At 41.4% G+C, this 70,381-nt stretch overlaps 5 protein-coding genes across 5 annotated transcripts in view; 1 reads left to right on the top strand and 4 right to left on the bottom strand.

The window, feature by feature from the left end:
- Nucleotides 1–171, bottom strand: part of LOC121344061 (arylacetamide deacetylase-like 4) — a 4,331-nt gene extending 4,160 nt beyond the window's left edge. The window contains exon 1 of the mRNA XM_041419739.1: nucleotides 1–171. This exon is cut by the window's left edge and continues 6 nt beyond it. Coding sequence (XP_041275673.1) covers nucleotides 1–171 — 171 coding nt within the window.
- Nucleotides 172–2,391: 2,220 nt separating this feature from the next.
- Nucleotides 2,392–6,981, bottom strand: LOC121344124 (arylacetamide deacetylase-like 4). Its single transcript, XM_041419835.1, has 4 exons — nucleotides 6,973–6,981; nucleotides 6,377–6,593; nucleotides 3,498–3,561; nucleotides 2,392–3,166 (listed from the first exon to the last, which is right to left on the bottom strand). Exons 1-4 carry the CDS (start codon nucleotides 6,979–6,981, stop codon nucleotides 2,392–2,394), a joined length of 1,065 nt encoding a protein of 354 aa, XP_041275769.1.
- Nucleotides 6,982–14,846: 7,865 nt separating this feature from the next.
- On the bottom strand, nucleotides 14,847–20,754 carry LOC121344078 (arylacetamide deacetylase-like 4). The gene is made up of 4 exons (XM_041419757.1): nucleotides 20,599–20,754; nucleotides 17,971–18,187; nucleotides 16,814–16,877; nucleotides 14,847–15,624 (listed from the first exon to the last, which is right to left on the bottom strand). The coding sequence occupies exons 1-4, from the start codon at nucleotides 20,752–20,754 to the stop codon at nucleotides 14,847–14,849; spliced, it is 1,215 nt and encodes a 404-aa protein (XP_041275691.1).
- Nucleotides 20,755–25,480: 4,726 nt separating this feature from the next.
- LOC121344123 (arylacetamide deacetylase-like 4) lies at nucleotides 25,481–39,014 on the bottom strand. Its single transcript, XM_041419834.1, has 4 exons — nucleotides 38,904–39,014; nucleotides 27,753–27,969; nucleotides 26,974–27,037; nucleotides 25,481–26,252 (listed from the first exon to the last, which is right to left on the bottom strand). The coding sequence occupies exons 1-4, from the start codon at nucleotides 39,012–39,014 to the stop codon at nucleotides 25,481–25,483; spliced, it is 1,164 nt and encodes a 387-aa protein (XP_041275768.1).
- Nucleotides 39,015–40,588: 1,574 nt separating this feature from the next.
- On the top strand, nucleotides 40,589–68,885 carry DHRS3 (dehydrogenase/reductase 3). Its single transcript, XM_041419546.1, has 6 exons — nucleotides 40,589–41,570; nucleotides 63,305–63,448; nucleotides 64,631–64,750; nucleotides 65,534–65,772; nucleotides 66,769–66,894; nucleotides 68,063–68,885. The coding sequence occupies exons 1-6, from the start codon at nucleotides 41,298–41,300 to the stop codon at nucleotides 68,145–68,147; spliced, it is 987 nt and encodes a 328-aa protein (XP_041275480.1). The 5' UTR covers nucleotides 40,589–41,297; the 3' UTR covers nucleotides 68,148–68,885.
- Nucleotides 68,886–70,381: the final 1,496 nt, after the last annotated feature.

Genomic DNA, 70,381 nt, shown 5'->3' with positions numbered 1-70,381 from the left:
AGCTGTGCATATTAAAATTATATGAATGATTCGGAGCTTTGCAGGCTGATTCACTCCAGGAGGAATTTCTGAGTTGGAAATATCAAAATTAATTGCTCCTATGACCAACAATATAAATGAAGCAAGAAAACCAGCTAAGAATAACACCAGCACTGTGAGTACAACTGCCATTTTACTGAACTGCAGTGATCTGACATGTCTTTGATTTGACTTTCCAATATATATTTGTCTCGTTACTTCCTGATTCTTTGTTAATCTTCCTGTTCTTTGTTTGCTCCAGTAAAAACCTTTCTTCTCCCTTTCACAAATACATTAGCAGGTATCTTTCCCTCTCCCACTTTCTTTCCCCCCCATTCCTGTTATCTCACAAAAGATAAGCTGGTCAAAGTCCTTGATTTGTTAGTAGATCTATGCCAGCAGCATTTTGGAATTTTTGTAAGAAACCAGTGCTTAGCTGGGAGAAGAGTGTTATGAATGAACAGCATTAGTATTAAATTAGTTGGAGGTGGAAAATGGACAGAGGGCATTTGTGTGCTGAGTTTGTGACACTATGAAACACCCATCTGAAGAGTTTCCTCGGGAGTGGGAACCTGCAGGTGATGATTGTCACTCAGAAGGGCCAAAGGGATTGTCACCAGTGCTCGTTGGAAAGATGCACTTAGAAAATTCTGTCATTACCCAAATCTCAGTTCTTTTTAGTATTTGTGCTCTCTTCTAACAGAAGAATATGCTTTTAAAAAGCCACAGGAGGTTGACTGTAGATTCATGGCTAGGTGACCCCTGTTGCAGGTAACTTTCAGTAGCTCTATGTGCAACAAATACAGCTTAGAATAACTTAAGATAACCAGTGATTAAAGAGTTCTGAACCAAACTGCTTTATCTTGTTCTTGCTGAGGAGCAGGATTGTGCTAATGTAGAGAAGGTGTACTTTAAATGATGCAAATGAATTAATTGTGAATCTAAGTCTGCAGCTAGGATGTCAGAACATATAAATTGCAAGTTCACGGGGAAAGAAAAGGGGTTAAAAAACTTTATTAGGTAGCATTGGGAGGGGGGGTTTGGGGTTTTTTTTGTTTGGTGTTTGATGTTGTTGTTGTAAAGTCAAGTTATAAGTGATGGGGGAAAGTACTGTGTCATTTTAGTTACAAAATTTCTCTAGTGGGAAGTTGAGTGTTTTTAATAGGGCACATGGTCATCATAAAATATTCTGAAGTAGAAGGAAATATTGTTTCAAAAATCAGCAAAAGCCCAGATTTGAAAAACAATAGTCCATCCAGTGGTGTTTGTGGACTTTCAGTTTGTATTGTGTTTTCACAGTTATAGCACAGTGTGGTTATATCCAGTTGTTTGGTAGGTTAATTACTGACCACAGCACAGATGTGGCCAGATAAAAGCAGCAGGACTGTGGCCTCTGCCTGCCTGTGTGGTGTTGTTCCTTTCACCACAGGAGGGGGGTTTCTGTTGGGTTCATCAGTCAGTGTGTGTTTAGCAAATGTAACTCTCACTCTTATAACAGAAATATTTGCAGTGCTAGTTTTTTATTTTGTTGTTGATGAAAGCATCACAGAATCACCATAGCATTACAGTGATAATATGTATAAAAACTGTGCTTCTCTGCCTTCTTCACATGATTTTCAGAATTTTTTCAATACAGCAGAACAGGTAGCCTTGAACATAAGATAATCTTGAAAGAAAAAAAGGGTTATGGAAAAGTCTCACCTCTGCACTTCTCTGACAACCACACACTCATTGAAGTTCAGGGATTCCAGTTTGAGAATGAAGTTCCAAAATGAAACATCATTTCTCCGATCACAAGCAAAATCAAATTCATGCTAGTGCCAGTTTAGGATTTCTGCTACAGACAGGAGCCTTCCTTTTGACTTCCCTATTTCTGGAGCAGTGTAGTTTTTGTAGAGACTAAACCTGGAAATTAAATTAATGGCTGCAATTTCAGTGTCTGCTGTAAGACTTCATAGTTGCTGAGTTCTCCATCTGATACCATCAGCACCTCCTGTCTGTCACAAGGGCCAAAGCAGACCTCAGTTGTTGTCTTCAGCATTTCTGGGCTGTTGAAAAATCTTCATGGAGATTCTTGTCTCTTGCCTTCAATGTGTGCCAGCCATGCAAAGATACTGGAATTGCTATAGTTTTAGTGAAACAGGATGTGCTAGGTGCCTTGCCTTTTTCATGTCGGTCTTACTGGTGTGTTTTTACAAGAATACTTTCTAGAATGGTGGCAGTTCAAATAGTCTTAATATTTGTTTGAGAGTGCCTACAGAAGCAGAAATCAAAAACTACAAAATGCAGTCCAAATCCAAACCATAAATCAAGGTGTTTATATTCCTTGCCAAAGATACTGCATGACTTGCATCTTTCTTCTGAAAAATACTTCTATAAACTGTTTATATAATTCACAATACTGTCCATTATCTTATTTCCAGATAAAAAGGAAAAAATCCCATAGCCAAAAAAGGCTAAAATTCCATGGAAGCCATTCTCACAATGATACCAAGTCACTCGAACACCATTTTCCTCTAGTCTCTTCTTGTATAACAGACCATCATCCCTCAACACATCAAATTCACAGGTGGCAATGTAGGACTCAGGGAGCTGGCAAATAATGGAATCTTCAGCTAAAAGTGGGGAAAATGTTATTGCTAAAATTTCTTTGACAGCTTCATGGACTTCAGGTTTATATGATGCAGGTTTTGGTGGTACGTAGCCTCTAACCTTAAATTCTTCAGGAATAAGGTCAGCACTTACCCATTTTTTATACTGGTGTCTCATACTATCAGGAACGTGGCAGTTTTGTAGAACATCTTTCCAAAATGTGGGTTTTCTGTTAAGGTAACGAAAACAGAAGTAGACGATCATCTTCCGGGACAACATGGGGACGAAAGCGTTCTGCTGGTAGGAGGGCAAGTGGAAATCCAGCCCCTGGAGTCCTGGGTAAAGTAGGACCTGAGCACGTACTTTTGGCAGATCTCTGTAATTTAGCAGTATTTGGCAAATAACAGTAGCAAAATTAGCTCCACAGCTGTCACCACTAATGATGACGCGACCAGGATCCACGTGATATTCTTCTAAATTCCTCATGAAGTATAAGGTGGCACTGAGACAGTCAAAATATTGCCCTGGGTAGGGATGTTCAGGAGCCAGACGGTACCTGAAATGTCAAAGACTGTGGTTATTGTTAGTGGAGTCATAAACATTCAATTTGTGTTGCTTGCAGTTGCTGTGGTAGCTATGCAGACTTTTTTTCCTAATTTTAAAGATTATATTTGGGTTTAACTAATGTAGATTGGAAGGCCAAACTAATGATGCTACAGCTATTTTAGAATATGTTGTCTATAAGCATATTTCTATAGTAAATGAAAGGTTTAAGAGAAAAATAGGGATGTAATCTAAAAGAGTAGATATTTTCAGCATATTTTTCAGAAGAGTTTCAACTGAGAGCTGTATTCCCATAAATACTTCTGTGGCAAAATAGCACTTACCCAACAGACACAACCACTGAGTTGCATTTTTTGGCCATATAGCGGCATACTCTTTCAAAGGCTCCTAGAGAAAAAGTTTAGCAAAAATGATGATTTAAAAATCAAATGTCCTTTTGAAATGAAAATACAGATTCCTGAACATGTGCTATGTGGAAGGAACTGCAAAACGAGACTGATAAGGAATTTGTGCTATGGAATGTGGTCTTTACACATTTAATACATTTCCTGTTGGCCAGTGGCTCTCAGGGCATTACACAAGCATGTAAGGATGGTGATACTGGGGAAACCCAGAAATCTGTCTGGGTGGTCTCATATCTCACCTGGTGGTCAACAAAAGGTGTCTGAGGAGAATGTAAGCTGAGGACAAACAGGAATAAGGAGCATACAGGAATTTGAGGCTCAGAGCACTCCTGAGGGAGAAGCTGTCTTTATACCTAGGGCCCTTGATTAGCATTTCTTGTGTGAATTACCCAAACCACTTGTTTTTAACCTTAATCATAACAGCTTTGTGCAAAGAGGAGTTCTCTCACTTGCTTACAAAGGTGTGAAGAGCCATTTCTAGTTGCTCCTTTCATACTTGCTTCCACATGGTGGAATTCTTGTACTGTAAGAAATGGTGGATAAATCCTTCCCTGTTTAACTTCTCTTGCTTCTCATGATTTTGTACTCAGTGTATCTGTCTTTATGCACCTTTTGCAGCCTGAAGAGTCATAGTTCATTCACATATTCTCTGCACAGAAGTACTTTTCTCACCTAGGCAGCCTCTCCAAGTCTTTCCAGTACTGCTTTATCATTTTTGAGGAGTGGGAAACAGAACTATAAGCACTATACTGTATTCAGATACACCATGGATTTATTACAGTGACATTAAAAAGTTTCCTCTTTTGTCTTTCCTTTCCTGCTAATAATTGCTAGCGTTTTGTTTGCTTTTTGACTGCTACTGTGCAGTGTATCAACAATTTCAGGTAACTTCCTACCATAGTCCCAAGACCTCCTTCCTGCTCCTGCTAGGAGTCCATTGCTTCATTTATAAGGTCAGAATGCTCTGTTCATCAGTTTGACTTCTCTACATGCCATTTCTCCTGTCATTTTATTGTCTGATCCTCTGCTGTCATAAAGACATTCTGCAGTTTTTCAGCCGTCCATTTATGACCCTCAGAGGATTTAATACCACATCACCTTGCACCATCTTTTCTGTTTGAATAAATTGATAGAATGAATTGATTAACACTGATCCCAGTACAGATCTCCTTAGAGGAATCTCACAGGAACTTCCCATAACCCATCTTTTTTCTGTTGTTCAGTCAGCTGTAATCCAAATGAAAGACCTTCCCTCTTGTGTCATGGGTGTGTAGCCTTCTTTAGGAGACTCTTCTGGAAATTAAAGTCGGTTTTAGCAACTCAGTCTCCTTTATTCATGTATTTGCTGACTTAAAAAAAATTAAATTGATGAAACTGATAAAGAATGGGTTGAGATTAGATATTAGGAAGAAATTCTTCCCTGTGAGGATTGTGAGGCCCTGGCACGGGATGCCCAGAGCCGCTGTTGCTTCTCCATTCCTGGAAATATTCAAGGCCAAGTAGGACAGGGCTTGGAGCAGCCTGGAATAGCAGCAGGTGTCCCTGCCCATGGTGAGGACTTGGAATGAGAATGAGACTTAAGGTTCCTTCCACTCAAACTGTTCAACAATTCTAGGATTTGAAAAGTATTACATCCATTTGAGGAATAATTCATAGTTTTCTGTCCACTGATTGTTTTCAGTGTAGCATCTGCTAATTTGGTTGCAGATTTCAGGCTTCCTAGGCTGGGGATTCCCAAAGGCCTTCTGAAAGCTTGTCATCATGTTGTTTTCCTGTTATCAAACACCAAAAGGAATTGAAGCCAAAGGTCAGGTCCCACTCTCTGTGTACAGGGATGGCTGTTACATCAAGCCATGCCACGTGAACAGGGACTCACTGTGCAATTTGTGGTGTGACTTTTTCTTCCAGTGAGAGGAATTCATCTGTCACTTAGATCATGGAGTGCCTGCCATCCCTGGAGTCCTCACTGCCACCCAGACTGGCTCTAGACATGAGCCTGGCACTGCCCCCAGACTCCTGTGCTCTGAGTACAGCAGGGTGGGTTATCTGTGCCCCAGTGTAGAGGGGAACCCATGGCACAGGAGTTACGTTGTGATTCCTGCACAGGGCTGAAGGATGCCAGGAAATTCAAGTCTGCCCAGTATAGTGCAGACCAACCCTTTGAAACAGTAAAGGATTCAAACCCCTCAAATTGCACTGCCTGGCCCCTGGAACGAAGTTCAGATTTCCATGTTAGGGGCCTTGGCTTGCAGAGAAGGCACTCAGAGCCTTAGCTGCTCAGAAGGAGATCTGGAGCACTCAGGGAGCTGAACTCCCAGCTGCTGAGACAAGGATTATCTCCCTTTCTGGAAAAGAAATCAAGTATCCTGTGCCATGTCACCACAAGAATCCAACTTCCCCAAATTGCTCCTTCATTATTTATATTTTCCTTCATTTGGATTCCTTTTTTGCATGAGTGGGAATTTATTTACAGATTTTTTTAAAATGTATTTAAATCCTTCCTTGGACCATATTATATCTTTTATGTAAGATAGGGTAGTCTTAGTAGAGCAGGACCCCTCACTGAGAGCTGAGAGAAGGTGAAGGATTTCTGGATCACAGGTCTCTTGCCCAAAGGAAGCAGAGATGGGACTCTCTTTAACATGAGACTATTCATTCCACAAATACTTTCCAGTTTGCACTGAGCAAAGACTGGTGACACTGGGAAGGACGGGGCAGGCACTGACTGACACATGCCTGAAGGCAAAAATGTAAAGGTTTGGATTTGACTTGAAAAATAAAACTTGCCCATTTCTTACTAATGCTCCCAAATGTGCCAGCGCCTCCATGAAAATACAGAATTCCTCTTCTTTTGCCAGTGGGTGGGCTTTTGGGCTGATAAATCCTCAAGGGTACCCCATCTACTGTGAGATCTTTGATAAGCAGTTTGGAATCTCTCCATGGAGGTATTCCATCGAGCACTACTCGCAGTATGGTTAAATCATTGCAGATCCTCAGCTTCTCCAAAATCTTTCCCTGTTGAAAAGAAAGAATTTGGAAGAAGAGGAGTCATGTTGGCTTGTTTCTGAACAGAGAGCATTATTCTATGTACATGCAGTTCAATAGGTACAGGATACATCTAGGTATTTGTTTTAAATTTTCATATTAAACAGTTTCCCAGCATGAAGTGGCTACAGTTTGACTGAAAAATCTAAAGAAGCTTTTAAGATTAATCGCATTAATTTTATGAGTTAATTTACCATGTTTTGGATTCATATATCAATGCTTACAGGCTTCAGGAGCATTAATTACTTTCTTCTTTTTTTTTTCCCCCTTAAGTAAGCCATTTTCCTCCTGCTGCCAAATATCCTACCTAAGCAAAAGTGAAATCCCCAGGTTAAGAAATTTAACTTACCGCAACCATGGTTGTGATCAGCAAGGAGTGGAAAAAACGAAGCTTTAGCGGTTGCTCAATTCCAGGTGGAACTTCTGAGTTGAAAAAATCATATAATACAACCCCCAAAAAGAGTGCTGGTATTAAAAGAGGAGAAATAAAAAATATTCCTAGAATTGCTAAAATTGTATAAACACATGCCATTTCACTTCAAAACAGGAGTGAACGCTATAAAATTGGGTTAAGCCCTGTTTTCAAGTGCATCTAAGGTGTCTTCACAGGAGACTGAGTGCTCAGTTCATATGCAGAAATTAAATGTTTATTAATGTTGCAATGCAATGTAATGCAATTTTCTCCACCCTTCTTTTGCTAATGATATTATTCACAACACTTGTATGCTTTCTTTGTACCCTTTACAAAAGGTGGGATTCAAACTGTATGGAAGTGATCAATACTATGAGCTTTTCACTAATTTCACTAATGTTATTCAGAGGGGCCTCGATTTGAAGATGGCCTTTTTGGTTTATAATGGATTCATTTTGGATGGACATTCCTGTTGCAGTGTTACATTTTAGTGATGTGGGGCTACTTGCATTTGTCATCAAAGCATATATACACTTCTCTGAGAGGAAAAATACTCAGATCCACATTTTTTATAAACTCTGTTTCATAGAGGAATGCACTGACACATTCATGCTTTAATTTTTGTTTAAATAAGAGTACATTTGCTCTGTGTTTAAAATCAGTGCAAGCCTGAATGTACATGAAGGTCTCTCCAGACACTTGGGGGTATGTTTGTAGATTGAAGCCACTGTTGCTGCTGGTAAAAGCTTTTTAGCACTTAACCCTCAGTGTTTCATTCTTGTTGTAGTTCAGTGTAGAGTCATTATATGTATGAATACATATGTATTGGTGAGGGATTGGTAACAGTTGGTGGCAGTTGTTTGGTGAAGTAATTTTTCTGGTTTGTGTTCTTACTAGAATTATGTTTTCCACATAATTTAAAATTTACAGCTCCCAAACATTTTGTGCCTTGGCTTTTAAAGTGGAATTCCAGTCTGAGAACTGAATTAGTTTTTAGTTTCATTAGCACAGTATTTAAATCAAGCAACACTGGCAGCTGATTTGCACAACATTGGCTTGTGGAGGTCAGGATGTGTGGGATGAAGCAACATCATAAATTTGTGCCAAGGTTTGTGAAATAGGGAGATCATTAGAGCCTTTTCTGTGCTGAGATTGGCTGATTGGGAGCCTTTCCCTTCCACAGAGCACAAATTTAGGATGTAAGTAGTTAAAATGTTAGACTGTAGAGTACTGAAGCCAAACCCAGATGCTCATGGCCAGTGCTCAGCTTGTCCTAAGCTCATCTGATGTTCTCTACAGGGCTCTGCAGCACAGCTGGGGCAGCCCAGTGGTGTTTGTGGTTATTAGTTCTAGAAATGTTTCCCTGTAGTGTGATATAGCACAGCCTGTGGGGATTTGGCTTTGTTTTGCCATATATTCCTGTAAGAACAGCACAGTTTAACTAAGTGCTTATTTCTGATGTCTGTGCCATCAGTCAAAATATCCTGAAATAAATTCCCACATAGATATCAGCTCTGAATCTTGTATTTCAGCATTCTTGATGATATCTTCTATTTGAATCCTCAGAGGAGGCAATTTCTATGCTTTCTAAAGAACCTTTAACCAAGAAAAAAAGGTTCTTGAAGGTATTTAGTACTTCAGTGGCAGTAAATGAAACTTCTAAAGGTGACCAATTAAACACCTGCTATTTGTATGATCAGATTATGAAAGCCTTATACCAAAGAGCACGTCTGTCTGCTGTTACCTCTATGAGCTCTTGCTGACACTGTTTTGACACAAGATTTCTTCTCCTATTCAGTGAGTCAGTAATTAATCAGCTTTAATCAAAACCAAAACACCTGACACATGCTACCTCTGTTTTGAAAGCTTGATGGACCTGATAGAGTAGGAGGAAAATTGCTTTATTGTCTTTTTATTTAAAAATAAATTTACAAAGGGACAGTTTGGAGTTTTTTGTTTGTTTGCTTTTTGTTGTTAAGTCCTGGCAATTCTGCAAAATCTATTGTACTCATGACAATCTGAATAAAAATCTTTCAGTTCTGCATTACAGCCTTTCTGTTGTTAAAGAAATGTTAGTGGATCAATGTTTTAAAATAATATCCTAATGCTTTAATCTCTTAATATGTTATACTGTTAGAGTATACTCAGCATGTGAACTTAGAGCATGTTATAGCTCTGTGCTGTTTGCACCTCCAGTCCTCCTTTTCCTGTTAACACAATGCCCATGTTTTTCCCCTGGTCTGGCTTCCCCTGAATCAAGCAAATCCCCTGGTCTGAGAGCTGCTTGCTCCTTCTGGGGATGTTTATATTGACAATTTTATGATGATGCTTGGTGCCTTATATTCCATATATTTCAGCTATTTCCAGTCTGGCCAGCCATTCCTGTACCCACAGGATAGGTAGGAATATCTATGGTCAGTGTCAGATTCTCAAGTTGTTCCAAAACAGTCAGTGAGTTTTCAGTGGGTTATTTTCCCGAGTTGTTTTTGAGGTGGTAAATGTCAAAATAATGTTTTTATTTCATTTGAATCCACTGCATGAAATGAGTACCTTGTATCTTTGCAAACAAAAAGGCTTCTTCTCTATCTGGCAGTGGAGATGGAGTTCTTTAAATGGTGGGTATTTAGTGTGTTTTGCTACAGCCATATTTTTGTTTTTCAGCAAACTCATCCCCAAACCTCAACTTCCACAAAGCCTTTACCTATTGATGAGAACAGCCTTGCACTAACTAAAGGTTGATGAGATTCCACTAAATCAGAGAAAATGAACACAGTGTAGAGTTAGTTGTTCCAAAACAGTCAGTGAGTTTTCAGTGGGTTATTTTCCCGAGTTGTTTTTGAGGTGGTAAATGTCAAAATAATGTTTTTATTTCATTTGAATCCACTGCATGAAATGAGTACCTTGTATCTTTGCAAACAAAAAGGCTTCTTCTCTATCTGGCAGTGGAGATGGAGTTCTTTAAATGGTGGGTATTTAGTGTGTTTTGCTACAGCCATATTTTTGTTTTTCAGCAAACTCATCCCCAAACCCTAACTTCCACAAAGCCTTTACCTATTGATGAGAACAGCCTTGCACTAACTAAAGGTTGATGAGATTCCACTAAATCAGAGAAAATGAACACAGGAGTCTGACATTGTAATGAGAATTATGGGCCTCAAGTGGTTCTTTATTGTTATAAAACAGCTACTCAGAGCTCACAAATTGATTCTTTGTTCATTGAACTTGTTGCTGGAGTTTAATTGGTTAATGTAGCACTTGATGAGTACAGAATTGACAATAGTTGCGTAAATTCTTCCCATTTTCTCCTCAACAAGCCTCCATTTGTACATTCTAAAATTAATTATCTTCTTGATTTTTCAGCATATTTCTAATCGTTATAGTAACGATGGGAAGGGTCAGTATAATAATGACACCTATCCAAAGGAATGTCTTTGCAGGTTTTCCCAAGACTCAGCTTGGTGGATTTTCTAAATCTTCTGTAGCTGTGGTATCACACATAGCTTTGTAGGCTGAGAATGTATAAAACTCATCAACTCCCCCTTAATTATTAGTGGAAGAGGCAGGAGCTGACCAACCCAACACTATGCAAGGCAGGAGCACTCAGGGCAGTTGGTGCCAATGAATTCTGTGACTGTCATGAGTTACTGGTTTTCTTGTGAAGTCTTTCTCTAAAACATTACAATACATTTCACTTGTGATTGCAGGCTCTTTCCACCACTGTTAACCTGGACTCAGTTGACTCTTGCAGAGTTTCTCTGTGTAACACAGGAAATCCTATGATGAGTAACTAAAGCATTGTAAAGTAGTCAGCTCTGATGACTGAAGTATCAATTACAGCAGGTACAGCCAGGAAGCAGAAAACAAGAAAAAATAACATATTACAAAGAAAGTTTAAACCCAGAAATAATAACTTCTGATAGAGTTCTTTATTTTTTTTAATGTTCATTTCAAAGTGAAACACTCTGGTAAATATAATATGCCTTGCTTTTTAAAATTATTCTTATTTTCTCTAGATAATTTAGCAGAAAAACTAGAATCTGTACAGTACTTTAACTGACTTTGATTTTACCACTTAGAGCATGGGAGGAACTTGCCGTACTTCAGTTCACATTTCTTCATTTCACATTATGTGAACAACTGACTGATCTGTGAGATGGTTTTAATATGCCCTTCCCAGTGACAATAAGAAGCTTTAAGAAATTACAGCTTAGTACATGCTGTACCATACTGGTTTTTAAAGGTGCTGTGTATTTGCTTCATCTGCCTCTGCAGATTTAGGCTGCCTCCTACCTACCTTTCAGTGTCCTCCCTTCTCCTTATCTCCATCTCCCCACCCAAATAAGTAGCTAGTTCCTGTATGCTTTGCTCTTACGACAGAAAGCCACCTTGCATTTAGTCTGGCATAAATCTTTATTTTAGCCTTTTCTTTCTTCCTTCTTTTCTTTGAAGTCTGTCCCTTCCAAATGACTCTTAGGCTAAACAGCTGCTAACAAATTCTGGAGTAAAAAGCTGTACTGTATTAAAAAAAAAAAAAGACTAATGTTATGTATTAACATTCAGTGATGGAAATTCAGATCTTGTGTTGTGCAGTTCAGAGCAGGTACATTTTTGAAATGCTTATTCAACTGAAGGGTTTTGTAGAGCAGCACTGGGAAATGTGGATGGATTGTTGGGTGTCTGTGTCCCTGCTGCTGTGCAGTTCTGTTCCTCAGAGTGAATGAATTCTGCTCCATACATATGGATTCCAAAAAGCTGCTCTGGAACATCCACTTGGGATTTCATGGCAGGTCATCACATCAAAATGAATCTTATTAAATAAGAAGTTGCTTGAATGTAAATATAACAACTTCAACTGCCTTTCTTTTCCCATGGCCAGGTTTTTCTGAGTCTCAGTATTCCAGATATTCAGGTTAGCACTGTCTGCACTCTCACAGGAATCAACAGACACAGTGAATAACTGAGACAAGGAAGGCTGCAATAAAAACAGCCAGAGTTTGCAGGATTCTGCCTGAGCAGTACAGAGAATGGGTATCATAGGCAGAGAATAGTGTTAAGTGCTTTTAAATAAATAACATTATTATAAATAATAGAGCTAGTAAACTGGAATGTTTTCCAATTTCCTGTTTATTTAAAAAATGCTATGGTATGTGAGTTGTAACTAGTGTGGTATAAAGAGGTGATGTGAAGACAGCAAAGCAGAGGATAATTGAAGTTGTAAACTTCTGCAATACGCCACTCCAAACTTGATTGGTTAGAACAGGTAATCTAAAGTTGTTATGGCTTCGTGTGTGCTCTGTTATTAAACAGAAAGCTTCAGGCTATGAAGGCATAAGAACAAGTTCAGTAAAATATTGAAATCAAACCACAGTTTGACCTTTGGTAATGTGATTCAGGTATTCACAGTGTGTGCCCAGAGCACAAAGAGGTTTTCCAGGTTATTACAGACCCAGCTGGTGCTGACATCTGGTGATCGAATGATGCAGGGCAGTTTGCTTTCCCTTCCTTCATTTCCTTCAACATCTTCCTGTCACACAGAGCAGCTCAAAGTGTGTCAAGCCCTCCCAGCTGCACTGAGCTTCCCAGTGTCTCGCTAGTTTTCAGGTTCTGACAGTGTTCCAGTCTGCTCCTGGATCCTTTTATTTGTGTTACAGTGCTCATGGGCAAACTCTAGAGACCAGTTAAAGAAATGTGGTTCATGCCCACCTTCTCTGGGGCTAATAACTCTGGATGGACCAGCCTTGTCCACGCCCTATTCCTGTGTGGAGGGCAGCTCAGGCTCTCACTTGACTCAGGGTGCAAACTCTGGAGGGAATTATCACCTCAGGCACCTCACCCTCCTCCCTTGTGGAGGGAACTAGTTGTTTTTGTCAAGATGGGAAGGAACTGCCCCAGCTAAGGAAACTTACTTGTCAACATTGTATTTTCCTAAGTTCTTCACAGGCAAAAACTCATCAATATTGCTCTCTGGGTTTAAAAAAAAATCTGTAATATCTTCATGGTACGGTCTTGGGGGTGTATTGCCCATGAGAGGTTTGACAGCTGTCAGCCTTTGTGTTAGTCTGACTCATTGTATATTTTAATGTCAGGAATGTACTGCTCTATCACTTTATGGACAAACTGCCACTGGTGTCACGTGAGCATTCATGGCACGCGTTGCACATATGGAAAACAGGCAGCATTCAACAGTGTGCATTCAACAGCACCACAACAGCATTCAACAGTGTTAGTGTGTGCCTAGAAATCAGGAAAACACTGGAGAAGATCTTCTGAGCTTTATACTTGTTTGCATTGTATTCATTAGAGATGCCATATGGAAGATCCCTATAAAATTTCCCCTTTTTCCTGACTACTATGTGAGTGTAATTAAATGTAATTCGTATTATTCTGGCAGGCTTTCTTAGCTCTTATGCTGAATGTAAATAGCCATGCAGAGCATTGCAGGAAAGCCCTTCCCTTGCTTGTAGGGTGTCTTCTCTTGGATCATGTGTCTTATATAACAGTCTGCAGCATCCTTGCTTTTGGTTGTAGTTTAAGTGAGCCAGTGGGGGGCAGAAAACACATAGTGTAATATCAGATACAGAGAGTATTCTTTGAAAATTATAGAGCTAGAAATTTCCCTGACAAGAATGGTGGTAATTTCAGTGTGGGTAGTGTTCCAGGTGTTAATTTAAGCAGACAGTCGGAAGTTTTGACTGTCAGTAAAACTGCATCCTTGCCCTGGTTTTGATTCTTCATGGAAATGCATCCTGCCTCCAAGTAAAACTTACTGAAGAATTTAAGACAATAGAGTCTAGTGACATGATAAGTTATTTTAATTCAGGACATAAGATTATAACAAGACCTGAAACAATTATACTGTTCTACAATTATACATTCACCTCAGAATGGTGTAAGTAAAACATTTACTGACACTTCTGGCAATACTTAAGTTCATTTCTGAGAAAATAGCTTTATATTTTTGTTATGCCATTTTATTTTGTATTGGTTTCATTGCTCATTCATGTCTTGTTGTAAACAGTTTAAGATTGACCTGAACTTTGATTTTTAAATTTTTTTTTTAATTTTCTCAATCATTATCCTTTCTCCCCAATGGCACTTGACACTGTCCTTCAAAGGGAGAGTCCTTCCTGCATCAGCACTGTGAGCCTACACTTTGTAAAGGAACTGATATTACTTTATATTCCCATGTATCTATTGCCTTTATATAAAATGCATATGCATGATTTTTTTTAACAGATGTTGTTTCCTTTAACCAATACTTGTTATAACATCTGTAGTTCCAGGACTGCCCTTTCTCTCTCTTCCTCTCCTTCTCTTCCCCTTCTTTCATTTCTGTCTATGTTTACATTTTTCCTGTTACATTCATTTCTCTTTAAGCTTGTCTCAAATTGAGCTCTCACCAGATACAGGCTTTCTTAAGTCTTTGACCATACTCTTTATGTACCTGTAGATTCACACCCTCTTACCTGCCCCAGGTTGTTTTCATATGTGGTTTGTGTTCTAATAGTACCAGAACTTTACTGAACCTGACCACATTGCAAACCCCATGCTATAAGGATGAGATCTTTAATAGCTACAAGAGAGAACTGAAGAGCTGGCAGAGGAAAGAAATATAAATTCACCTGATTTTCTCTCCTGAGAGAAAATTAAGCAAAGACCATCATGCAATCAACTTAGTGGGTAAAAAGAAGACAGATGCAGTGCAGAAATTTAAGGTGATGATTTAAGGAAAGGAAAATTGAGGCTTTTTAAAAATACGTTTGTAAGCAGAAAGAGATAGGAATCAGGAAAAGAAAGCAAGAGATGGAATTTTACATCAGTCTTATAAAATTGACTATCTTTTCTAGGCCTTTAGTTCCTGAACAGAATCGTAGCAGCCTACCAAAAAGTGCTAAGAACAGTATTCCATGGAACCCCTCTTGCAGATGGCACCAGGTCACTTTTATACCATGGTCCTCCAGTCGTTTCTTGTACAGCAATCCATCATCTCTAAGCACATCAAATTCACAGGTTAAAATGAAAGTCTCAGGAAGCTGAGCAATAACACTGTCTTCAGCCAACAGTGGTGAAAAAACAGGCTCCAACATGGCCTCAGCCACTTCACAGATTTCTTTTGAGGGTAGATATGTAGGAGGTGGTTTGTAACCTCTTGTTTTAAACTCATGAGGGATGTAGTCAGGACTCACCCACTTCTGATATTTCAGTCTCCGATCTTCTGAAATATGGCAACCTTTAAAAAATTCTTTGATGAGGCCCAATTCCACATTAACATATTTCAAGCCAAGAACAAGGGTTCGTTCCTTTAGCAAAATGGGGACTCTCTCATTCTGCTGATAAGAAGGCAAATTGAAGTCCACACACTGCAGAAAAGGATATATTAGGATTTGTGCTCTCAGCTTTGGGAGGTCTCTTCTGTTCACCAGTGCTTGGGCAACAGCAGCAGTGAGTGTCCCTCCGCTGCTGTCTCCACAGATGACAACGCGGGAAGGGTCAACTCCATGGTCTTGTGCAGTCCTCAGAAAGTGGATGGCAGCAGTGAGACAGTCCTCAAACTGGGCTGGAAATGGGTGCTCAGGAGCTAAACGATACCTAAATAGGAGTGAAAGTGTTTTAGCACAGTCGTTTCTAGTGAATGGGCCCAATGAAATCTTGTCATTCATTTATTTCTCTCAAAAGACAGGAAAATACTCTGCGATTATAATTGCAGCAATAGAATTTATCCAAATTAGTGCTTTTGATGTATTATTTGCTACTGTTCATGTTTGGGAGAGTCAGTACACTGTTCTACCTTTGCAAAATATTTCTTTACATATCTTGTAAGTGACTGAAGGCACATGAGAGTTATTTTGGAATTAGCCGGCAAGGCAGGTGTGTCAATCAGTTATCATTAATTCCAATTAGAAAATGAACATTTAACAACAAATTGTTAGAGAATATGAGCTTAAAAATTGATAATGAAAATCTGAAAGGTTTTCAGTGTTCTGGAAGCTGAATTCATTAAACAGAATCAATGAGTTATTGGTTCTTCAAGTATTTTAGGATATAAATAGCAATTAATGCAATTGTAATCAACTCTTTTCCTGAACTTTTAGGCATTGTTTCTTTTAAAAAAGTATTACGGCTCATCAGAGAAATATTTTTAATGGTCATCTCAGGTTGACTGCAAGTTAAATGTGGATTTCCTGCTTCCATTTCTTCATGCAAATGCATCATGCCTGCAAGTATAACTTTCTGAAGAATTTAAGAGTCACGGAAGAGGTTCAAGAGTCAGGGTTCAAGAGTCAAAGTTCAAGAGTTCAAGAGTCAAGTCAGTCAAGGCTCAAGAGTCAACAGAGTCAAGTGTATAGATTTCTTTTGAGGGTGGATATGTCGAGCTTGGTTTGTAACCTCTTGTTTTAAACTCAGGAGGTTCTTGTGTTTTTCAGAATTTCTAAAATGAGTATTTGGTATTCTGGGCAACTGTACTTTCAAAAGAAACAGTTACACTTCAGGCTTTCAGCCTAAGGTGGTTTGAATATGGCTCTAGAAAACAAAAACATCCTCATGTCTTAGTGCTAGCTACAAATTATAAAATTACTGTAATGGATTTCATTTGGAAATAAACAGTTGGGGATTAATTGACTAATTCCTCCTGAGAAGAATTAGTGCTGGTGAATTAGTGCTGGTGAATTAGTGCTGGGATCTTTGAGTATGGGTACTGAATGTACTTCACAAGGAGCTTGAGTGCAGTAAAGGCTTGCCAGCCTAGGGTCAGAGAGTCTGGCCTGGGTGCACTCACCCTACACACACCACCACTGAGTTGGTTTTCCTGCAGAAATAGCGGCACGTTCTTTCGTAGGCCCCTACAAAACAAAACAGTTCACTGCAATTATAACTTGCTTTAAAAATAAATGGAATTAAAATATACTGAAATTCTTATCTCTCTTGCATGGTTAATGCTACACAACATGTGTAGCATGTGGCATGGTCTGGTCTGGGCATTGCTCACCATTTCCTTCACCATTCACCCTTCCAGCTGTGAGAATTTTCTGGCCGGTAAGAAACCTAGAATTTAAACCAGTGAATTGTTTTGGTTCCCTCTTTGAGAAGTTACAGACAGCACCACTGCTGCCACTTTTAAAGTGATCCTGAAGGGGAGAAATTGTTTTAAAAAACCCCAAAAAACAAAAAATCTGCTAAACCCAGTACAAAAATATTTCTTGTGCATGAGGCATCATCTCATCTCTTTCCCATTCAAATTCCAAAATGTGTTTTTCCTTGTTTTTCCACTATAAAGACAGACAGCACAATACACACATAAAAGCTTGCACACATTTGTGAACAAAAAATGGGTGCTTTAAATAAGAAATAAAATTCTAATGAGATTTTCTACGTTTCTCATAAGCATAAAGAGGAAGAAAATAGATATTAAAAATGATCAGAGACTATTCTAGATATGCAATCTATATAAAGACAATTTAACATTATGCCTATTGCATGTAAGTAAATTGATTCTGCTGTCCTGAATTTTTTTACATCTATAATGTTAAACCTACTAACTCTTGTAATTTAAGATATACCAAATCAGATCAGAAACTCTGTGGTGTGTGGTTGTGGAGTGTCCCTCACTGGGGATATTCCAGAGCTGTCTGGACACAATCCTGTGCCCTGTGCTGTGGGATGATCTGCCGGAGAAGAGAAGTGGGACCAGATGTCCCACTGTGGTCCCTTCCCTGACCCGTTCTGGATGTAGTTATAGCTCACATTATTTATGTTACTGTGGTCCCTTCCCTGACCCGTTCTGGATGTAGTTATAGCTCACATTATTTCTGTTACTGTGGTTCCTTCCCTGACCCATTCTAGATGTAGTTATAGCTCACATTATTTCTGTTACTGTGGTTCCTTCCCTAACCCATTCTGGATGTAGTTATAACTTGTATTATTTATATTACTTACGGATACTTCCAAACTGGCCAACTCCTCCATGAAAATACAGAATTCCCCTTCTTTGGTTATTGTTTGATGTTTTTAGCTGGTAAATTCTCACTTCAACCCTTTCAAACCTTAAGTCCTTGATAAGAAGACTTGTATCCTTAAATGGTGGTATTGTGTCCATCATAACCCTGAGGAGATGGACCTCTGAGATTATACCTACTTTGTCCAAAAATGTTGCCTGGTGATAAAAGAAACCACAAGAGACCAAATTAGTGTAAATTTCTATCTCACCTGGAGATTGATAATGAAAAATTTTAAACTCCATGGTCAATTACTCCAAGTAGGAAAACAATCAAACTATTAATAGTAGATAAAAGGTGTCAAATACTTCACCTTGTCAGGTGTTTCAGTAGCCATGTGCCTGAACAAAATACAGAGAGAGTAGTTACAGTATTTTAAACTTTAGCTTTGGATGAATAAACATAGCCAATACTTTTGTTTCCCAAACTCACACTATGTTTAAACTTACAGGGAAAAAAAAATCCATTTCATCTACCACATCTCTGTCCTCCTGACCAAGAATAGCTTTGAACCCTGGCTTGATCTTCTCACAGCCCACTGATTCTTACTTAAACACTCGGGCTAAAATTCTGATGTCACTGTGGGCTCATCTACTCCATTGCACCTGCATGGCTTTAAGCTGTTTCACTTGTAGGCTGCTCAAGATGAAAAATATGAGGCAGTATCACTGTATTTCCACTATATTGGATTCAATTTTGCACTACTTCCACAGCAGACATCTCTAATGAGTAATTCAGTTTGTTGTGCTGCCATTATTCATTCATATGCATTTCAATGAAAATTATACATATAAAGGTCTGCACTGCATAGATCTTAAAGAGCTGCCCTTCTGGTTTCCATCTCATATTTCACAGACCTCATGTGGCTCAGAAACATGATCCTGTTAAATTTGGTGTAGGTAGCCTGTTTTAGGTCATCTCAAGAGCTGATCCCATATACAGGAAGGATTGTCTTGTGGCAAAGTTATAGTATCATATCAATTCCTTCTATAGAACTCCTCGTCCAAATCCATGGGAAAAGAACTTATTTATTCTTCAATTTCCCTCTGGTACTTTCTTTCCTCACACTAATACTTTTGTAACAGTAAAGATTAAACCTGCAGTTAGCTATATCTGTATGGAATATGGAGTTCATCTGTCTTGAAAATAGTAAAAAAAGGAGTCCTAGGAGACCTTACCAACCACAATGTTTTGGTATTTCCTTTTGTCCCAGCTGAACACTGGATATATTGTACACTTTAATTTTCCATGCAGCTTTGACTTCATGGCTTGTGAGCCCTTGAAAGAATTTGGCACAAGTAATTTGCCCAACAGCCATAGCAGGAGTTGCTACATGACTTGAACGCTACTTGCATTTAAACTTTGGTTTAACCCTCCATTAATCCTTATCTCTCTGCTCCTTTCAGGCAGTGTGTGACAGTGCCAAGGGCCTCTCACTGGCCAGCAGAAAGGATGCAAAATTGTAAGATCAGAAGTTAAAAATCACATAAATCACCAGTAAATTTCTAAATTCTGGAGTTTCACTTTTAACAAATTAATTACACAAAAATAAAACTTCAATGGATAAAGAGTAATCACACAGGTTATACACTGTATAATACTTGTAAGAAAATTGACTTCAATTTCTATCTTATTTTTTCGGTTTGCTGTCAAAGCAGTGTTGAGGCCTGGGTGTGGCACCAGAGACATAGTGAGTCACCTTCTTGGGAGCTCACTGACTTCAAAGAAAACTTATTTAGCAATGGGGCAGGGAAAGAAAGGAAGAATTAACAGCATTAGAACATAGAATTGAAGTGAAATGTAATGCACAAGCCAAAGAGACTGAACATTTTTTTTTTTTTTCACAATTTAAACAACTAAAAGAAGCTTAGTCTAGGTATCACAGAAGGGTTTTTTAAGTGACTGGGGCAACAGTTAATTCAGGACAGGATGATTGATGAAGCAGAAAGACAAGTGTATGTCATGTTTTAGTTTTGAAAAGAAGCAAGGATGAAAAGCGAGGAAGAATCAAAAATGTGCCAAAAACAATGACACAGAAAGTCACTTTAGGTATTACGTGTACTGTCTCAAAGAAGAAAGTTGTTCAGGCATATTGAAAGGCAAATGATGATGAATGTGGCAGCTCTTCAGATGCCTCAGGAGGAGAGTGACAGGGTTGTAGGAGAGAGCTGAGATCACAGACATCGTTTAGCTGCTCACTCTGTAAGCAAGCACAGTGTTATACAGAGCAGAAATTCCACATACACAAGGCAAGTTACCTTCTAAGCCTTCCAGCAGTGCCTTGGGGCAGCAGGCATGAAAAGCTAAAACACAGACTGTCAGAAAAAAAAATGGGAATTGCACAGTCTGCCCAATTTTATTTTTCACAAATATTGCCTTTGGTGCTGTATAGCAAAGAGGGGAGTCCGTTATGCCCAGCACAGCTGAAGGAATCTGCTTACATCACCTAATCAGTCCAGTTGCATATTTGCAATTTATTTAAACACTGATTCTAAAAGACATCACCAAACCATCATCTCTCCAACAGAAATAGAATTAAAAACTCAAGCTTTAATTAAGTTTAACTTACCAGACCAAGCCCAAAGTTCATGATGTAATGAAGAAGATAAAGCTTTTGTCGCTCACTGATTCCATGAGGAATTTCTGCTTTGGGGTGTTCATAATAGAAAGAAATTGCCACAATAGCAGTCAACACAGTGAGAAAAATGGCCAGGAGAAGTTCCATCTTGCTGTGTTGGTAGGAGCCTGAGAAGGAACCAGCTGTGGCCTCCTCCTCCTTTCTCAGATTTTCAGATTTCTGACAGTAGAGGCACAGGATTAGCTGGTCTCGTCATGGCTCATAATCCATCTTTTAAAAATGCCAATAGGAAGATGAAAACATGTGGTAACTCAACCATACAATTAGACAGTAACAATTCGTTGTGGGAGAGCCTTGCATAAGTGGTTTTCACATTTGCTGAAACAAGGCTGTGCCCATCACAGCAGAACTTGATTGATCGATCATTGCACTGGCAGTTTGCAGGAAGACAAAAACTTGTTCTGTATCTCTGGTTTTTGATTACAGGCAAGTTTTGATTATTTGTGAGTTTCTGAGCAGCATTTCTTGGTAATCATCTTCCAAGCTCAGATTCGTGCTTAGTTGTGCCTCCATGCCTTACTTTTTCAGACTTTTATTGAAATCAAGGCTCAGTGTCACAGACATGTTTCATCACCTGTGATGGCAGATTTTGGATGCTGCTGCCATTGCACTTTTGAGTCCAGTGGAGCCAGAGGCAGCTGCAGCCTGGTCTGAGAGCTGTTCTTGCCACATCCTCCTCAATGGTTCTTCTCCTGCAGCAGCAGATTTTTTGTTTGTTTTGTTATTTGCCTCTTGGCAGTGCTGCAGTCTCTGTGTTTCAGGAAGATACTATGTACAGATGTCATTCCAGGTAGAAATGTGACTCCAACTGATGAAAACTAGACTTGAACTTCACAGTGTCAGTGCTAGTAGCCCAGTCCAGTGACTGATGTCCAGTCCAGTGACTGACTGGACATCAGCAGCCCATTCTTTTCTGTTGTGAGCTGTAGGATCTTCCTCTGGAGCTAACATATTTTTTCCATATGCAAAAAATTACTGATAAGATTTAATCTGAAGCAAAAAATATCTGTAAAGCACAGCTCATGTGATGTCACCTTTGGGTGACATAGGCATAGCAGTCTGCTTAGCCTATGAAGGCAGCAGATTCTCATTCTGAAAAATCACAGTATGGGTAAAATAAGTGTGTAAATTCTCTCCTTAAATACTACTACAATAATATAAGGGATGAGCTGACCTTGAATTGTAGAATAAAATGAAACTAAAGACAGAGAACCCCAGGGCTTTGGCATGCATAGTCCACGACCTGCAAAGGAAATGGCTCAGGCTTGATACCTGACTTCAGAAACTATTTAGAATAAGAAGGATGGGGCTTCACTTTTGAGTCTGGTGTTACACTTTCTGAGAATGAGCTGATTCCGTGTTCTGTTCTCTCTGTTGCTTCCAAACTGTTTCTTCATTTTATCCAGCAACTCTCTGGATTTCCATTTCCCAATGTCCCCATGCCTCTCCCTCCCAGAAAGTTATTAATATGCTAAGTATAAAATCAGATTCCTTTTTGTTTATCCTTCTCGATAAAGGTGTTTGATGTCCATCTCGATAAGGAATTTAGGTGAAAGGCACATTGCCTGGCAATTGGGACACTCTTGAGAAATGGCAGTGCACAGTGGGCTCACCTTTCTTACAACTCAGGCAAGAGCATTGGGAAATATTGTTGCACAAAACAATTGCAGCTCCCTTCTTCAGCATTTCATAGTCAAAGGAATTAATTGGCCTATGCTAAACTCTGCTGTCCCAGTGGGTGAGGTGTGGTCTAAGTACACCTACCAGATTTGGCCCTTCTGGGGATCTAAGAGCTCTTGACACCTGTCACTGGTGTCTGTACTGCAGTTCTTCCCACCCATGGTTCTTCTGTGATCTAAATCTTGTTGGTTCCAATTGACCCACAGCTGGTACATCTTGGACTCATTTGGGCACATTGACAAGGTCTGGACTTCACAGCACCCACAGGGGCTCCACACAAAGACTGGATATGCTGGAAGCTGTCAAAGAAATAAACTAGTTGGTTTCTGAAATAATAATGTGCTTTTTCCCTTTGGGCATTCCTGGTACAGAGTAGTACTTAATGCTGTGTAAGCTTAGTCTCAGCAATTCACAAGCTTGAGGCCCAGGATGGAGAAAACCATTCCCTACATAATCTGTCAAATAAATGTTCTCTCTAGCTTCTGATAATTTTTGACCTTGTCTCTGCTGCTGTGAGATAAAGCAGGGGATAGACCAGGCCAAAGCCCTATTTTCTCCTACACCAGGGACGACACCCTTTCTTACTAATTTCCAGTGAAAAGCTTAATGTCCAGGCCTGAAATCTTGTCATTCCTTGCTCTTTTTCTGTGACATGGGTGCACATGCAAGGAGAAAGACTGAGCCAGGTGTAGCAGATGTAAAATATTCCCTGCCACTTGATCATGGTGCTTGATTAGCTAGCAACAGAACTCACTGTAAATGGGAGCCTGTACTGGGATACTGGGAAACATTCCAGAGAAAGTGCTGTGTGACCCAAGAAGCTCCTTTTGGGCTCTGCAGAGCATGAGAACCATGTGGTGCTGGAAGCCTGAACTGAATGGGAGCTGGGCTTGCCAGTCCTCACTCTCTGGCTGCATAATTCCTTGAGGAATGACTTTGGAGTCCAAAATTCTGTAGGTGGCATTGTACTTGATTTTTTTTTTTTTAATTTGTATGTGAAAATATCATGCTTTTGGGACATTTACAACAATTTGGAGGGAGGAGGTTTACATTTTCCATTTCAGGGTAGGCTCCTGCCTTCCTTAGCACACACCTGTCTTTCCAAACCAAGACAGGGGACTATAAGAATGTCTTCAAACATTCTATCTTCGCAATGCAAGACACATGGCTGATCTGTAATTAATGAAATCAATTAAAATAAAGTACAGGAAGTTCCATAGAGACAGTTAGATCATTTGATTTCTTAAGGTTTAGAAAATCTGGGAATCATGATTAAACAAAGAATACATTAATTCAGCATTTGCTGTTCTCTGCTTACCCATCTGCACTCAATGGTTATAGCCCATAATTAAAGAGAACTGCATGATCAAGAGAACTAATAATGCTGCTGACATATTATAAAGCTGAATTTCTTATTATTTGTAGTAAATTAAAGACCAATGGATAAAGGACCATGGAAAAATCTCAGGAGCAGATCAGTGTCAATGTTTGGACATAGACCCATAAATGAGTCATAATTCCAGAGACTGATAAAGGAGAGAAAAGTATTGAGTAGCTGAACTGGCAAGGAGTATAATGCTGCACTGAACTGTGTGTAAAATAGCATAAGATTGTCTGTGACCATCTCATAACTTACAAAATACAAGGTGGAACTGTACAGACCTCCTTAATTCTGGCACTTGCCAACCTTCTCCAGCTTCTCCAATGTCATTAAACTTCTTGCAACGCTTTTATAGCAGATACAGACTGTTGGCCCAGCTTCAGCTACTAATGTGTGAGCTGGTAACCCAACCTTTGTCTTCGTAACCAAAGCAGATCCTGAATCCTCAAAGAGTGGAACATTTGGAACTATCACATTATTTACCCCTGGAAGCATTTCTTTGTTTGAAGAGCAAATTGCCTGCAACAGGAAAAATGAAACAAATAAACTTTCTGTTGTGTCAAGGGTGCATGAAGAAATGTAAACTCATTTTGCTGAGAGGGACTGGAGAATGAGAACCTTTGAGTAGTGACTTGTTGCTGCAGAGATGTAACCCAACTCACCTGTCACCAGCATTCATTAACATGGTGACAACACAGAACATTAAGTTCAATGAATGGGCCAATGAACTGTCTTCTTCCTACTCACAGTTTGCCTGGCAGGGAGGAGACATGTACGAACTCTTTCCACAGTCATGTGTGTATGGATTTTATAAAGCCAAGGTAGTTGCACAACAATTAAACATTTTACAATTCCTAGGCATTGTATGCCCAGCTATTTTGCAATGCAATGGCAATTATTTTTTGCATCTGTGTTTAGCAAGGGTGGATTTCTCCTAATAAGCAATATAACAATTACAGCAAGATAACAATTGACCTCAGATTTTTCTTTGGCTTTGGATGTCCACAGAAATTATTTGGCAGGTTCCATGCTATTTACATCCTTTTCCCCCAAAAGCCAGGTAAGCTGAATACAATTAAATGCTGCTCTGAAAGGAACTTTATAGAATATAATTTAGAGGATATTCAGTTATTTTTGAGCAGTTCTCCCTCACTTAATTTCTGTTGCAGTCTCAGGTACCCATCTCATGCACTGTGTGAACTGTACCAACCTGCCTGCTTCCCATTTCCCTTTAAAGTCAGGTTTGTAAGTATGCCCAATTAATTCCTTCAGATTTTAAGCACAAATGCAACATAAATGCATATTTTAAACATAAATGTCTGTACAGACACTCTGATGGTGATTAATACTCATCCCTGAAGTAGGGAAGGGATCTCCACTCTCCAGAGGTATTGCCATGCTGATTTTGGGGGCACTAGGTGTGCATGCATGTGCACATGGCTAATTACTCACACACTGCATGGGATTTTAACTTACACATTTAGAGTGGTTTTTGTTACAATGAGTTTTTATTCTTTGACATATGAAGAGAACAAAAATTCTTACAATGCAAGAAGAGAGCCTCAAAGCAAACTTACAAAAAAACTCTAAACATCACATTTCTAAGCAATAGCAAGTAAAAATCAGAATTCAGCAGACCATGCTAATGTCATAAGTTCTTGCCTTGATTCTAATGGGCAAATAGCTGGTAAATACAATTTAATTGAATCACACTCTCTCTAAATACCAGTTCACTGTATGCAAGAAAATGATTTAATAGCCTTTTATAAAGTCTACAGCATGGTTCATCACAGTACTTGATGATGGGAAAGAGAACAAACCATATCCAAAAAAGCCCAGTGCACCGTGAAAGCCTTTTTCCACGTGGTGCCAGGTCACGCGTACGTTGTTGTCCTCTAAGCGCTTCTTGTACAACAGCCCTTCATCCCTGAGCACATCGTGCTCACAGGTGACAATACAGGTGTCAGGGACACCACAAATAACAGCATCCTCTGCCAGCAGCGGGGAGACCCGGGGTTCAAACAGTTCTTGCACTTCTTCGTGGACTTGAGGTAAAAACAAAGTGGGGAGTGGTGGTTTATAGCCCAGTTTAAACTCATCTGGAATGAAATCTGGACTTATCCATTTCCTATATTTCAAATTTATACTCTCAGGAACATGAGAACCAGCCAGAATCGGTTCCTTCAGGGAGCAGTCCTTGTTGAGGTATTTGAGAATGAAATGGACCGTGCGCTCCCGGGACAGGAAGGCAACGGCAGCATTTTTCTGGTGAGATGGCAGATTGAAGTTCAGTGCTTGCAGATAGGGATAGATCAGCACCTGGGCCCGAATCTTTGGGATATCTGTCCTGTGCCCCAGATCTTGGCAAACACAGGCAGCAAACGTGCCCCCTGCACTGTCCCCACAAACAACAATCCGAGCGGGGTCCACCCCGTGGCTCTCTGCAGTCTTCAGGAAGTGCACGGTCGCAGTGAGACACTCCAGAACCTGGGCTGGATACTTGTGCTCAGGTGCTAAATGATACCTGAGAGGTAAAAAAGCAGCTGGTGTTACACACTGGGAGTGTCTCATCTGAGATACATCCCGTGCAAAAACTGCCCCAAACCAATATTAATTACAGCATTCATTATATCTAGTTTAAAGTTTTTATATGCTGAAGAAAACCAGAAAAACTTTTCCTCCCTTCTCAAAACCAACTCCTCCCAATTTAATAAAATCCTTTAATAGTAAACTTTTTAAGGGAAAAATTTGTTGGAAATTAAGGTTTTTTTATGCCATCATGTATTTTCCATAATCAAAACATCTTTGTAGGAAACAGTGGTCCATGCTGGTTTTAAAAAATACTAAATTTTAGTCTCATTACTTACTCCTTAAAATCATCCCAGATTATTTTAAATAAAAATATTAAATATTAACATATTTAATATATTTAAATATATTCTATATATATTAAAATATTAAAATCTTATATTTGGCTTATAATTTCTTATAATCAAGCAAAGGTAATGATTTCTGTGGTGATAGTGAGGTACAAGGACCAAACCTGTAACTCTGACCTTGGCTCAGGTATTTCCATTGCCATTCCAGGGCATGCACTTGCTCCCCACATAACAGCAGTGTGGGGAAGACAGCACTAGAGCTCAGTTTCTTTTCAAAGAAATGTGAGTTCAGGGGTGTGTGGGAGGCAGGGGCAAAGCAGCAGAGTTCTCTAATTCTGGGATTAGTGCTGGTTGAATTTCACTTACCCAACAGACACGACCACTGAATCAGATTTTCTGGCTATGTACCGGCATATTCTTTCATAACTTCCTGAAGAACAAAAGTTGTTGATGTAATTAACAGCTTAGAAAACTTCAGTCAATATTGTCACTTATATTTTTATGACGTATTACCACAATATCTTGTCAGCCCCTTGCCTATTTAGTAGTACCCAGATTTTCTTTAGGGTAAAAATAATCTAGACTTTTGCTGATCAGGACTTGCTGTATAATTCATACATTTAGACAGATCACTGATCTGGGTGGAAAATAAGGAATTGTTATGATTTTTACTATTAGGAAATGGGCAGTGGTTTTAAACTGAGAGAGGATAGAATTTGTTTCCGTGTAAGGAACACATTTTTATTATAAGGGTGGTAAGGCCCTGGCACAGACTGCCTGGAGAAGCTGTGGCTGTCCCACCCCTGAAAGTGTCCAAGGCCAGGACTGACAGAGCTTGGAGCAACCTGGGATAGTGAAAGATGTCCCTGCCCGTGGCAGGAGGTGAAAGAAGATTGTATTTAAGGTCACTTCCACCCAAACCATTTTGTGATCCCAATGGTGCTATGATAAAGAGTGCTACATTCCATTTAAAAAAATAATGTAAATACTAAATAAGTGCAGATTAGAGAGTTTAAAAAATGCTTTAAGTGCTTTCTATCTCCAGTCTCGCAAACTAAGCTTCAGTCACTTCTTAGGGTCAGGAGATTTTAAAAACAGGCAGTTAAAAAAGCTAAATTGTCACATTTTCTCTTTCAGGTCCTTACTGATGCTTCCGAAAATGCCGCATCCTCCATGGATGAAGACAACTCCTCTCCGTTTGCTGGCAGATGGTTCCCTTGGGAGGTAAATCCTTATGGGTACCCCATCAAAATGAAGATCCTTAATGAAGAGCTGGGAATCCCAGCATGCTGGGAGTCCATCTGTGATCAGCCTGATAAGTGTGTGCTCCTTGATGATACCCAAGTGGTTTAAATTCTCTGCCTAGACAGATAAAAGAGGAAAAAATGAGAAATCACTATAGGGAATACAAGTATTCCCACTTTGTAAAGGCCACAAGCTACTTTTTCCTACACTGTCTTTAGCATAATTGGGTTGGTTAGTCTTTAGGATTCCCACAAATAACTGTCTTTGGGGTTTTGGTTAAAGAAAATGAAGATTTACATCTTCCTTATTGTGGGAAGAATGTTGTAATACTTGTTCCATTAAGTGTGTTATATAAATACCTTCTAGTTCCTGTGATCTGGATTTACCACAAGTAAGAACAGGCATTTGCTCAGGTGTGGAAGCTGGGAGGCCTGAGGCTCCTTTCCTAATGACTGAACAGAAAGAGGCATTTCTTGGGGATGGTTCCAGTTCTGGATGTGTTAAATCATGCTCTGGAGGTGTCTGTTCCTCTCCATGATAAACTGTACTTCAGATGCCTCAATTAAAATATTTAAGGTTAGGTGAGATGAAAATGTCACTCTCATGACAGTATTATTATACCGGGGGAATAAAGCACAGGATTATCATACTGGGGGGAAAAAAGCACAGGCCAGTCTGGGGGCAAGACTGGATGACTTAACGGGGTTGGGTCATCTCCCTGCCATGGGGTCAGTGAGAACAAGCTGTAAGACAACCATTGTGTCTATGATCATTGCTGAGGGGCTGCTGGCCCAAGTGAGGAACTAATGAAAATGGTTCTGAACCTCATTTCCTCCTACATTAGTGAAACCATTGCCTTTTCAAGATCTCATCAGCCATTCATAAATGAGCCTGCGGTCAATTCTTACACCTAATCAGCAAAAAACCAAATATTCTGAAGACAAGGAAGGTTTGTTAAATAGCCTCATCCAAGGCCAGTCAACTGCTGATAATTCAGACAGTGTAAAGATCACACTGAAATCCTCCTTTGAACACATTTTGTAATGGATGTATTTCCTGTTAGAACAACATTTCCCTTCCTATTGCATAGTGATTTAAATGCCCTTGTGGACTACTGCAATTCATTCTTCTGTAATGATGACAGTCATCACAAGCCATTTGCAAATTGTATTGTTGTTCTTTTCTAAGCCACAGAAGTCTCTGTATCAATTCCTTACAAGCTGAAGACACGCTTGTGTAAATTGTATTTTTCAACCTGTGTATCAGAGATTCTTTCTTCCTTATAATCTAAACCAGTTTGCAATAAACAAATTGGGTGAGGAGTAATAAAAGAAATCACCATGAGGCATGGAAGAGGGAGAAAATCAGTCAGAAACAAAGATGGGAATCCAGAGATTATCTGGAGTCTTTTCATAACACTCTGCCACCAATGCCAGGAGTGCTTAGGGTAGTTTAAGAGACAAATGGATGGCCACAGTTCTTGCCTTGCATTTGAAAAAGCACATTTTAAAGTATCACGGCAAAGGGGAAAGCTACTTTAAGACCCAGTGCACTGGTGGCAGAAACCACAGGGTGAATCTAATCTTCTCCAAACAGCAATTTTCAAAACTCTCATGACTCTTAAGTCAGTCCTTCTGTCAGAGTTATGGTTTTGGAATGTGTGAAGTTGGCAGAATTGCCATTTAATCTCATTTGAATTTTCTAACATCCTTGAGGTTTTTTAGGGCTTTCAAATGACAGTAATATATATGATAAACTTGTTATCAGAGCATCCTATCTAAATATCCTCTTTCCTTGCCTTGTCTTAGGAGTTCCTGACATCACAGAGGCATCTCCAAATTCAGGGGAAACGCTGTCAGGAAGAAGAGGGAATTTGGTATGTACTCTGTCAAGAAACTTAATCAATAATTAGGAAATACTTCAGAACCTATAGCAATACATTAAAAACCTAAAAGGTTTGACTATTTCTACACAGATGTGATCAGTGTTAGTGGTGAAATTTATTACATAAACCAGGTCCTAAAATGCTAATATGTGTATGAAAAAGAGTATGTCAGCTTTTCTTGTGAAACAGTCTTTGAAAAACTATTTGCTTGAATACCTAAATTCTGACACAAACTGGGTTTTATGTGGAAGGTCATATGGGGACCAGATTTTTACTTTAAAATAATTACAAAATCACATACCAAAAGCAGCAAGACCCACTCAATTTGAGCTTCGTGGACTTTAGGACTACATCAGAGAGTCTTTCTGTCAGTCACTCTGAAGTGTGCTTTTCCAACCACAATAATTATCGTCAAAGCTTCCTCACACAGTGCAATATGCACAGTTAGTCTGAACATAGATCAGTCTGAGTAGTTTAAAACAAAAGCCAGGAGGCTTCCTCTCATCTCTTCCATTTCACATGATCTCTTCATGACAGGGGACAGATGCAGCAGGAGCATCATTTATGTACCTTCTGCTTGAAGGTACACACATATCTGGTGTTGCAGCTTTTCTAAGACATTGCAGGTAGGGTGGAAGAAGAAAGCAAAAGCCTGTCTTGTATTGTGGAAAAAGAGGTTTTTACAGGAGCATACATCACTGGCATAGTAGTGGCACAGCTCTGTGGCACAGGAAGAGCAGCATTCATCAGGATGAACAGGATAAGTTAATTGCACACGTCATACACAAAGCATTTTAAAATACACGTACGCAAAATATATTTAAAATATTTAAAATAACAGACACAAAGCACTTAAAAATAAACCTGTGAAGTCATTACTGTGAGGGCTGCTCCTCTGAGCAAAAACATAAACCAGGAATGCACCCAAAGTACCAGTCGATGCCTAAAGGCTTTTGAGAGAAAAATAGGTGAGTAGGTTGATTCAGTGCATAGCAAGTGGTGAAATGCATCTTAAAAGCTATTCAGAAAAAGGATCCTGAAGTTTAGGGAATGTATTATTAATGAAGAGAACATATGCACTTATTCCTTAACAGACACTTAAAAGCTGTATAAATGGGTTAAAAGTATCACCTGAAAGAATCTTTTCACCCACCAAAAGAATCTTTTCACCCACCAAGCAGCAAAATTAGAGAATTTAATAGCATTGTCCTATTATAATATTACTGTCATATTATTATATTAAGTTTATATATAACATAACACAAAGAGCAGTATGAAATATGCAAGGACAGCATTCTGTCATGGTAGCCAAGGCAGAAAAGTATCACTGGAGAATCAGGGACAACCCCTAGATTTGGTGAATATTGCTGTGTAAGTTCAAACAACCCACTTAAGTCTTTTAATATATTGTAATGGCCCAAATCAGCTCTCAGGATGTGGGGCCAAGTTCCTGTGCTCTTTCTGTATAACTGGGGATTAGAGAATTGAGGTGAGCTTCATACAAACATCAAAGAAACCACTCCAATTTTCCTGCAGGCTTTCTTTTGACATGTTACGTGCCAGACATGACAGGGCTTAGGCTGCTCCTACATACTCCTGTTGCCTACTTTGAAAGCTTTTTGGGTGAAAGCTGTTTCATTCTGTGATGGCAAAGCCCACAGCACAGTGAGTCTGGCTTCCAGGTACTTAGATAATAGGTGACAACAGGCCTAAACCTGCTTTGGCAGGAGGTTCAATTAGATGACTTCTGGAGGTGTCTTCCAATCTACCTGATTCTATGGTATTTAACTAGTGTTCTGTAATTCAGTCACTGCAGAATAAGAACAGAAACAAGGGTAAGAAAATTACTGCAAATAGCTCAGAATTTAGGAAACTGCCTTACATATATCAGAGTGCACTTAGACATAGCAATTCAGGTTATTATTATCCATGTAAATTATGAACAGCCCTCCTGTCATCCACAGAACCAGTCATTTCATTATGGAAATACACAATTGCAGCATAAGAATGGATATCTCAGTATTGAAAGAACTCACCTCATCCTGGCTGCTTTATGTATGATAACAGAAACCAAATCAACCTTTGGCCTTTAAATCTGTGTTACTGTGTGCTTCCCATTACATATAGTTGTAGTATTTGTAGATGCATGTCTTCATACTTAGGTCTTTCCTTTTCTGAAAATCCCAGTATCCCAGAGCGTGAAACTCACCAGAATTTCCATCAGAGTGTACATACAGTGATAAAGGCGAAGCTTTGCTGGCTGGTCAATATCAGAAGGAATCTCTCCCTTGAAGAAATTATTATTAGTTGCAATTAAAACCAGCAATACAAAAGCAACTAAAATTCCTGCTATTAAAACCAGAATATAATAGGATTCCATTGTTCTTTGGTGGGAATAATTAGACACTGTTTGATATGATTCTGTCAGTATTTATATCCTCCAGACTGATTCCACAGAGACGTCATCTGCATATCATTTGCATACAGATTCCCCCTGCCCTTCTCCTGTAGGCAGGGCTGGCAGGTGCTGGAAGCCTGCAAACATCCGGCTGTGACAACTGCACTTGGTATGGTTCAAGCTCATGCATAGCACAGTCACTTCCAGGAAACACCTTTCTTTTGTATATTACAGAATTGCAAATGGGTTTCTTTTTTATCTGCTTTATGGGCCTGGAAAGTTCTCTGGGATGTTTTGCAAGTGTACCATTGAGTGTCTCAGAGCCTAAAGAAGAGTGGCTGCTCTGGACTGCAGTCTCCATGGTCAGGAATTGTAGTGGTTTTGCTCTTGGAATAGGTCTGAAGGATGATTCCAAGGCTTTTTGCTTAGTGCTGATCTTTTCCCCAGCTCACTTGCTGAGGCAGACAGCTGGCCAGAACAGTTAGAACAGGCATTCTGAACTCAGCCTCGAGGAATTTTGCTTTTGGAGATCCACAGACCTCTCAGTTATTTGCCAGCCTGAGTGAGCAGCAAGGGGCTCTGGGGTCACCAATGGTGCTGTGCTAGCACAGGGAAACTTCTCCTTGACTTGGAGAATTTTGGCCCTAACCCTCTGTGCTGATTCTTTCTAAAGAAAAGATGTTGATATCTTTACAACTCCCTATTTTGCTGTGTTTTCCAAGATGATTCTGTGTTATCCATGATTGTAATTCAGGTGTGATCAGAGCATATAATATCCAAAAGATTGCACCAAATGAGGTGATGACAGTTCAGGAATGAGTCACCAAGTTTAACTTTGTGTATTTCTGTCCACAATGTGACTGGGCAAAACTTGTTTGGGTAAGATTAAAAAACAAACAAGCATTAGCTCAGCTTGACATAAGCAATACAACCTGTGCTTATCCTCTGAACACTGAAACATTTCTTTATCCCCACTAATCTCCCCAATACCTCATTTAAAAACCCTTATAAAAGCTTGTGATCATGGCAATAGAGAGAAGTATTCCTTTTCATGAGCCACAGGATTCTGCATTTGGCTAACCAACCTGTAATGATTTTCCTCAGAGAGATCTTCACTGAAAAAGGTGAGTCCTTTCTACATTTTCTTGCACACTTTAAAAAAGCAGACAAAATATATCTGCTTAGAAAAATCCCATTTATACAAAATATGTGTTATAGCTAAGAGCAAGAAACTTCAATGTGAATTAGTCAGAGGGATAAAAAAAATATTTGGCTGTGTGGAATGAGTAAACAAGATGAGTCATAAGAGATAAAATACCGGATGATGAGTGACCAGACTGGATGCTTAAGGGAAAAGGTCTAATCCTTAACTTCAGAGGAGGTCAGCAAGAAGATTGAATTATGTGGTTTTAAATTAAGAAAGAATGATAGATAGATAGATAGATAGATAGATAGATAGATAGATAGATAGATAGATATAGATGATAAAGATAGATGATAGAGAGATAGATATAGACATAGATGATAGATATAGATAGATGATAGATAGATGATAGATATAGATAAATATAGATAGATGATTGTTGTGATACGGCACAAAATGATGACACAGACACTGCTGCTCTCGAGGGGAACAAAAAGGAAGAAGAAGAAGAACTTTATTTTCTGACTCCAACATTTATAGTTTTCCAAAGGTGACAGTGGATTGGAGGGTGACAGTGCCACCTCTCCAATGTCACTGGACAGACTAAGGGTCCATCAATTCTCTCCACCTCCATGAAAGAATGCAAAACATAGGTTATTTACAGAACTGTGTGTGAGAAAGTTTGTTGAAAGAATGCAAACATCAGAAGGCTTAACAAAGTCTTACAAAATCAGGGCGACAGATGATAGATATAGATAGATAGATAAATATAGATAGATAGATGATAGAGAGAAAGAAAGAAAGAAAGAAAGAAAGAAAGAAAGAAAGAAAGAAAGAAAGAAAGAAAGAAAAGGTGTTAAGGATAAGAAGATAATGAAATCTATTTAAGCAATAACGTGGAATTCTCAGTTTAACTCAGCAGGCCTGGACCTTGTCATCACAGTCATCCTTCCAATTCTGATGCAAATGAACTGACTAAGCTGGGTAATAAATGATCTCTTCCATTGCTGAGGTGCAGGACACTTCACTGAGCCCCTCCTAGCCCTACTCCATCCAGACCTGTCGGGCTACACTAACTTGAGTGATTTTTAAAAAACAAAACAACATAAACTAAAGCAAAAATTAACACTACTTTTACATTCTGTGAGGTAATATCTAGGTTGGGGTTTATTGATTTTCGTGTGATCTTATTTCCCCACATCAGTTCATACACATGACCTATCCTAGCCTCCCAATCAAAATTGTTTGCCTTTGACAGCACCATTCTCTTCCTAACATTCCTGTTCTTTTTCATATCCTTTGTAAAACTGTCAAGTTTGAAGAAGCTTCAGACAGTTAGAGGCCCTGAATTATTTCATCTCAGTAAATATTAGTGAACCTCTCCCTCTGAAAAGAAGTTACAGCTGCATGTAAGGAATTCTTTTAAAAAGACATTGTTAGAAGGAATTCAGGGAATATTTTATCCTGAGATTTCCTTTCTAAGCTAGTTTACAATTTACCAGTGCAAACTTGTTACAGGCATTAGCTTGCTGTTCAGTTTGTGTCAAAATTGATGTCACATTGGTTTAGTAGGATTTCAGGACTTTTCTCTAATTTTAAGAGCCTTAAAGACATAATTCTTCTGTTTCCCCAGTTCCTTGTATGTCTTAGAAGTTTTGTCAGGACTGAGGAGTTAGTCAGAAGGAATGGGTAAATATTCACTGGCCTAAAAGTCAGTAAAGGCACCAAAGAGGAGGCAAGACGAGTCAATCAGGTTAACAAACATGATCACTCCATTCCTGTTCACGTGGGGTATTTTTGCATTGATCTCTCTTGAAGCAGCCTAAGATGTTGAGAGATCTGGCTTCTAACCACAGATAGGTGAGGAAAACCAAGTGCAGTTACAACAAATGGCAAATTCTAACATGTATGAAAACAACTCGGCAAGTGGAACAAGTACCACATAGGTGAGATTGCATCCCTTTGAATTCTAGAGAGCCCCTGTGAGCACTGTGTAAACTTCTGCTTATAAAGACAATTATTTTTACATCTGAGTCTAGAAAGGGATGTTACCTAGAATTTAGACTTACTCAGTAAGACATTTTTATATCTTTACCCATGACACCGCTTTGTTGTAAGACTCTGGGAAAGCCCTAAGACATCAAAATGCAGCTTTTTGTAAAAGGCCTGACGCAGTCTTTTCTGTCAGGCTGGATGTTAACCAGAAACCCATTTCCTTTGAGCTTAGTCCATGGCAGAACTTAGAAGGCAACAGTATCAGACTCTTAATAGCATATAGAAGGACAGTGTGAAATCACAGAACCACTGGGACACATTTCAAAAGGAAAATGTGAACACAAGGGAAAAATGAAATCAAGAAGCACAAAAATTTAGCTCTTGATTTATCCAAATCTGACAGCAGTACTTCATCTAACAAAAACCAGATCAGCTTGGCAAAAGATTTTCTTATTTTAAAGGAGCTTTAAGTTTTATTCTGTGATCATGATAGATTGTCTATGATAAAAACCCCTCCACTGATGTAAAAAAATTGAATTACTTGACACCGTAGTCACACAGCCTTTCTATTGTGGAACTGCTGCTCTGTGTTCCCAGGTTTGCACTGTATATATCTGAGTGGGACTTTTTAAGTTGAAAACGCAGAATTGTTAGCCCAAAGGGCTTTCAGAAGTGCCTCAAGCATAGTTTTAATTTCCAGCTCATTTTCCTTTTGAAAGTTCTTGCAGTTTAGCAACCTCATTTGTACAAACAACCTTCCAAGGCTGGTAGAAACTTGGCTGCAAAGGCTCTGTGAGCACAGTTCTGCCTATAAATACAGGTGCAGCATGAACTGTGAGCATTCAGACACTGCCTGAGCCTCTTCAGAGATCCAGGTAACATCATTCTGCAAAAATGGAGCTTTGTCACGTAAGTGATGTGTATAGAGAGTGTATCAACTTGTTTTGGAGGTAAATGTGCTTTTCACTGCTGTTTTTTCCTTCAAGCCACCACAAGTCAGAAAAAATCTATGACTATGACACTTATTGAGAATATGAGTAAATCCACACTAAGTACAGTCCAAAAGCTACACAAGTACAAACCCAGAAACCCAAACCAACACATGGAAGCCAAAACTGGCTTGAGTTACCACTGAAATACATTACACAGAATCATAGAATATCCCAAGTTGGAACATATCCATAAGGATCATCAAAGTTCAACTCCTGGCCCTGCACAGGACCACCCGAAGAATCCCACTCTGTGCCAGACAGCCTGACTACCTTCTTGCTCTCATAAACTGGAATAAACATAGTTAAAAGTGCCATGATAATGGCTTTAAAAAGTTGTTGTGTTGGTTGTTTTTTCAGTTTATGCTTTGTTGTGAGTGTCTGTGTAAGAAACAACTGCTGAAAATGCAAAATTAATTCTGAAGATGATGCAATTTCACAGAATTAACATGCCTGCTTATGGAATGTTTCAGGGCACTGGTTTAGGAATTCTGAGTGTAAACATGGGTGGGATTCACTTTGGGCCAGCCTGGGACTGATAATTAGAGAGAAGGCTGTGATGGGACAGATCCTTGTTACCCTCACAAAGGTGTGTGCTGAGCACCCCTTTGTACCTGCAGCAGGGAAAACACCTTGGACAATCAGCCCTGTGTGAAAGTGTACTTCAGGGAGTCTCACTAACAGAGATGGACTTTGTGAGTAAAAGTTCATGTTGGTTTTGTAAAGGTGACAGTTTGGAAAAGGACATCTTGCCAAGAAAGAGTGTAGTGGTTGCTGTACAAAAATCAGGTGAAATTCCAGAACATTCCTTTTTTTTTCCCCCCCTTTTCAGAGTTGAACTGCAATTAAAAGGGAAATACCTCTAAAGTTCTAATGCTCTCACATATAGTATGTGTAGTATTTAAAGCTATTTGACTTTTTGGTTAAATCACATGAATTTTAAAATAACTTGCATATAGTTTTTATTTACTACATGCAAGATGCACTAACTTCAGTTTTACTATAAATCTGCTTTTGCTTCTTGTTTTTGTGGGTTTGTACAATGTAGCATCTACTAGTTTTAACTGCTTCAAGGTAAATCTAAAGCAGTAAAGAAGTAAAATAGTTCATACTTCAATGAAATTTGAAGAGCTGGTTAGGAAAATGTTATATATCTAGAACTGTTTTTTAACTCCCAATCCAAATTTGGTAGCAACTTTGTACATAGGCCAAAATCATAATGAATAAAAAAAATCTCTTGAAACACATATTTAGATTGTTATTCAAGCTGGAAATAGACACATGAAATAAATGCCCACAAGATTATTCCATTCCCCCTGGCTTCAAAGGACCTGCAAATGTTTTACATTCATAATTAATTTTCTTTTAAATCTAAACAAGTTATATCTGCAGTATTGATGAGTTTTCTATTTTAACTGTATCTGTGGTGCTTTAAGCACAAAGAGACTGAACTCAGGAATCAAAAAAACCCAAATATACTTCGATGGAGTTCACATCCTTTCATTTTCAACACGGCTCCTTATTTCCGTACCGAAGTTGTTATATTTGTTCCCAGTCCAGACACTGAGTCATTCCTGTCTAAGCCAGACACTGGGTTCTCTGGGTAATTTCTCTCTCCCTTCCAGAGCTGTTGTACTGAGAGGAAAATTGCAATGCCAGGTGCCTCCCCGAGCTGCATTTCTAGAGGTATTACTGTAAAAACACACCAAGGTGCTAAATGCTGCCAACAGGCCACGGAAATTCTCTGGTTGGCTCAGATGCAGCTGAGTTAGGGAACACTCACTGATTCTGTACAGACACTTCCCAGTTGGGATGCTTCATCCTCTCTTCAAAACCCTCTCCTGGCACTATGATTATGCAGTGACAGTCATATGGCTTATTTCATATGAGGTAACCTGACAGTTAAAGGTAAAAATTGTGCAAGTTTCTCTTCTCAATTTTATTTCTTTTTTTCCTTCCCTTAAAACTTTTGTGGAACTTTTAAAGAGATGAAATTCAAGGATTTAGGTATTTTTCGTATTTTTTATCAAAAAATCTATGTGTGACAGAGCTGTTGAATGTGGAGGGCACCAGAAACTTGGCTGCCTTTTTTTCTGCCAACAAAAAACTCCTGAACATTCTGTTCCCACATGGCCACTTTGAATGTCTGCTTTCAAAAATACCTGTTTGATTCCAAAGAAGAAAAGTGAGTTCATTTTTAAAAGGGATTTGGCGTCCAAACTCACCTCTCTCTCTCACAGATTCTTAGATTCAAATGTCCATTGAGGTGATGTTTTAGTAACTAGAGATGTGAAGAAGTTAAGAGAATGTTTTTAAGTGCAGTTTTCCCTTGATTCCAGTGTTTACCTCTAGATGGCTTCCCAGGATAGTGCATCTAGCTCCAGACCTGAGTGAACTTGTGGACTTGGATTCATTTTGATGAATCCTAGTGATACCTGCAGATATAACCCTGAATTTCTTTCCATCCCAGCTGTGAAGACAACCCTGTGAGGTTTGATATCCTTGAGATCTTTTGATCTCCTCAAAGCTTTGCGTTTCAGGTTAATTCTGATTGCTGCCACAGCTCCTGGGTGGGCATCAATGTGCAGTTACAGCCTCCTCAGAAAAGCTTCATCTGTACAACCTGAAATCAGAACTTACCTGTCTAATGCTGAACAGTGCAAACAGCCAGGGAGACCTGCTGTAATCACACTCTGCCCTTTCCCCTATTACAGGAGTTTGAAGGAGACCTTCTGGGTATGCCCTTATCATTGGACAAAAAAGTCTTGGAAGAAACCACCCTTTTTTGAAGGGTGAGTCTCCCTCTGTCAATTCAAGGCTGCCTTTTTCACTGCCCACTGCTAAATCTCCAGTTCTCAGCAATGCAAGCATCTTCCAGCATGGAAAATCCATGAGGTATCATGTTATCCAGAAAAACACTGCTCCAGTGGTACTAGATATTGATGGTCATCAGCCTAGGCTGGGTTCAGCTGGTGATCTAGGGCTGCAAGCAGCTTTGCCCTCCGCACACCAGCTGATCTTGGGCAAGCAGCTCCCTGTCAAAGCTCTGTGTGGCACAGATGGCTCCCTTGAACTCAGCCTCAGCCCTGTTCTTCCTGGACCTGCTTTTCCTTGGGCTCAGGTCAGACCAGGGCACCTTTCTGGTGCGTGTAGGTGAGGGAGGATGCAGGGGCTGGCTTGGTGACAGAGCACTTTGGCTCCTGCAGAGAGCCCGGCGTGGCATGCATGAGAGAGCCAGGGCAACAGGGAGCAAGCCCAGCATGGCATGAGCCCAGCATGCCCACAGCAAGCCCAGGGTGCCCGCAGGTGGTTCAGAGTGCCTGCAGGTGGTTCAGAGTGCCCACAGTTGGCCCAGGGTGTCCGCAGATGGCCCTGCTGGCCGCAGCAAGCCCAGGGTGCCCGCAGCTAACTCAGGGTGCCTGCAGCTGGCCCACGGTGTCTGCAGGTGGCCCTGCTGGCCGCAGCAAGCCCAGGGTGCCCACAGGTGGCCTGGGGTACCTGCAGCAAGCCCAGGGTGCCTCCAGCAAGCCCAGGGTGCCCACAGCTGACTCAGGGTGCCCGCAGCTGGCCCAGACTGCCTGCAAATGGCCCTGCTGGCCACAGGTGGCCCAGGGTGTCTGCAGCTGGCCAGACTGCCCACAGCAAGCCCAGGGTGCCCACAGCTAACCCAGGGTGCCCGCAGCTGGCCCTGCTGGCCGCAGCTGACCCAGGGTGCCCACAGCTGACCCAGGGTGCCCACAGCTGGCCCTTTTGTCCACAGGTGACCCAGCGTGCCTGCAGATGACCCAGGGCACCCGCGGCTGGCCCTTTTGCCCGCAGGTGACCCAGGGTGCCCGCAGATGGCCCTGCTGGCCGCAGCTGACCCAAGGTGCCCACAGCTGACCCAGGGTGCCCACAGCTGGCCCTTTTGTCCACAGGTGACCCAGCGTGCCTGCAGATGACCCAGGGCACCCGCGGCTGGCCCTTTTGCCCGCAGGTGACCCAGGGCACCCGCAGCTGACCCAGGGTGCCTGCAGCTGGCCCTTTTGCCCACAGGTGACCCAGGGCACCTGCAGGTGACCCAGGGTGCCCGCAGCTGGCCCTTTTGCCCACAGGTGACCCAGGGTGCCCGCAGCTGGCCCTTTTGCCCACAGGTGACCCAGGGTGCCCACAGCTGGCCCCTTTGCCCGCGGCCTGCCCCCTCGGCCGCGCTGGCAGCGCCCGCCCAGCCGCAGCGAGCTGGCGGCGCGGCGGCGGCCGGCGGGGGAGGGCAGAGCAGAGCCACTCCCAGGAACAGTAGTGAAATCGCCCCGACACTTTAACTGTCAATCAGGATTAATGGGGTATAAAACCTCCCCAGCGCCGCGGCCCTGAGCGGCAGAGACGGCAATAGGCAGGAATGAGTACGAGCCAGAGCTGAACTAGTGCACGGCGTAATTCCTGCTCTGTGATCAGACACTCCAAGTGAAAAAACCGGGAGAGGGGGCAGAGAGAGGCAGTGACCGGCTCAGCCTTTGCAACCGGCTCAGGACAGAACGTCTATAGATATTTATAGATACTAAAACAAAAACAACAACCTCACCCTGAATAGAGCCTTTCTTAAAAAGAAGGTCCTGGCAATTCTATCTTATTTAAGCAATTTCCTGAGTCTAAGAATAGAAATGAGCTGCCTGGAAGGCACTGCGGGCTGAAATTTGGAGACATAGGCTGCTTTATTTTATTTTTCTAAATATACAAGCCTTTCGTTTGGATACTGGATTTTTATGTGGGTCTTTGCAGCGGAGGGATGTATGGTTACTTTTAATTCTACTTTTTTTTTCTCCCCTCTTCATTAAAAAAAAGCTTTCCAGTTAAAGAGCAAGGAAGCTGTTTTACCTGCGTGTGACAATCCCAGAGGACACCGATCAAGAAACAGGGAGTGACTTGGTCTTCTGCACTACTTTACTCCTACCCCCATTTTTTTTTTAGGGGGAGGGAAGGATTTTTCCAATCCAAGAACCTCTTGCCCCCAAGTTTTGGAAGGGGGTTGAAGAATTGTCACCCATCTGGGGGTGCATGAAGGGTATTGCTTTTCTTTCTCTGTCACCTTGGTTTTGTGGCGGTTTGGAAGAGAACTTTGCCTGGGAGAAGAGGATGATCTGGAAGCGGCTGGGCGCCCTGCTGCTGTTCCCGGTGCAGATGGTGTATCTGGTGGTGAAAGCTGCCGTGTGCCTGGTGCTGCCGCCCAAGCTGCGAGACCTGTCCCGGGAGAACGTGCTGGTCACCGGCGGGGGCCGCGGCATCGGCCGGCACCTGGCCCGGGAATTCGCCAGGAGAGGAGCCAGGAAGGTGAGCCGGGAGGGGAGGGGGAGAGCCCACCTGCTGCTCTGCCACCGAGCCCTGCTGCCCCACCTCTAGGTGGGATCGCTGGGAAAAGGCGAGAGAAGCTCTCCTTTTGCAGGACTGAGTTGTTGCATCAGTTGCGTTTCAGAAGTTGCCCGCTCCTCCTTCGCTGCGTCCTGCCTTTCCCCATCCCAGCCGTGCAAACGCGATTGTGAGGAAGATCCCCCTCGTGAATCCCCCTCTGCTGACAAAGGACAGGGTTTTGCCTCAGCCCAGGTTTCCTGCGGCAGGGGAAGGAGAGCTGAGCAATTCTGTGCATGGAGCCGGTGCTCACTTCCATTGCTGCTTCCTGGCACTGCTGGGCATGGGCATCCTGCACAGCGAGCCCTCATCTGCCAGGATCTCCCAGAGGAGAGGGGCAGGTGGCTCTGGGACAGTGGGGAGAAGTGTTCCCTTTCACCCTGCTGGGTTTCCATTGGTGAAATTAATTCCTTGTGCTTCCTGAAGTCCCTTGTATTTCATTTTTGGACAGCCCAGAGCTGTTCAAGGGGAAAATGAATGAGAACCCGGCTAGAAGAGCACAGCTTGAGTGGAAGCTGTGGAATTATTTATTTGCACATTTCCTTTAGGAGAGGGGCTGAGAGTGGCTGGTCTGCACAGCAGCCCAGAAGTGCCAGTGTAGCTGGTGGGTCCATGCTCTTGCTCAGGAACTGGTGGTTTACCTTGAAATGTCGTGGTTTTGTAAATACAGGTATGTTCCTATTTGTGAATCAGTCAGGGATGCAGAAACACACATCCCTGAAATGAGTGTTAGGATGGAAAGTTTCATCTCCCTTTTTATTGGTAATTTAGGGGAGGACTGGTGAAATTAGACAGCTGCATAAATACTTCTCTGTGTGAGAGGATGAATGAGAATAAATAGAGAAGAAAGAAGAGGAAAAATACAGAATGAGATGCTATTTAAAGAAAAAAAATTGGATTTAGTTCAGGATAGGGTTTTATCACTTCCTTACACATGCATTACAGTTTTCTCTGTGTGGTACAGAGCTATTCTGGCATGTAACTCTGAGGTGTAAAATATGTCAGCATTGAACTTTGATGTTTGTCTGTGTTTGTGTTTAAACATCATGTTGAGATTTACACATTCTGGGAGTCAGAGCAAACAAGTTGATTGACCTTTGGACCCAAGAAATTTGCTGAAGGTGTATTTATATTATCTGTTGGAATACCAGGCTTCATTATTTATTTATTTAGAGTGGCTGGTTGCTATGCTGAGCGCTGGCATTAAAGTGCTACCATTTCTACAGCACATTTAAGAGCTGTTTTGCTGCAGTTGAGCTGGGAGCTGAACAATGGCCCTGAGGAGCCAGGGGACAGGGGCCAAAAGGAGACTGGGCTGTTTTGAGAGAGAGCAGAGGATGGAATTACTGTAAACAGACAGAGACTGTATTCAATCTGTATGTCCTATCTATTTGTATTTCAGTGCAGAATCTCTATGTATTATACAAGGAAAAAATACAGAATACGTGGGAATAATTATTGGGAACCTTTGTACTCGTCTCATACCATGTTCTGAAATGCTGTGTGTTGCTAGTTATTGGTTAGAACTTCGGGGTGTTTTGCCTTTTGGGATGTTTTCATGTGCGTCATCAAGGTGTTTGTCTTTGCATTGAGTCAATTTGAATTAGATTTTCTTTGCAGTTATGGCATGGTGTCCAGTCAGTCACATATGGCACTCAGCAAGTTCTGATCCCCCTGGCAGGGGCACTGCCTGCCAGCCTGTGGTGAGAACAGCAAAGTTGGCTTCATCTCCTTAGTAGTTTTAATGCTAATTTTACCTCCATGTGGTAGTTTCCATTCCCTTTGCTATGAGATTTCATTTCTTTCCTGCTTCTGTGCTTAACCCTAAATTTGTGGATTTTGTGCAGTCGCCATGTACCATGCACAACCTTCTGCTTGGCACTCCTCTTCAATTTTACACTTTGCATTTGACAATCAAAAAGAAATGAAAAAGCCTTGGAGCGTCTAGCAAGTCATCTTTTGATAAGGCTTGTGAAAACTGACTGTTTTTCCCATTTAACACTGTTAACTAGCGTACAGCAACATGCAAATCTTGAATTATTGATCATAATTAATAACTTAGAACAGATTCTGATCATCAGGTGGTGTAGTCACCATATTCCAAGTTTAGAGAAAGACTCCCAGCAAGGGCGTGGAATTCTGGGGCCAAGCCCAGCATGCCATGGAGGGGGCTGGCAGCAGTGCCACGGGCTCAGGCTCAGGTGGAGGGTGTGCAGCGTGTCCTGACCAAGCGCTCCCAGCGCCTGCGCACACAGACATAGTGGCGGGGTTTTGGAGGTAGGCGGCGATATATAACCATATTTTTGAGATTAGAATCTTCAGAAAGATAAGTTAGTTGGGACTGTGAGGCTATGAAACTTCTCTGGTAATTAGACTGGGTGGGATTTCATCTTACACTCAGTTTCAGAGGCTGGTTTTGTTGCTCACAAGTGAGATGTATTGGAGCCGTTTTCAAGCAAGGTGGCAAATGTTGTATTTCACAAGATTATGAATTGTCACATCTGCAACTCCTCTACTGTAAAATTTGATCTTGCGTTTCAAGCTATGAAGATGACAAGAAATAAATCCCAAAAGTGTTTATGCAAATGGAAATACAATGTCTTGTGCTTGACTGATGAGCATGGAGACTAAAATTCTCAATCTAATGGAATGGAAGTCTCTTGGGCATGATCTTGTAAATCCATCCTGATTCCCATGCTTTACCCCCATTGCTCTGCCATTGTGCCTCAAATGTGACTTAGATAAATGTCTAGGAGACATTTCCTTCTCAAGTGATGTTTCTTTTCTCAAAGTTGTTCGTTGGCCTCTCCAAAGAATCACAGAATCACAGAATTGCTAGGTTGGAAGGGACCTTTAAGATCGAGTCCAACCCATGTTCTAACACCTCAACTAGGTCATGGCACCAAGTGCCACGTCCAGTCTCTTTTTAAACGCACTCAGGGATGGTGACTCCACCACTTCCCTGGTCAGATGATTCCAGTATTTGACCACTCTTTCTGTAAAAAACTTCCTCCTTAAGTCTAGCCTGTATCTCCCTTGGCGCAGCTTGAGACTGTGTCCTCTTGTTCTATCTGTTGTTGCCCAACAACAGAAATAGCCAATAAGGGCACAAAGCAGTGCCAGTTCTATTTGCAGCTTCAGAAGTGTATGTTCTGGGTTTTTTTCAATTAAGACTGCCAGCAATTTTTAGGCAATGAGAGACTTTAATCATCAGATGATTCCTGTTCAAGTGTACCCTGAGAGGCCAAAGGATCCATACTCCGTTTGTAATTTCAAGTAGTTGTCAAGAACTACTTGGTCCTGGGAGGCACTGTGTATTGAAATGCTTCCTGGAGCACTTCTGGAAAAAGCCAAGAGCATGTAAATGAGCTGTATGCAGGGATGAAGTGGTTACAGATGATCCAGGACATGTTAGTGTTATTATGAGGGATGAACAGCACTGACTTTTCTCCGGAAGTGCTCAAGTGTTGTAATCCAACTTCCCAGAGATGTGTCCAGATTCATAAGTGCCGGCTGAGAAGCTACTCTGCTGTGGCTGAATCGCTGGAGAAATCCTTTCTGCTTGCAGTCCCTTCTTGCCTGCTTGCAAAATTCAAAATCTTCACTGTTGCTTGCTTTAACTCTTGAGAATTTGACTGTACCTTAAAAGTATTTGGTCCATGAAGCATCACCTCTGCCTCAGTCTCACACACTGGTAGCTCTGTCAAGGCTCATGGCTGTTGATACTCTAGTGAGCCAAAATGGCAGAGAATGTCTGTGTTAATGAAATGGGAGAAGGAGAGACTTTTATGAGTTTATGATTTAATGCCTATGAAATAAAAATCCACTTCCAAAGCCTAATGGTGTTTTGCAAAAGCTGTACTGTATAATCCAGTTAATATTGGAAAGACTGGCCCCTTTGAACAGTATTTCTTGTGCTGGAGAACAGCCCTCTGCAGATGTGAGCAGTCAGGGGGTGTAGGGGCTGAATGGGTTCATTCACTGCTCAGTAGAGTGGGAAACTGTGCCTGGTTTCCTGAAAGCCGTTTGCTTTTCCTACAGAAGTTTCATTATAGTGCCTTTGCCAGGAAGTTGTCAGCCCTGGTTTTGATAGTCTCTTGTGAAGAAGTTTTGATTCCTATGTCTTTTGTATGTCTTGATCTTTGTTAGGCTTTCTTTTAGAAAACTTTGATCTCTAAAAATTTTCCTTGTCATTTTAATTTACTTTGTTCACAGATTATCTAATTTGAGGTGTGATTGAACGGGAAAGGGATGCTTGGTTCTTAGGCATTCTGCATTGCTCAGTGTCAACAAAACCAAATAAAAGTAGCTGAAAAAGATGTTAATTATAGGACTGAAACAGATTCCCCAGCTCTAGTATGTAATTTAGTGTTCTTGTTTATCTGACAGTGACCTTGGAAGTGTTTCTTGGGCCTTTCCAGAAACACCCAGCAGCCCTGAAATCTCAACTGTTCTTTCTATCAGTATTTTCACAGTGTTTTTCAGTCAGACCTCAGTGTCTGCATTTTGGAAGATTTCTTGTTGTTTGGTTGTGCTGTTCTCTTTCAGTTCAGTGCAGTTGGGATGGGAAGAAGTTGAGGGAGGAAGCAGCACCAAGAAAGGGATGGATGGGAGCTGTGCAAGCACACACTGCTGCTGGATCCTGGAGTTTCCCTCAGTGTTTCACTTTCTCCAGCAGAACTGAAAACCTCAGAGGAATTACAAGTGCTTGAAAGCCTTGTATAATTGGAGGTATTTAGCTGAGTAAGATTTGAGGCTATTTTTTGTTTAGGCTGAGAGTATTGGCGAGAGGTTATGTAAAAAAAATGGTATCAGGTCATAGAATTTAGCTTTGTACTCCCAGTAATGGAAAATTTGGCAAGTTTTGAGATGAGTTTATCAATGGCACACTCTTCCCACACAAATTGCATCTGTAGGTGTATGAATATTTCACTTTGGGCTTTGTGAATCACATTGACATATTAGTTCACAGATTTCACAGAATCCTCTGAGTTGGAAGAGACCCCATAAGGATTATTGAGTCCAGCTCCTAAGTGAATGGCTCATATATTATTGTCCTAATTTGTATGAATTAGTATATACCTTCAAAAAGCTTCTTTATAACACATACCAATGATGTATGATCAAGGATTAACTGCACTGTGACTAGAGCTGGATATTAAATTAATACCAATCTCCTGACATGAGGGCAAAGGCCACTGCTGCTGTTTCAGAGCTGTGACTCTTTTTGAGGTGCAGGACAGAAGCTATGAGTGTCTCCCATGGATTCAGTAAGAGTTCTTACTCCAAAATGTCTTAAAATATTAGCATTCTCAAACATTCATCTCTGGTTGCACTTTCAGAACCTGTAGAAGTCTTGCTAAACTGCAGTGGAGAGTTTCTCTTGCCTGGCATCAGATTCCTGGTGCACTGCAATGGGAATATGCCCCAGGCTCCATCCAGATGTGCTCTAGTGTTCCAGACCTGGAACCCTTTCTTTTGTAATGTCCAAAGGTGTATAATTCCTGACTGTGTGCTGGGGCAGTGGGGAAGGGATGGGAAGGCATGAGATCCCTGTAGGAACCCCAGGAAACCCTCCTGCTTCTGTCAGCTTTGAAATCCCGTGTGCTGGGCCAGTTGTCAAGGAGACACTTTTGTTCTGCAAGTAATAACTGATTTCTGACACATTCATTCCTTCTCAGCTCAGAACATGACTAGACCTGATCTGGCCACCCCAGAGAATATTAGTCCTGATAGAAGGAAAAGAGCTGGTTTGAAATGGCACGCTTTCAGAGCTGAGAGACCTGATTTTCCTCAGAAACTGATTAATCACCATGTACTTGTTTTTAACAGGCATCATGACTTAACATGATGAAATTAGAAAGCCTTTAAAATTAGGTTTATAAAAGAAATGGGCACAGTTCTGATGTACATTACCCAGTGCAATATGTCAGTGTGGTGCACTACATTTAAGGTGGCCTGGTTTCAAAAGACTCAGTGTAAAATTTACATATATATCTATTTAGATTTCAGTGCTAAGAAACTGTTGCCAGGTGAGCATCTGTCCCTGTTCTGAAAGCTTTTCCTGCCCTGTGATGGTACCACAATGACACACAGCCCATGGGTCTAATGGATTTCTGTGCAGTCATTGTGAAATGCAGAAAAGTAAGTGACCATTTGGAAAAGGCAATCTGACATTGTGTGAAAAGGATAATGTAATCTAAAAGGAAAATGCACATTTTCTATGCTGTAGATATCTTAGTGTAATGAGCATACTTACCTGTAGTGCAAATATGAGGTTGTAAGTGATTAATCTCTCCTGTTGTGTGTGTGGTTGGAAAGAAACCACCATAGGAATGCAGCAGCTTCAGGGATATGTTAAATGATGGTTACTTTAATCTTCCTTAAATTTAAGCACTTAATCTTACAGTGAACCAGTAGAGCATGTCACAACTTATCAGCAACCAGAAGTACATGAGAAGAGCTGGGGAGTGAATGTTTTTCCATGTCATATGAAATAATGCATTAATTTGAAACTTTTGGTAAAGTATGAGAGCATAGATCTGATGGGGTGGCTTTATGGTCTCCAGAAAGGCTTTATTCCTCCAAAGATTACATCCTGACAGCAGCTTTATTTAATGGCTTCCTGTTGGCAGCTCCCTACTTTGTTGATTGGATTTAGGGATGGGCAGAAGAGCCCTTGTTTGGAGTCCCAGGCTGCCGTGGCATGAAGCCTGTGCTGGGTGCTGGTGCCAAGGCCAGCAGTTGGAATAAATGCTGAATAAGTGTCTCTGCCTGGCAGGCACTGCCAGAATTTATCAGCTCTCAGATCTTTGGTGTCTGTGAAGCAGCCTGGGCTGGAGCTGTTTTAACTTATAATTTGGAACATACCTGTGTTTTGTTGCTGGGTATGTTGTAAGGAGAATAAATCATGTTAACAAGAAGTGGTACTTGCAGAGTTACAGTCTTGTCATCTCCCATCAAGACACAGTGATGTAATGAGAAAATACTGTCCCAATTGAGACCATGCTGTGTTGGCACGCCAAGATCCAGCACTTTTTAACATGCTGAAGGTCTGGCACCAAGGCAGTTAAATGAGGCTTCCCACTAAATACAAGGACTGTGCCAATGCTGTAAAAAATCTTAAAGTTTCAAAGATGAGGTTATATATTAATGCCACTGCAGTGCCTCAAAAACTGACTTCACACCAAAGACTGTTTAGCATAAAGATGCTAAATGTGCTCTGTAAGAACAGCAGATGATGATGCTGACCTCAGGGTTGGCAGGGATAAAATAAATAAATGTGACAGTGGAGATAAAAACCAAAAGGTGACAATGAGTACCAACACAGAACTCTGCTGATGAAAGCCAGAGACTGCAGCACCACTTGTTGAGCCAGTTTCAAGTTTTGGAAGAGGAATCACAGCAATGGAAGTTTTAAGGTGGGGTTTGAAAAGTAGCAGTAGTTTTGAAGAATGTTTAGAGAGGTGCAGGAAGTGTGGTAGAAAACAGACAGGATGTTCTAAAAATTAATGCTGGGATGTAAAGGCTGCAGTAGACTTAATGCTAAATGAAAGGTGAGGGGAGTATGGATAAAGTGAAAGTGAATACCTGGAAAGTGAAAACAGAGGCTCAGAACTGGCAAGCTGGAGGGGGAGGCAGTGAAATTAAAAATGAGCTGACCTGGTCAAGCAGTAGAGGAGGTGCTTGATCCTGAGTGGGGGGTTGGACCAGAGGACATCCAGAGGTCCAGAGCCTCAGCCAGAGTCTGATTCCAGGATTCTCAGTCTCATTTGGACCACAGGAAGGAGGAAGATGGATTTTCTGAACTTCAGGGCTGGCAGGAAGGTTTTGGGCCATGATGTTTCAGGCCACTTACCTGAAGTGATTCATCCCTATTTTATTTGTGTAGTTTCATCACCTACAGTGACTTGTAAAAGTGCTGCTGAGTATTTGTGTTGCATTTATGTCATGGCTCTGGCACAGGCTAGAAAAAGTCCCAGACTTGTAGAACTGTTTCCATCTGAAGCACTGTAGGTAGTTTTTACTGCATTATAAAAGAATCAAACATGCTGTTGAGCTAATGTCTGATTTAATTAGCCAGGCACTGTAATTTGCTTTAAGAGTGACCATAATCCATGCATACAGTCCTAAGCATTTGACTAAAACATTTTAAAGGAATCAAAGATTTTATTATTCTGAAGGCTGCTGTGGAAACCTGCTTTATTAGAGTGATACTGTAGTAAAATTACAAAGGAGGAACTTAGAAAACTCTGAATACACTGAGTTCCATTTCTCCAAGACATCAGCAACATTCAAAGTCAGCATATCAAGAACTATCTGGTTTTACATCAAACTGCCAGGAACTTGGCCTGACAGTAACCTGAAAGGAATGAAAGTATCAAGGCAAGTTAAAAAAAACAAAAAAACCCAAAAAACCCTGAAGAATTAGGACAAATAGATGACAGTGATGTTCACTGAAGAATGGTTAATTCATTCTGCAGGAATGATGGGGAGAAGAAAAAAAGTAACAGTTCTCTTGATTGCCTGCCCATAATATTGGACAAGGGTCTAGAAATTTGGTGTCTTTCCCTCTGAGCAGTTTGAAAATGTCAGCTAATGATTATTGAGTATTTAAGTGTTGAGTGTAAGTTTGCGTATTTGTTTTAAAATCCAATAACAAATGCTAGTTAGTGTTCAGTGTTCGCTTTCACTTTGATTCCTGTCCCAAAATGAAGACACAAATCTAACACAATTGCTGCTTCAAGGTTTTCTGCAGGAAAGGGAGACTGAGAAGAAAAACTCCTCAAGACAGAGAACAACAGCCTCAGAGCTTGACCACCGAGAGAGAATAAGCTCTGGCCTTTTAAAACCCGTGCTTATCAGGAATATAAAGCAGAAATTATTGGAGATTTTTTTAGCTGGGCCCAGACTCTGTTCTTCAAAGCATCCTGTCAACATCCTGAAGAGTCGAACAAGTCAGACCCAGGCGCTGCCAGATCCATTGGCTGATAACACTGACGCCAGCAGAAAAGGGTCAAATACGTGTTGTTTGACCTTTATCCCAGTGGGGATTAAATTGATTCTAATTAATAGACTTGGGAATAGATGGGTACCTTGGCAGAGTTTGTAATTAATTTAAATTGTTCATCCCATTAGTTTAGCCATAAACTACGCATAATTACAATGGGATTTTGTGGACAGCTGCCCTTATGTTGCCACCTTCTTAATTACAGTTTACTGACTGCAGTGCTGCAGAGCTTATTTGTTTTGGTTAACATAGGGATTTCTCTTACACTGCCTGAGCAAATGTGTTAGTGCTCTATTTATGGCAATAAAATCATGTTTGAAAGCACAAATGCAGCTCTGCTGAATCAGTTGTGCTTTAGGTGTGTGCCTGTGAGGTAAACCTGGCTCCCAGTGTGTAACCAGTGACAGTTGTACCTCTGAGTACACTTAACCAACATAAAATTGTACATATTTTGAGGTGGTAAAATGATGCCTGGAAAGACTATGTCTGTGATTATCCTGTAGTATGACACAGTTTTGGCTACAGATTAGAAAGTCTGTATAAAGGTGGGGTAGCAATTGGTGTGACTTGGCTAATAATTTATTTCTTCCCTTATCTCAGTGAAAGAGCCAAGAAAAATGGGTGCAGATGGAGTTTTCACTCAGTCATTCATTTTCCCTTCTCTTGAGCAGTACAAGTGTATCCATGGGTACTCTTTGTCATTTTGGTAGGTTCTCTTTCCCAGTAAGTCCTGGACTAGAATCCTGCTGTCTGAACTTCTGTGAGTGCTGGCCTGTAGCAGAAAGTCAGACTTCAGGCACTGAAGATCTTACTTCAGTGTTTCTTAGAATCTTCACTAAGGAGCAGATGTCTCCTTTATGGTCAGGCCTACGTTTAGAAGACAGAAGTCACCACTTAAAAAACCATGATCTTTTATGTGCTTATGTTTGTTCTATTTGCCCTTTGAATCACCAGGTACACCCAGGATTTTCTTTGTGTCTGAAGAGCTGACAAACTTGCACCATTTTACTTGAAAGCAGAAATCCTTAGGTAATCTTTTTACTGGGCCTCAAGAAAAATCTCAAATATACCAAGTTTAAATTACGGGAGTGAAGAGCTGTAAAGACACTGAGCAGTTTGTCTTCCCATGCTCTTCAACAGAATGGATCAGCAATAGCAGTGGGCAGTCAGATATTTTCTGCATGAACATTAAATTAGTGCTTGTCTTCGATCTGTCATTCCAGTCTCCTTGCTGGCAGTAAACACAGACAGCTTGTCTCTGATCAGCACTTCCCTGGGCAAAGCTTGGTGGAGAGGGAATGGAAAATCCTGACACCCCCTTTCAGCAGCTTGGTTTGATGTTGACTACAACCTCAAATTCCCTGTACCCAACTCCTAAAAAAACCTCCCCAGTGAGGACAAAGTCAGCCTTAAGGAGGCGAGGTCATGCTTCCAAGTGGGACATTAAAGGCATCCAGCTGGGACAAGTGCTTCTTTCCCAAGTGGGAGCAGTGCAGGGCTGGCTCTGGCCGCAGTGAGCTGTCAGGAATTATGTCAGAATATTTCCAAGGCCCCTGGGAAATGCAGGAGTCCTGCCTTGCTGAATTGAGCCGTTTGATTTTGGGTTTGGGATGTGCTGGTTGTGCAATGCCTTTGCTGCTTGTTCCTGGACTGTGATCCAGGCCCCTTAGGGACCACTGTCCGTGCTGTGTTTATGTTTGATGTGCTTGTGGAAGTAGGTTTGTCTCTTCAAAAGCAAAGTCTTCAGCCATCAAAAGGGGCTCCAGGGTTTATTTCCCTGGATGATGGTGTGCAACTGTGGCAGATTGCTCTGTGACACCTTTTCTGACGAGAGGGGTGGGGGTGTGTGTGCACACATGTGTGGGAAGGGGATCTGGCACTTGGTGTGTCCTTCAGAGCCAGAGTTCAGCAGTGGGTCAGCCAGCTCCTCCTGACATCACTGCACTTGTTTACAGCTCTCACTGAGCTTTCCTGATGCCTTTGAACGCTGACACTGTCCCATCTCCGTCCAGGGTTTGTGCAAAACCAGAAATTTACAATAGCATCTTACATTTAGAAAGGGGTTCTAGTTTCTCTTCCTCACTGACTTCAAAGGGACAATAAGAGATAGAAAATTCTTAACCACTGAAAATAAATTATGTTTATAAAATAAATTATATAAAATTATAAGCTGCACATTTTCAGGTTGTTGTTGAAATTGTAAACACACTAAATAATCAGAATGCTGGTTATAGACTGGAAAAAGATCCATCTCAGAGGGAGTTGATATATTTGGGATGAAGTTAGAATGGTTTCTTTAGCCACTGGAATCAGTAAAAACAGTTAAAACCCTTTTGGTTTGCATTTGAGTCTCAGATTTAGGCCAAGTAGTGCTGTTTGTTTCAGAATCCAGGTTTCTAAGTGCAATTCCAGCACTGACAATCCATCACTGCTGCTCGTGGGGATTGCTGTCCTTCAGGCCAGTACTTCACTTGGGTTTGTCACTTTTATTTCAGTAGAAGCAAAAAGTGGATGTGAGTCAACCAAAAATAGGCCTGTTTTTTTAGGGCTAAATTTCACACACTTTCTTGGAGCAGTTTCCAGATCCCCAATGCTCTGAAGCTGCTGGCAGGGAGGGAACCCTTCAGGCAAAGAGCTGGGCTTGTGACTACCTTTGAACACACTGGGAATTATTGTGCCTCAACATTCTATTTCTGCCCCTCAGTTAAATCTCAGTTGCTGACCAGGTTACTTTATGTAGTTTATTTTATTGGAAAGTCAGGTTTGTCTCGTTCTGTGATAACTTTATTGATTTTGTGTTCACATTGATGTGAATTAACTTCATTTTGCATTGCAGTGGCCTGAAAAGCATGGAGTCACATCCAAAAGATGGCAACTTCAGGCAGCTGTAAGTCAGGAGTATGCTAAAGCTGGATTTGTGACTGCCTGACCAGCACCTCTTGTTTAATAACTACCATTGTGGCAAAATCTGAATTTGAAATGCTTTGATCATTTCTGGGAAAAAGTAATGAGCATGTATATAACTTTTTGGTTTTACATATAGATATCATTTTATTTAACAGAGCTGTGCTGTTTTTCACATTTTTTTGAAAGCAAGGTAGCTACTTCATCTTAACAGTGTATTGAAAAAAATTGTATGATCAGTGAAAAACCCTTTTTAAGCCACGTTGTACCCCTGGGTGGGGGTTGTGCTCTGGGAGCTTACAGTCCTCTGATTCCCATCCTCCTTCTTTGACTTAATAGACTGAGAGAGTTAAATATGTCCTGAAAACTGCCATTTGTACAACTCATGAATAGATTTTAGAGATTCTGCTCTGTTGCATAGCAACAGCCACCATTAAAAAATAACATTTTGAAAAGCACATGAAAAGATAGGCAACCAGTTAAGCATTTCAATATTGAAGCTTTCTTCTAAGCAGTGTCCTTTATTTCTTCAACTAAAATTGTTACAAGAAAGGCACCTTTTGACAGCTTTTATACAGTTTGAAAATGGTAGCAGTTCTCTTTTTCTAGAGGCAGAGAAAGGCTTGTAGGGGAGCTTGTCTGGAGCAGTTGCTGGTGTTCAGTTTATGCACAAATTTAAGGCAGGCTATTTTAACTCCAATACTTCTCCAGTAACCTCACGGGAGAAGTTATTTTTTCAGTCAAGAGCTGCATCCCATTATGCACATGGATGATCTGGAGCACATTTTAGCCCTTTCTGGAGGGCAGTTTATAATGACAGCATTGGGAACATTATTCACCCTTAGGTTTCTGTGGCTATTTTTGTTGCAAACCTTCTCCAGCTTAACAAATTTAAACCCTTCCCTAGTTTTTATTTTCACTGATATTTTGAGTATACCATCGAATTGATAAATCTATTTTTTTAATTTTTATAGAGCTTGTAGAGAATTTTTTTTATATATTCCCCAAAATAAGTGAAGTGCTGATGAGCTGCTCATCATGATTTAGCTTGGAGCAAAACTGAAGGTGTTCTGAATTAAAGCTGACAATTCTTTAAACTGGTAATGCAGCATAACTAATGATTTTATAAGCCATGCAGGGTCTAGCCTAGGAGTCAGTGCTGTCCTGGGGGGATGCAGTGCCCAGCCCTCCACACTGGAATTAAAACCACCCAGCATTTCAAGGTTAGGCTGCTCTGCTCCAGCATTCATCTCAGAAATGGAAAGGCAAACTCTACAGAAGAATCCACTTCAACTGGCACTCAGTTTGTAGCTCTTGAATTCTTCTTTTACATATATTTATATTGTCAGGTTTTTCCATTTTAGTTAAGAAGAAGCACACTTTTCAGTTAATTGTTGAAGAGGCAGTTTGTGGGCAGTTTTGCCCAGTCAGGTGAAATAATACTGTATTGGAGCCACTTTTTAATTCCACATGTCCTTTTCTCCTAACATTACCTTGTAATCTAACTTCTGGATTTTTTTAGCTTTCCAAGAACAGTTACTGTTCAGTGTAGACATAACTTTGCATTGTAGTAAATGTCTAACTGTCTTACATGAACATTTAACCTGCCATAGGTTCTTTACCCAGATAGTTATATGCTGTAAGTAAAAATAATAATGCAGCATTTTGGAAGAAAAATGTGCACACAGTTAAACTTCAGCGATGCTGAAATGTCCTGTCAGACCATCATAGTAATTTCTTTTTCCCCTTTGAAATGTTATTTACTGACTTTTTATCCCTTCATCTTGTCTGCTGTGCTTGCAGGACAAAAGGGCTTTCTGCACCTGCATATTTCCCCTCCCCACAATTTCCTGAGATCTGTGGACATTTTTATAGGAATCTGGATTATAGGGATGCCATGCCAAGCAGACGGAGGCGGCAGCAGCACACTAGTTATTTTTGCAGGGTGGAGTATTATATTTCTCTTGGTGGATGTCTCCAAAGCCTTACCTCAAATACAGAACTTTTCTAACCCCTCTCCCCACCCCCAGATTTGCCACTTCTTCCTGTGCTGCAGCCAGAGAATCTTCCAGTGTTGTAAATGAGAAGCTTGACTAGGCCAATATTCAAGCAGCAATCAATTTATTAATTAATATGGTAAAGTATGAGCAATACAGCGCTGGGTACAGTGGGGGAAATTTTCCCTCCACCTGCACGCTGATAGTTGAGGCTTACAGGTATTTATAGGGGTACTCCTAAGCTTTCTCAGCAGTTTCTATTCCCAATTTTTACGTCACAATTCTATACACTATTGTGATTTAGTTTCTCTCAGGATGTATCCCAGAAAGGAGTATCCCCAGATGGTGGGGTACGGCTTCTGAAAGAAGAAGGAGCTGTCCCAGCTGGTGAGGTCCAGATTCCAGATGTGGGTCCACCTTTTAATTGCAAGGACTATAAATCTCATAGCAGTGATGTCCAGCTTCCCTTGGTCAAAACTATCAATCCTTGAGTTGTTCATCTTCCTTTCTCAAGCTGCTTTTCACTGTTTTGTTAAGGCTTTGAGATAAGCATGTTTCCTTTTTATATATTCTAAAGCTATAGTTTCAAAGATCCTTACTACAAGCAATATTCTAAAATTATACTTCAAAAGGTTATTATTGCAAAACTCTTTAAGGCTTAGCTACAAGCAGAAAGTTCCTGTCAAATAATTCAAATGCTCCTAAATCAACTTAAGACTTACAAAGGTTAATTGCGAACAAAGGATAAGTTCAAAGGCCTTCTTCCACGCTTTACCCCCTCAGTTATTTATTAGAATTGTCTTTATAAGTGTCCCACGGTCGGTTTCCACACGTAGCACAATCACAGGTTGCGTGTGTGTGCCTGACACCGAACACGGCGTGGCATTTCACAGAAGCAGGATCTTCCTCGGTGTGCCTGCGGTCCCTGCAGCAGCAGCAGCAGCCTGTTCTCACACACGGGCTGCCAGGCCATTCACCGTCACCACTCTGTCCCTTTTGTACCCCACAGATGCTCCCAGGGACCGTGCAGGGTGACGGCCTGCGGCCCCTCGGTGCGCTCTGCCGGTTTGACCCTGTGCCGGCGTTAGTGGAATTGTGAAGGCTGACTCCTGCCTGACCTCCCCTCGCAAACACCCTCACCCTCTCACCCCTGCCCTTCCTCCCTGCTCCAGGGCAGTCTGCAGAGCAGCTCCTGCTGCAGACGAAAGCAATTGGGGGGAAAAAAAAAAAAAAAAAACTGGAGAAAAAAAAAAAAAGTCAGCGTGGGGCCACCTGTCCTTACATAGTCCTGGCTGTGAGAACAGTGGGCATTTGTTCACTTCTTCACAGGGAGCTGGGCTTAAATGCCTGTGTGCACACGGAAAATCACACATTTTCTTTCCAAGGAAGGTCTCTGTTGAACAGCAGGCAGGTGTTGACCTACTCCTCTGTGATTTTTTTTAGGTGCTGTTTGGTTTCTTTAAGAGGGAAAAAGGGATGACCGGGGTACATCTGGAATTGACTGTTGTTTAGGTGAATAATGTTAATCCCATTGAGTGCTAAGTCAACATATGAACTAGTAAAAGTTCTGACTCCAGACTAAAATGATTGGAATTCACTCCTTTAGTCGCCTTCTGAAGTCTCTTTAGCCCTAACTTTTAATCTCATTACTAAATGTTACTCCTGGACTTAAACCAGTTTATAATAAAGTCTGTGGTTTGTGTTTACCAGGGTGGCAGGATTAAATTTAAATTCAATTCTTACAGGCTTTACAACTGCTAAATAGTAATCTTGAAAAGCTTGCATGTGAAATAGATACAGAAGCTTACTCTCTTGATTCTCCACGTTAACATGCAACTTTTCTCATACCTGTCCTTTCCAGCTTTGATATTCACTGTGGGAACTGAGAGAAATTCTCCACTGGCCTGTTTTATTTGCTTACCTTTACAGAAGTGTCACTAAGGGGCTGGGTTAAGTATTTTGACCTACTTCAGGCATCACAGGGCTCTTTTTTTTTCCCCTTTCTAAAGCAAAGATTGGCTTTTCCCACTGCAGGGCCACACCTTTCCCTCTCCCAGTAACGAGCCTTGAGCTGCCTCTCCCATGGAGGACTCCTGAAAGAACTTGTCTGCCTTTGCCTGGGGCCAAGAGAGGGGAAGGGCTGGAGGAGAAAATCTGCCACTGACAGGCAAAGGACGTGGAGCTTTTGAGGCTGTGGGATTTAGCTTCCCTTTCTCACGACACGCACAACTCTGCCAGGATTATGGGACACACTGGAATGCAGGTTTTTTTCCGAGGACAGGCTGTGAGTTAGTAGTACCAGGCGTTGTGAATATAGGGGGATAAGGCTGGCATACTTCAGTGGATTATCTACACTTTGTGCTTCCTAAAAGTATGCAGGAACTCTGAGTGTTGGGCGCAGAAAGGCTTTCTGTGTTTGAACAAAGGTCTGTGCAATTACAGATACCAGCTCACACAGAGCAACTTTTGTTCCCCTGGACTAGGAAGGAGATTGAAAGGGGGAATGAAATGTGTTGACCTACCAACTACTTCCTATCGCTGCTGAACTGGGGCTGGGAGTTGTGCTTGATTTGTGGAGGCAGCAATAATGAGATCAGGCAGGAAGGGCATTTGTGTCTCTCTGCAACACTTCAATCTTTCACTGTCTTCAGATTGTATCAGAGGATTGCTTCATGAGTCGTAGAATGGAGAAACTTTCAGAATGGAAGTTATATCTGCTAATCACAGCCCACCTTGTGCTGTAACAGACCAAGAGTGAGCAGTTCTTTACTCAAATACAACCCAATAGTGGCAGTTGTGCTGGGACACCTTTCCAGTACTGCTCCAGCTCACTGGAGGCAAAAATTTTAGCACAGTGGGTTTGCTGGAGATACAGTGCCAAAATAATTGCCAACGTAAAAGGGCAACATTCCTTTGCTGCCGTTCTTGAGTTGTGCTAGCAGTAAAATCGGACTGAACAAATTAACTAGCCTTGTAAATGATGTAAAGCTAGCTCTGACCTTGTGTCCTGCAGTAGTAATAGCCTTCAGTCTCTGGAAGCATTGATCACATGTTTATATTGTGGTTGATGGCAGCTTCAGTCTAGACCAGTTTATATAAATTAGTGGCTTTATCTGATTTTGCGGTGGTCAGAAGCATAACTCTTCCTGTGTTATGGTGAAAGTCAGGCTTTGGCTCTGCAGTCAGGACTGGCGCTTTTGGCTCGAAGCCAGTGCAGGTCTCTGTTGGACAGCCTTGCCTTGGTCCAACAGCAGCAAAACCCTTCCCTCTGAGTCCCCTCTGACCTCGGGACAGGCCTCATTAAATTAAATCCAGAGTTAAAGGATCCAGATTAAATCCAGAGTTAATCCTCTGGGAGCAGAGGATGCAGTGCCTGCCCCTCCAGCTGAAAGGATTTTCCTAAGGTCAGATAAGGAGTTCTGTGACTCCAGATCGACAGATAGGGTTTGTTTTGCAAAAATCCATTGATAAATCCTGGGAAAATCTGCACCACCAAGTGTGATGTCACAGCCCTTGCCTACTTTGAAGTTCATCAAGGGGAGGAGGGCACGCAGAGTTCCTCCATCATCATCAATCTCTTCTTCCCTGTGTCCAGTGGCGGGATCCTGCCCTGCTCCTCCGGCAGCCTGCAGTGTCAGGATGGCTTTCCCATTCCACCTGCCTCCCTGGCTGCTGCCAGCCCGGGGTCACACCGAGGTAAGCACAGGCAGGAAGCCTTGGAGCAAGATTATCCACCTCCCCTGGCCAATTTTCTGGTCAGTAACTCCGTGAAAGGAGAGAGTGTCTGGTGCAGCAGGAACAGGCAGGGGAGGATCACTAGAGATGAAGAGGGGGAAGAAATAAGGGCTGGATTATTTCCAGGATGGAAAACTAACTGTCCAAGAATTTGTCCAAAATGCAAATTAAATATTCCTCTGTCCACCACTATGTTACGGTGAATGGGTGGCTGTGCAGCATCCTGACAGGCTGGGAAATCATGAACACAGTGCCTCTCCTTTTTCCTTCTCATTTTCCTCTGTCCAGACAGGAACTTCTGTGTCTGTTGGAGTCATTCTCAGCTTCCATTTGGGACACACTTACTGCCAATTCAGACTTGCACTTAGAAAGGAAAGAGGAGACAGACCAGACTCTGAGCCCCATGTCTACATTTGAAAAATTGTGTTTCCTAATAAAATGGACCATTTCTGAAACCACATCTCTGGACTCTGCATGACTGCTGAGCCCTCGAATCCCGGCTGGGGCAGGGTGAAGTAAAGTGGTGCCTTTCTTGGTGTTTACTGAGCAGAGAATAATATTCCTTTGTCCCAAGGGAAGTGAAGAGCCAATGTTTGGGTAACTGGAGCTCATGGAGCAGCAGCAAACAACCCCAGGCCACAGTGGCCGATCAGGTCAACAGGGAGCAGAAGGGTTTGTTCAGGAGCACTGGATGATCATCACTAATGGCACATTTTGCAGAAGAGGGTGAATGCAGGAGCACAGAGAACTGAGGAGTTTGTAGCAAATCTCAGGAGGCAGTAGGAGAGAAAGAACCCAAAAAACATCAGAAAGATCAGAAAACCGCTGTATTGCCTATGCAGAAAGACTGCAAACCAAGCCCTTCCTAAAGATGTTCAGCAGCAACAGAAGCCTCAACTGTGAGACAAATGCAGCAACTCCAGACTTGTCTCGCTGTAAGATCTGATGTCCTGGGAGGCTGGGGGGAAGCCTGTGCCAATTCAGTCTGGCCAGATGTAAGAGAGAAATTTAAAGTCTCATATGATCTCATAGGAGCAGTCAAGCTTGAAGTTGGACCAAAAGCACATTGTATTGAGTTCTGAGTTTTATCCATCTGTAAAAAGTAGCAGAAATGACGGCAGGAGCCCTCACTTCCCACTGGCTCATCAGGGACCTCTCACAAAAGAATGGTCTTTTATTTACTGCCTTTCCCTTACACAGGCTGAAGCCTTCACCTGAGTGTGGACAGTATCAAAGACATGAAAACGTCTCATGGAAAGAAGTCAGTGTTGAAATGAATGTTGTCAGCAGGATAAACAGCAAATCCTGCCTTCCCCAGATGGCCCAGATTTTAACGGGGTCACCTTGCCTATAGGATATTAAAGGTCTCAATGAAACTGTTGGGTCATAAAAAAATAGTATATCCAAGACTTGCATCACAGACAGATGTTCCTTTGACAGGTCATCCTTTGCTTAACTGTTCTTCCATGTATATTTCCTGACATTCCGTGCACCAGTGGTAGCTCCTGGGAATAGGAGGCTCTGTGGATGTTTGAAACAGATTGAAGTGAAGAGTGAGGGATCTACTTTTTATTTAGCAATAGCAGTGTGAAGCACTGGAGTGTTAGATATGTGAGCACAGTTTCCTGCCTTACACTCTCCTTGTCTGACACCTTATTTCTCTTTCTCTCCTCTTCCTGTCCTACCTTCCATCAAGTCACTTCATTTTTAAGTGTGCACATTGACTAATCCAACCCTGCCAAGAGGGTGAAGTTCACCCGGATGCAAAACTCTGTGGGCATCAGACTTGATGTTTGCAGTTGACATTTTGTGCTGGCTTTTTCTTCCCCTTTCCACAGAGGTTTTTCCTTCCCCTTTCCATGTGGGTTGTGAAAGGGAGAGCAAGTGTGCATGTGCTCGCAGCTGAACAGTATTTTGTAAATACTTCCTGAGAGCTTGTGAAATTTCTCACATGTTCTTGATTTCCCTTCAAGCCTGCAGTGTACACATGAAAAATATTCCTCAGTCTAGCCCTGGGATCAGAAGTGAGTAAATAGCCATCAGTTTTACAAGCTTTGAGGAGATGCCAAGCCCTGATGGCCAAGGGTGATACGCTGAGACTTTAGAAGCCAGGCCAGTGCACAAGCTGCAATTTCAGCCATATGCTTTCTTATAGTTTTTAAGTGTGATCACAGCTTTTTCCTTGAAAATTACTTCCCCTGAGATAAGATTTCCCGTGAAATGGCTCTGGCATATTTATACACACTCTGAAGTTTCTGGTTAACCAGATTTGTTAGTGCTCTGGAGAATTTGAGGATATAAATCTTATCAGTCTGGGTGTGTTTGTGTTCACAGATGTGCTAATGACATGGAAATGGGATTAATTGTAAATGTAACTTGTTTAGGAAGTGGTTAAGGATTTGGGTACTTCTGCATTTTAGCCTTGCTGGGCACACTAAAGGCTCTTTGACCCTGCCAGAGATTAGTTTTAGTACCAGTTATGAGATAAGCTTAGCTAGTTCTTAAAAATAAGCATGTTAAAGCTCCCTGCCAGAGATTCGTTGTGGGGTAAGAATATTGCACACATAATTTTATGTTTATCTTGCTGTTATTAAGATAATTGCAGGGATTGAGCTATAAGCAGTGATGCAATTCAGACCTTTTTCCTTCTGTTCTTTCAACTTTCAGAAAACGTAAAGATTCTTTTAATCTTTTAAGTGTAAGTGCACTTATTTTTAACCATTAAAAAATCAATATACTGGTCAGATTCATACACAGTAGTGTGAGGAGGAACTATTCCTGGGTCACACATGCTTGGAAATAGCACCATAATTTTGCATTTTCAGTGTAGCAACCATTTCTTCTCTCTCTTTTGGATCTTGCTCTTAGAGTCACAGAACAGTCAGCTGATTGCAGTAGCGTGCTCCATTCAGCAATTTATTTTTTGCAGAACAAGAGTGACTCACCATTTATAACATAAGTGCTGAGAAGACTTAGTTGAAGAGCAAAAGCCATAGATCAGTTCATTCATAGATATCTTAAGTAACAGAGATGAAATTATGTTCCTTCCAGTAGCCTTAAAATAGAAGCAATTAAGGTGCTAAAAAAATATTGTGGTTACATCTGTTTAGCTGCAGATTAATGTTTGAAGGACAGTGGTGGAAGCCCCATCTCAAACTTGATGCTTTTGCCTCACTAGAAAGAATTGTACTGGACAAAGCCCCATGATGAAAGTTAATGAACCTGGTGACTTTTCAAGTTATTTCTATTTCTGACCTCACTGATGGTGTAGGAATGCAGATAGGGGTGGCTGGTTATGTCTCATTGTAAATCACATCCATGCTCCATTGTTTGAATGCTTGTTCTATGAATATTCACAATTTTCTTTGTACAAGAAGCAGTGTTTAATTTTTATTGAGTTAAAAGGCAGTGGCAAGTGAAATCCTGCATATAGGAGCTGCAAAATAAATTCATGCTTGAAATTTTCACTTTAGAAGTCTGTTGTGGGATGAACCTTTGTTTGAAATGCACGTGAGACACCAGCCTGCAGTCAGCATTGGAAGTAATTCCTAGGCTGAAAAAATACATTTTACTACAGAGCACATTTTATCTCCATACATAAAACAAGTAGAGAACACACCAGATATTCAGGAAGGTTTGTGGTTTTAAATAAATTTGTCATTCTGTACATGTGTATAGCAAAAACAGGGAGAGATTTGAAATTACATGATGCAGAAAAATTTCCAAATATTCCATATACCAGTCACATTAGACTTCAGATGTGAGTTTTTGTTTTAGCTTGTGTTGCTTGTAAAGAATCTGTAAACAGAAGATCAGCAGCGGAGCACAGGTCCCACTTGATACTCCCCATGTAACAGAAAGTCATTGCTTTTCTTAAATGAAGCAAAACAACAGCCCTGGCAGTGAAAACACATCAAAGATTTCCATCAAACCGTTCAAGTCAGAAGCACGCTTTAATTATTTCAGATACGAAACAGAAGCAGTTCGCCTCTAACAAAAGTTCCTTGCTGCAGATCATCCTGTGGGGTCGGACTGAGAAGTGCCTGAAGGAGACCACGGAGGAGATCAGGATGATGGGGACAGAGTGCCACTACTTCATCTGCGACGTTGGGAACCGTGAGGAGGTCTATCGGCAGGCCAAGGCCGTGAGGGAGAAGGTCAGGGGGAAAAACACTGCTTGGGAGGGGCTGGGGGAGCTGGGGGCTCCCTGTGGAAAAAGGAGACTCTGGAGGGGGAGACCCATTATGTGTAATGTGTATTTTATATATAAAGTGTGTATTGTGGAGTATAATGCACAGATTATAAAAGCCTGCCCCTTAGCAGAGTTCACCCTGGAGGTTTCATAGATCATTTCACAAATTTCAGTGTTAAATAACAGCCCCCTCTATACCCATAGGCACGTAAATGGATCAAACTCAGCGTGCTCTCAGCAGCACTTGGCTCACAGGGGGAAAAACAACAGAGCATTAAGAGAGGAGAGAGCACCAGGAGGGTAAATGAAGGACAGCATGAAAGACACAGGCTGCTAAGATGTCAGCTGCATTTATAAACTTCCATTATTAGCCTTCACCTTCATCCTTGCCTCTTCCAAATCAAAGTGCTTTCACTTTAAATAGTGCCATGCACTTCTGGCTCTGCACAGCTCCCTGACAGGAGGGAGCAGCCAGGGGAGTCCAGCTCTGCTCCCAGGGGACAAGGGACAGGATGGCAGGAAATGGCCTCAAGTTGCACCAAGGGAGGTTTTAGATTGGATATTAGTGAAAACATGTTCATGGAAATGGTTGTAAAGCATCAGAAGAGGCTGCCCGGGGCAGTAGTGGAGGCACCATCCCTGGAAGTGTTCAGAATCCATGTGGATGTGACCATCCCTGGAAGTGTTCAGAATCCATGTGGATGTGACCATCCCTGGAAGTGTTCAAAATCCATGTGGATGTGACCATCCCTGGAAGTGTTCAGAATCCATGTGGATGTGGCACCTGGGGAGGTGGGTTAGTGCTGAACACCGTGGTGGAGCTGGATTGGTGGTTGGACTTGGTGATCTCAAAGGTCTTTTCCAACCTTAGCAATTCTGTGATTTTGTGATTCAGTATTTGATGGGAAAAAAAACCATATTGGGAAAAAAGGAGGGTGACCACACAGATAAGATTTTGTACGAAGTCCAGCTATCTGTGTGAGGTGATACAAAGGATTACAAGGCCCATAGGCAAGAATGTCAAAAACCATGAAAATAACAATGTATTTGGGCACTAATGGCTATTCAGCTCTAATGGAAATGGCTGATTTGTGAGGAGAGAGACCGACCCTTTTTCACAAGTTTTTTTTTTTTTTTTTTCCTGCAGGTGGGTGACATCACCATCCTGGTGAACAATGCTGCTGTGGTTCATGGGAAGAGCCTGATGGACAGCGACGACGATGCCCTGCTCAAATCCCAGCACATAAACACCCTGGGGCAGTTCTGGGTGAGATAAGCTCTTGTGTCCCATGTACTCAGAGTTGGGAAGGAGAGGGACACATTACAGCCAGTAGATCTTTCTAAGGGATGCTTGGTAAAACCAGTCTATCTTGAAAACAAGAGAAAAAACAATGTGAGGGGCAAAGGCAGGAGGAAAGAGGTCACAAGAGAAAAAACAATGTGAGGGGCAAAGGCAGGAGGAAAGAGATCAAAAATAATAAAAAAAAAACCCCCAAAAACTATATTTTTTTCAGTAGTACTCAGTATGTGATGCTCTTTATTCCCATTCTGTGATTTCCAATAAAACATTTGATGTCTTTGTCAAAGCCTGAGCTCACAGAGGAGTTTCCTGTGTGGTGATGTGAAGGGAACATCAGAGGAGTGTGGGACTACAGGGAAGGGAGCTGTGAAACTCAGTCCAGTTTGAATCAGACAATAGAAAATAAAAAGAGCTTCTTGTGATTTCATCACTTACTTGAAGACTTTATCCTGTAAAAGTTCTTAAGCATAGAAGGCACTCTGTTCATGGCCTCTGTCTGGGGATACTGCTTATGTATGTGCTAGGAAAGACTTTTGTTGTGTTTCTAAACAAACTTTGCCCACTTAGAATCTCAGAAAATGACAAAACAACGAGGTCCTCTGCCCCTCCTTTCCTTACACAGTGAACAGGAACACTTGGGCTTGTTGTGTCTGTGTCACCTTTATCTTTTTCAGTCAGTGCTATTTTTGTTGTATCACTGCTAAGCAATTTTTTTTTTTCTTTTCTTCTTTTAACTCTCTTATTCTTCAGACCACCAAAGCATTCCTGCCAAGGATGCTGGAGCTCCAGAATGGGCACATTGTTTGCCTGAACTCTGTCCTGGCCTTGTCAGCCATCCCTGGTGCCATTGACTATTGCACCTCCAAAGCCTCATCCTTTGCCTTCATGGAGAGCCTGACCCTGGGGCTGCTGGACTGTCCTGGGGTGAATGCCACCACAGTCCTGCCCTTCCACACCAGCACAGAGATGTTCCAGGGCATGAGAATCAGGTCAGTCCAGGGGAGCTAGAATAAAGCATCTCATTTTAAATGAATCATCAGAATACACTCCTAATTAATGCTTCATTTAGTTAAGAGAATTTGATGTCTCATTTGGCTGCCTGGGAACAGAGGGTCACTTCAGGCCACCTGGGACCCATCAGACTGGTTCCCTCAGTGTGCTGGGATATTCCTGCACCACCCTGTGCTGGGGAGACATTGCTGCTGAGAGAACTGGAAGCTGGCTTTCCCTGCATGTGTTCAAGCCATACCAGACAGGGAGGGGAAGCCATCTGCAAGGTCTGCAATGTTCATGCAGAAAGACCAGTCTACAAATTACTCGAGAATTAACAGTACAAGTTCCTTCTTTATTCACTGGAATACTTAATCCTTTCCCACTGAAAGGAATGACAGCCACTTACTGAAGTGAGACTATCAGTACCTCCTTTTTACCCCTGTCCAAGAGAACAAGTAATGGCTGTCCAAATTAATCTTTTACAGTGGGTAAAATAACCTTTAATACAGCTTGTGCTCTCTTAGTCAAGAAAATCTGCAGTGTCAAGCTCTTGCAGGAGCTGGGAAAAGCCTTATGTTTGGTATTAAAAGCAATGGAGGAAAATATTTGTCTTTCACCTGTCAAGGATTTGAATCAAGCAAAGAGGAACAGAGAGTAAAAGGAAAAACACCATCGCTGAAAAGACAGCATTTGGTGTTGGTTTGCATTCAAATTAAGAAAAGCCCTGAATCAGGGCTCTGATTACTCTCTGCCACTTCTCCCTGAGGGCACCAACATGTACATTCTTAACTGTTTAGCTAAATGGGAACTTGCCTTTCTGCTTTTGGGCATTTTTGGCTGGAGCTGGAATTTTCTGCCTCTAAGAGACATAGCCTGTGCTGGGCATGTTTGATGGCCAGTTACCAGCAATGACTTAGAGTAACAGGACGTGGTCAGTAACACCTTAAAGAAGGAGTTGGTTCAGCTGTAATTATTTTATTTCCTTTGTTCAGGTTCCCTAGCCTTTTTCCTCCTCTCAAGCCAGAGACGGTGGCGAGGAGGACGGTAGAAGCTGTTCAGATGAATCAAGCCTTCCTGCTCCTTCCATGGACAATGCACGTTCTTGTTATCCTAAAAAGGTGAGTATTTCCTTTGCCCAGCAACAGCCTGGCCACCTAGGGAAGGCTGGCTCTGTGTCTGTTCCCTGAGGCAGAGCTCAGGCTGACTGAACTGCTCTCTCATCTCTTCCCTTGAAAGACAGTCATGGAAGCGAAAGGGAGACACTTGGAAATTCCCTTTGGAGATTTTTTTTTTTTTTGGTATAACCCCTCATGAAACCAGTTTTGTTCCCAGAATTTGCATTCCTGAGGTGTAAACTGGGTTTTTGTCTAGGGAATTTCATAATCATTAACTTGCACAGGTAGTTGATTGGGATTTATTAAGTCACTTGTTGAACTCCAGGCTTTTTATTGTGCAGCATTTCTGAACCATAAGGCCTGGACATCCCACCTGCATTTAGAGAGCATTGCCTATGTTATATCAGTGAAACTATTAAATCAATATTTTTGTGTATGACCAGGACTGAAATTTTAAGGTACCTAAGGAAAAAAACCATAACTTCATATCCTGGAACAAGCACAGAGGAAGGACATTCACCGTTGTGTTTCCATGACAGTTTGCACTAAAGCCTTTGGAAAAGCTGCTGCAGTCAGGAACTGAAACAAGGCAATAAGACTTCTGTGGAAAATAATTTCAGTATTGCATTTCAAACAAGAAAAAATAATTCACAGTAAATGCTTTGCTCTGAATGTAAAATTTGGAGTAAAAGTTACCAGAAATTCTGTCAACAAGAAAAAGGGCTGCTCCTTTTTATTTTGAGAATTAATAGGTTATTTTCCATTACAGTAACTGTCAGGAAATCAGGTCTCTATCCATACTTTAGGACAAGGAGGCCACATGCCATGCACAGCCAGATGGCAGGTTAACCAGAGAATGGAGGTTAAATCTGTATATATCAGAGTATTGTATTTAGAAGGAGTAAAACATAATGGTATCTTCCAAGTTAGAGCTTTTACAGACTTTTTTTTGGATAAATATTTCTGTAGAGAAAGAGTGACTGGGTGGAACTTCCTCCCTGTAAGCCTCCTCAGAGCAGGAAACTGATGCCAGTTTTGTCTGTGCCTCTCACTAGCTGGCTTTTGAACATTTGTGTATTTATGTCCATAAATGCATATTTACACCTCTCTCATTAGAACAGATTGAGGGGGTTTGTCTCATCTGCTCCTTTTCTTTCTGCTTCTACACCAGCATTCTCCCCCAGGCAGCGCTTGAAGAAATCCACAAGTTTTCTGGGAGCTACACCTGCATGAACACTTTCAAAGGACGAACATAGGCTGGCACAAGGACTGCTCTGCACTGAACCCAGCACGAGCATGAAAATCCTACAGGACTGTGAATCAGCAAGTCTTGGCTTTCAGCCTGTTCATGTGACTTGTGCTGCTCTGAGGCAACACATTTCTTGCAGGTCATATCCATAGTAACATGACCTTTGCACAGGATTGAGTGAGTGGACTGTGGACCCTTGGAAAGAAAAACAGAAAGTGTGAAACGTTTCTATGGTGTTTAATTCTTTAGAGTTCAATTGTTAAATCTACTCATAGTTTTAAGATGTGATTTTTGTTTCTGAAGTGTCTGTGGGCTGTCTCAGTGGAGAGGCAGCACATCCCATCCCAAACTGCCCTCTCTCCAGAGGAGCTGCCACTGGTTTCATTTCAGCTTTTTGAATGGGGAACTTCGAAATTACTTTGAAGAACTAAAAGATATGGACAGTTCTTCCTTCTCTTTCTTTACTTTCCATCCCATGATGAAGCTGTTCCCAGCACACACTGGGGAAGGAGCAAACCATGAAGCAATGTTTTCTTTGCTAAAGGCCACCCAGGACTTCTCTTTCTGGGCCCAAAAAAGCTGTTGCACTTCCCCTGTGGAGGCTGGACAGGAAGGCTCAGGCAGCAGAGCTGAGAGCTTAAATAGTGGAAGATTCTTTCTGTCACTGAACTCATATGTGAAATTGTCGTTCTGATTTTTTTTTTTGTTCATTTCTGATAAAATATAAATATATTTTTAGTGTTAATCCTAGACTGCCACACATGTAGGCAGCAGCACATTGGGGATGAACTAAATCTAGAGCTAAAGCTAGAGCCTGCTTGTACAAACACACATTCACTGACATAATCCATGCAGAGGAAAATCCATTGTATCAATCTGCACAGTGAAGTGGAATAATGCTCTAAGAGTCAGTACTGCAGTACTGTTGTGCTCATGAGATGTGAAATTTGGGAGCACATTTAGCAAAGACCTGATTAAATGCATTTTGAATTCATCTGGGTATAAACCCATTGTGCTTTAGGGACATTGAATCAGGCACTGATCAGCCAAAAGTGATAAATATGCTTGGACTGAGGTGCCAGAAGCAACTAGACATTATTTATTTTTGTAGTGAAGTATTCTCTTGGTCAGCCTAGGAAGGGCAACACTGCATTCCTGTGCAAAATGCAGTGAGCAGCACATTGGAGCACTACTAACAGAGAAATTAATATAATTGCAATACAGGAAGTAGCAAGTCCAACTGGAGACACCTGAATGAAGTGCCTCAGGGGTGGATGTGTGATTAAAGGAGTGAATTTAGGGCTCCTGACTCGAATTTCGAGCTTTTCTGTAGATGTCCTGTGTGGCTTGGGGCAAAATGCATCACCTGAAGGAGCACCCTCACCTGCAAAGCAGATATTTCTAGTGTTTCCCTACCTCAAAATTGCAAGTCTGACTACCTAAATGTCTGTCAAAAGCTCAGCAAATTCAAATGCAGCATGTTCTAGAAAGGAAAAGCAGTATCTGTTCATAGACCAAGAGGTTCTATACAAAAATTTAGATGAGGAAAAAACCCATATGCCACAATATATCATCTCCTAAAAGACTTCTGAGGTGCAGCAGAAAAGCTGTGAGCTGTGTTTAAAATACTTCTTTAATGGAGACCTGCTACTGAGATGCAGAGGTGTGAATCAGGTTAAAATCAGGTCTGGCCTTGCTGCAGACTGTTGGATTTCTCCTTTCTGGAGCTCTCCAAGAGGAAGAAGCTGCCAGAAGTGCCACTGCTGAATTCTCTGTGCCTGGGTGAGTGTTTGGAGGGGCTCTCCTGCCTGAGTCAGTGCAGAACTGCAACCTGGAGCACTGTGACACCTCTGAACATGTTTCTTAAATTCCTTGGAATTCCTGGATGTCTGAGGCTCTCTGGAGAGGATGAAAAGAAACTTCTCTGTCATTTTGAGACCACCCTAATAGATGCTTCCGCCTTTATTTTTTGTCTTTTCTTTTTTTTTGAGAAGCCCATCTCACTGGAAGGTCAAGTGCCACAAGGGGAGAACCCTTCCAGGATCTGCCTGGAATACTGAAGGTACCAGGTTTGCCAGGAGAGGTTTGGGAGAGGAAGATCTGGTGATACCAACTTTCCCTTGTGCTGTCTGATCCATTCCAGTTTCTCATTAATCCCGGCTGGGCGTGCCAGGCTTGTAGCTGCAAGTGCAGTCAGCTGTGGTGACAGAGCAGTGTCCCCTTGAAATTAAACCTTTGTGC

The sequence above is a fragment of the Onychostruthus taczanowskii genome, unplaced genomic scaffold (assembly GCF_017590055.1).
Source record: "Onychostruthus taczanowskii isolate IOZ18803 unplaced genomic scaffold, ASM1759005v1 scaffold61, whole genome shotgun sequence".
Taxonomy (NCBI): Eukaryota; Metazoa; Chordata; class Aves; order Passeriformes; family Passeridae; genus Onychostruthus; species Onychostruthus taczanowskii.
The sequence above is the reverse complement of the archived record's forward strand: the minus strand, read 5'-3'. Positions and strand labels throughout refer to the sequence as shown.

Bases quoted from the DNA above. Each gene is read 5' to 3' on its own strand.
- LOC121344124 (XM_041419835.1), bottom strand. The intron at 3,562-6,376 runs GTAAGAAATGGG...CTTTTTCTCTAG, and splicing joins TGGCACATTTGGGAGCATTA to GAGCCTTTGAAAGAGTATGC. The intron at 3,167-3,497 runs GTAAGTGCTATT...TTGACATTTCAG, and splicing joins TCAGTGGTTGTGTCTGTTGG to GTACCGTCTGGCTCCTGAAC.
- LOC121344078 (XM_041419757.1), bottom strand. From the start codon at position 20,754: ATGGAACTTCTCCTGGCCATTTTTCTCACTGTGTTGACTGCTATTGTG. The intron at 18,188-20,598 runs GTAAGTTAAACT...TTTTATCACCAG, and splicing joins TGAACTTTGGGCTTGGTCTG to GCAACATTTTTGGACAAAGT. The intron at 15,625-16,813 runs GTGAGTGCACCC...ACTCCTATTTAG, and splicing joins TCAGTGGTGGTGTGTGTAGG to GTATCGTTTAGCTCCTGAGC.
- LOC121344123 (XM_041419834.1), bottom strand. From the start codon at position 39,014: ATGATAAGGGCATACCCAGAAGGTCTCCTTCAAACTCCTGTAATAGGG. The intron at 27,970-38,903 runs GTAAGTTCTGAT...TTATCTGTCTAG, and splicing joins CACTGTTCAGCATTAGACAG to GCAGAGAATTTAAACCACTT. The intron at 27,038-27,752 runs GTAAGGACCTGA...TTTGTTCTTCAG, and splicing joins CGGCATTTTCGGAAGCATCA to GAAGTTATGAAAGAATATGC.
- DHRS3 (XM_041419546.1), top strand. From the start codon at position 41,298: ATGAAGGGTATTGCTTTTCTTTCTCTGTCACCTTGGTTTTGTGGCGGT. The intron at 64,751-65,533 runs GTGAGATAAGCT...CTTATTCTTCAG, and splicing joins ACACCCTGGGGCAGTTCTGG to ACCACCAAAGCATTCCTGCC. The intron at 66,895-68,062 runs GTGAGTATTTCC...CTTCTACACCAG, and splicing joins GTTCTTGTTATCCTAAAAAG to CATTCTCCCCCAGGCAGCGC.